Source organism: Tympanuchus pallidicinctus, unplaced genomic scaffold (assembly GCF_026119805.1).
Source record: "Tympanuchus pallidicinctus isolate F22 unplaced genomic scaffold, pur_lepc_1.0 scaffold27, whole genome shotgun sequence".
NCBI lineage: Eukaryota > Metazoa > Chordata > Aves > Galliformes > Phasianidae > Tympanuchus > Tympanuchus pallidicinctus.
This window is the reverse complement of record NW_026294744.1, coordinates 4170131-4242219: the sequence shown is the minus strand read 5'-3', so window position 1 is coordinate 4242219 and position 72089 is coordinate 4170131. Positions and strand designations below refer to the sequence as shown.

The following is a 72089-nucleotide window of genomic DNA, read 5'->3' as shown; positions in this document are numbered from 1 at the left end:
TTGTAAAAGTATATATGGAATAAGGATGTGCTGCAGTATAACTTTTTTGCCTAGCTCAGGCAGAATTTAGCAGTGTATATCTGAAGGCTCAAGAGCACTTGGAAGAGTTTTTCCTATTTCCCTGACGAAAGAAGGTAAAAAGGATGGTTGTTTACAGTATCTAGTTCCACATCAGCAGCTTCAAGACTCAAAGCTTATACACAAGTACACAAGTGGTAGGTTTGCTACTTCTATTCACCTGAATAGCTTAGGACTTTAATGTGTGATAGAGATGGCATTGTATTCTAGGAGATTGATGTTTTTGAGGGCAATGCTTCATTTCCTGGTTTAGCTGTAAGTTAATATTTTTAGACAAGATCTGTGAGTGTCCACATTCTTCAACTGTTATGACATTTCATTATTGCACTTAATCATGTGATGCTTCACGGACAAAAATGAAGTACCAGTTGATTTTTTTTTAAAATACCTCTTTTTATGACTTTGAGGAATTATACATATGTTCTTTGAAACACTGCAGATTCCTTCTGGATGAAGGGAGTTATTTCCTTAATGGTATGAGTAACACTGGGATAGACCCTTCCACACTTGCCAGTATAATACCTGCCAAATCCACTGAAGCCTCTCCATTTTCTCTGCATTTATACAAGCATAGCTTAGCAGCAGAATGTGCTCCAGAACTGTGATCCTTTCTCAGGAAACATCCCCACTTACAAAAGTTTGAAACCTCGAGCACAGTTGGATTCAGTTTATCAGTGTTCAATTTCTTCTTCTGCCTCCTGGCATTAGCGTAACTGGCCATAGCCCAGCCAGATCACACCAGGACCAGAGCCACAGAACGTCACTCTGCAGACTCACTGAAACTGTGATCTGCTCTTTGCAGCCACAGGAGAATCCTGGGGTTTTTCTTAAATTTGGCTTAAGGAAAAGAATTCTCAGCTTAAAAGTAAAGATTAATGCATTATTGATAGTATATGAGGCAATTATAGCAGAATATGATGGAAATAAGACCATGTGTTCTTATATCCTTTTCAAACCTTAGTTTAATAAGGAGTTTGAGCCTGAACATAGTTTAAAGCATGAGGTTAGAAAACAACTTGAAATACAAAGAATTCTCAGGAAAAATAAAGATAATGTTGTAGTCAGAAATGTGGTTTTCACAAAAGGAAAAAGGAAACTGAGATGAATGTGAATACACTTCTGCTGCATTGTTGTTTTGAACACATATTGTTTGGGTTATTTTTTACATTCGTATTTTGAATGGGTGAGGGGCAGAAATAATTTTCTAACCAGCTGAAATAGAGATGGTATACTTGTTTTCATTAGATTTCCTGTCCATCACATGTTTACTTGGAAAATAATTTGCTCTAGTGATGCCTTTTACCTTCAGTATTGCATCTTTTTGTCTAGTGGCTATTATAGCAACAAGAATGTTTATTTCTTAGATTACTCATATTCCACAAAGTACCCTTCCTTTGCAGTTTACACCCAAACACCATCAAGGCAGCAGTAAGTATTCTTGGAGGTTCAACTACTCCTATCTACTCTGTTTTTGTGTTTGCAAGGGTTTTTTAACTTACTGGTGCATTACCAGTCATCAATGTGGGAAGCATTGCCACCTCACAGGCATTTCTGATATTCACCATAAGTCAAGGAAATGAAAGTATTTTCCTCATTTATGACTTCTAGTAGATCATCCCTGTATGAAAAAAAAAGTTAGTTTAAGTCTGTCCAAATTTTTTGAAGACCTGGTTATAATTTGGCCATGCTGTGAGGAATGGCTGGATTTCATATATGGTTAAAGGGAGTTTGATGAGAAATGGGCATACTCTGTGAGTGACTGAAAGTCACTGCTGGGATCATGTAGGGGAGCAGAATCTGGAAAGGTCAAGAGCACCCACCTAAGCCACCTCAATTATATTGTAAGGCCAAGATAACCTAGGAGGCAGTATAAAAAATTATACATTTGGATATGTGTATGGCAAAACTGGGATCGGTATGGAAAAGGGATGTTATCTAAGAAGGAGCTTAACTGAAGAAAAGGATGGATGAGAAACACAAAAAGGTAAACAAGATATGTAAATGCTGTAACTGGGGCTGTCCATAGCTCACAGGCAGCATTCTGATCATTGCAGCTTGGAGTAGGACATTAACCATCACTGTTCTGATGTTACAACAGATCTGAAGCCTGCTTCCTTAGTCAGTGCAATGCCTTTTTTTCCTAGCAAAGAAACCCCCAGGAGAGACAAATGCTCGTTATCACTGTGTAGAAGCACTTCGCTGGCCCAGCAGCTTCAGCACCATCCTAACAGAGTTCAGATGATGCTTTCCCCATGTTGAAAGGGATAGATACAACATGTGACAGCTATCTTCAGCTGTTTTTCTCCTCACGCTAATGCTCACACAGCCACTGCTTGTGTCTTGGAGAAAGAAGAATATAGCAAGGGACATTGCTTCCCCTCCTGCTTCGAGACTCTCAGTGCCTATACAATAGATCTGCCACAGCTGCCTTTTCATGCTTTGCTTTACAGTTTTATATTCTTAGCTAACACACTCATAGTATACTATAAATATTTTGTTGTGCTTCTCCAATTGCATAATTAACACCTTTTCTATTATGCTTTTTGAGCTGTGATAGACTTGAGTCAGATCACATCTGTGCATGTCTTCCCTTACATACAAACACGTTCTGCGAGAACTCCAGTGTCTTGTGTGACAGCAGCTAGGGATCTTCTTTGAATGCATTTTGATGGGAGCAATAAAGTGATGACTGTCATCAGGTGGGGATATTTCCACAATAAGTCCTTGAGTCACCATCATTTAAAAAGTACTGCATAAGCCAAATGAAACAATATTTTTATAAAAAACCATTCCCTTTTGCCAAATATCACAAATAATAATTTCCAGCTTCAAATATGTGAAATTTACAGTCAAATTACAGTCTTATGATAAATGGCTTTAGACCAGACTTTTAAAATGTCTTGAATGCAGAGTGATAAAAAGCTTCAATTTAAATGGGTAACCTAAAAATGGAAACATATGTACAAATTTAGAGTAGGTTTGAAAGTAAAAATAAACATTTCATAATAGGATAAGAAATAGTATCAAGATTAAACAAATTTCTGTTTACAAAATGGTAAATTGAATCCTGTGGCAAGCTTTCATCTAGGTTCTTCAAACAGCAGATGCCACGTGGACCTATTCTGTTCAGTCTTCCACTATTAAAACAGTGTTTATTATTGCTTGGACTGGAGTGACATTATACATTAAAAATACTGCAGAGCTAATGAATTAAACAAATATAATATGTTAATTTCAGTGGACTCTAATATCTGATGTTCTCTTTGCTCTTAATTTGGTCCAGAGTTAATTTCTTTGTTTTAAATGAAGAAGTTACAGTAAGTGTTTACTTTGGTTAGCCTTTAAGGTGATTGGATAATCTGTCTACTGGACTCATTAATAGTCTTTAGTTTATCCAGCCTTGCACTGAACAGATATGCTGTGAAGAAACCTTCTTCAAGATTTCTACCATTCTATTACATCTCACATTGTGTTTATGTGTGGATGTGTGTATCATATCCAAAAGGCAGCATTGTTTTTGCAGGATCCCAGGCTCCATCTCTGCTCCATCTCTGGTAAGTAGAATAAGTCACAACTCTTTCTCTGGCCTTGTGGGCAAGAGGCATAGCATCACTCACTTCCATTTTCTCTGTATTTTCAAATTTAAATAAACCTGCTCAATAATTTAGAGTTGCACCTGACCACGTACATTAAACCGAGCTGTGAATTTTTGAAATCCTATGAATGTAGACTTACAAGAAAAGCCCTTGCTTTTTGACATAAGTGCATGTTCACACTGGGGGGTGATTCTGGTCATCTGTGAAGCACTGCTGTTATGTGCAAGACAATCGGAGTGTTTAGTAAAATAGTGATTTAAAAGCAGTATGTTCTGGCTGGTAGTATCTGCCACAGCATAAAGCTAGGCAAAGGTGTGGGTGAAGCAGAAATTGGCTATTACTACAAATCTTAGAGAGGGTTGTAGTACATGGAGTTACATCAGGATGGCAGCCAGTCATTAGTGGGATCTAGTATTGAATGTGGAGGTTGATGGCCCTGTATGTGGCAGGGGGATTGGAGATTCGTGATCCTTGAAGTCCCTTCCAACCCTGGCCATTCTGTGATTCTGTGAATTTCATACAGATTTTTTAATATGATCAACCTGATATTTTTAAAGTTATAAAATATGTCTCTAATTAGTGGTAAAATGTCCATTAGGTTGCATGGATTGAAGACTTCACTTTTCTTTTTCTCCAGATTTTCTTTCCTGCATATGAAAAGTCTTGGGAAATTTTCTGTGTTAATTTTTGGAAAGTTTGTATACTATACAAGGAGAGAGAAGTGCACCTGTACTTCTTACAACTGAGTTATCTCAGTCCAGGGCTCATTTCAATAGCTTTATGAGACTTAGCAGTTAACAAATAACACAGGAGTATCAAGCCTCAATATTTACTAATAACCTAGATGTTAAATAGTATGTATGTAGTACATACATATGTATGCATGTAGCAAGTTTGTGGACTGCACTAAATTGAGATGAGCAGTCAATACACTGAGGTGCAGAACTACTATCTATTTTGTCAGACTACCCCTCCACTGCCATCTATCACATGGTAACAAAATGTGATGGATTACTGGCGGGAAGGTACAACCTCTACTGCCATACCACCAATGTCTATCTCAGACATAATAAGGCCAGCATAATAATATAAGGCTCAAGATACCAGCAGCCATTGTTGTTCCTCTAGTGTGCTCAGCTGGCACATCTCTTTCCAGATTTTGGGGAGGTGAGTGAGCTTAGATGGAAGAGGAAATTGCTAGGGCTCACTTAGGGCTTGCTTAACTTTCCCCACATAAGAACATATATTAAATATACTTTAGGTTGTTATAGCTGGCTTTTATGAGGAGAAGTTGAAGTACTTCCTACTCTGCACAGATGTTATGCATTTTCCCTACCTGTTCTCACTCATGAAACTTCAAGATCCTGGTAGAAGATACCAGAGCTACAGCCACTCAAATATATATATGTATTCTATTAAACAAGGACAAAAAAAATTATTTTGGCCTTCTATGATGGAGAGACAGCATCAGTGGATGGGGGAAGGGTGATAGATGTCATCTTCCTGGACTTCTGCAAAGCCTCTGACATGGTCCCTCAATATATCCTTCTCTCTAAATTGGAGAGGCATGGATTTGAAGGATGGATTGTTTGATGGATTAAGAATTGGCTGGCTGGACACAGCTGAAGGGTTGTGATTAAAGGTTCGGTGTGAGGGTGGAGGCTGATCACAAGTGATGTCCCTCAGGGGTCGGTCTTTGGACTAGTGCTCTTCAACATCTTAATCTTTACGAGTGCACTTAGAGGGTGGTGACACACTGGAACAGGTTGCCCAAGGAGGCTGTGGATGCCCCATCCCTGGAGGCATTCAAGGCCAGGTGGATGTGGCTCTGGGCAGCCTGGTCTGGTGGTTGGTGGCCCTGCGCATAGCAGGAGGGTTGCAACTAAATGACCATTATGTCCTCTTCAACCCAGGCCATTCTATGATACTATGATTCTGTGAATCTATTGTTTTCCCTAACCTTCCTCTTAGAAAATGCTGGATTGTTTAAGTGAATTTTCTGGAGTGTCTTCTACCTCTTGAAAAATGTCAGTCAGCTTGGTTAGACATCGGGAATATCAGAAAATATCTAAAAACGAAGTTCCTTAAAAAGAAAGTGATGGGAAAACTTCATTATCAATGCTTATTAGAAGGTAGCCCACAGAACAGAGACATGATAGCAATTCCTGATTATTTGTGAAGAAACTTCTGCCAGATGTAAACAGTGGAATATTTTACCTGATGCCTATTATCATATGGTCAGTAGTGACGTACAGATAGCACGCAGTATGTACTGAAAATGCATGTGTTTCTGGTGTATGTGAGAGAGATTGGTGCATGCATCTGCACATAAAACTTAATTGTCTGTCATCCAACAATTTAAAAGGTGTTTTAAAAATCTCCCAGAACCCACTGCTTCTGGGAATGAATCCAGGACTGTGGGGTGAGCGCCCTGGGCACACTGTAACTAAGACAATATACACAGATTCCTCTGCAGATGATTCATTCTGAGTATAGATAAGGCTTTGGAAGTAATGACCTAAATATTCCATTTCGACGAAAATGGTGCATAAAACTGGGAACGTGCCAGGCATATACACTGCTCCAAGGTTTCAAATACAGTGGGGAAATAAAAAGGGACTGTATGAGCTAGAAGTAACAAAATGCATGATACTAATATATTTTTATTCCTCAAGAGAAGTATCTTGATTAATACAAAGGGAATCCTGCAACCCATTTACGATTTTTGTGATACACTATATCCATACTAATAACAAGGTAATACATGTACAACTGTTTGCAAAAATCAGCCATTTGCAGGTGTGGGATCTGGAGCTTTCCTCAGTTGTATAGCAAAGTTTCTCCGGTGCCAAATGATGAAGCGTTTGGCTGCTTTACCCACATGAACTTTGGGCAGGGTTTGCTCTCTGTTTCTGGAAGAGATAGCACAATGAGGTCTTGTTTTTACAAGAGAGGAGCTCTTAAATGTTGCACAATGCAAACAAGGGCAAAAGTATGTACACAAGTACTTTAACTCTCAATAGGCTTTTTTTAAAATGTGTTTTATGTATTTTAATGGTTCCTAGGAATCATAACTGCAAACTCAGGCAATAATAGCTCCGTTTAGAAATGAACTGTGTGCAAAATTTTATGATTTCTGTGACATTTTATGCATTGCTTGGCATAATGTCCTCGAGATGAGTCATCTGTCAGATGGTAGAGAAGAGTAACTTACCATGTGATATAATACTTCAGAGGATGCCTTCTTTATTAGAAAAGGGCTGCTCTGTAAATGATGCCTCCAATTTTATTATATTGGCCCATGACATCAGAGGCAGATGTCTGTGGTACAGCAACAGAGGTTGAACTTTCCTGCCAGTATTCCTTTATGTTTTGTTACTGTCTGACAGATGATAGCAGAGGGGTAGGCTGACAAAATGGCATCTGACATGGAAGAGTATACAAAGCAAAGGTGTGTCAATGAATTACTCCACACAGAAAAAAGTGGCACTCACTGACATTCACTGATGCTTTCTGAATATTTATGGAAACCAAACAGTGAATGTGAGCACAGTGAGGTGGTGGGTGGTGCTTTTCAGCAGTGGCAACAGCAACAGTGGGTCACCTCCACTGGTGCAGGTTTTGACAAGCACAACATGCAGTCTCTTGTTCATCACTGGTAAAAATGCATAGCTAATAGTGGTGATTACATTGAAGAATAGTGTCTTGTAGCTGAGAATTTGCTCTATGAAATAGTGTTGTTGTTATCCGCTTAATACATAGGAAATAAATAGGAAGCATTACTTTCAGAGTGACTTGTGTAGTTTTTAACACAACTGCCATAAGCAGGGGTGCTAATCACTAAATCAGGCACTGATTCTCTGTAGGGGGAACATCATCTCCAGAAAAATCAAATATGCCTTGTCTCAGTCTTACAACCTGGAGGATGCCCTGCCTGTAATGGCTGCCCAAGGGCAGCCAAAGATTTCACTTGATGGGAATTTCAGGCAGTGGCCTTGTTTCCCTCCATAGCTAAGTGATTGCAAAGGAGGTAGGGAAACATCTGGTTTAAATGTCTCAGAAGGAGAAGAGATAATGGGAGAGGAAGAAAAAGAGGAGAGCAATATGGTGGAGTTGTAGGCAGTGCCAAAGGAAAGAGCAGGAAGTGGCTCTGAACAGTATTTACTGAGCAAACAGACTAGAATTAGGCAACAGGAAGAAAGGGCAACTGAAATGTATAGGGCAAGGCCATTTAAATGGAAAAAAAAACCAACCATGAACTAGAGTGAGGGCAGAGGAGAAAAAGGGGTAATAGACAGATGGAGTTGTCTGTATATAAAAAAGGAGAGACTCTATGACTCCATGGTCAGTGGTAACATGGCCAGTGGACTCCTGGTTTGGCAACAAGAAGTCTGACAGGGGGCCAAGGTGCTCAAGGAAAAGGGATTTTTAGGGCACAGGAAGCCAGAGAAGGGACAAAGAATGGAACCTCGTGCTGAGAGAAAAGAACAGTTTAAGTCCTGAGAGATAAAGAAAGAGGAAATTAAACGTGACCTGGTAAAAAAGCGCAAAAAAGCGCAAAAAAAAAAAAAAAAAAACAACAAAAACACAATCAAAGAAACAAAAAACCTGTATTCAATATACTATCAATCAATGGCTATCCCTAAAAATTAGAGAATGGCTGACTGAGTAAAGAAATTGAAAATTAACTAGGGAGAGTGAGGAGTGTGGAAGAAACTAGAGACAAATATCAACGTGGCATACAGACAAGACAACAAGAGGTTAGCAGGAGCAGAACAGAGGCGATGCTGTGTGGATGAAATCAGCAATACAGAATATAAAACACTTCTTTATAAATCCTGAACAAGAACCCAGGATTCCTGAACCATACCATTCCTCTGCAGTGCCCTGGTTATCTGTGAAACCTACAAGAAGAAATCACCATCTGTCACAAGTGTCTCAAAATTTAGGTACTGACTCCTATCCCCATCAATGCGACTCGGCTTCTGGCTATTTAATAACACAGCTAAAATACTGACTTGAACTTATACACTCAACAGATTCTTTCTAAATCTAATCACTATGTTCCTGTATAAAATCTTGGAGCAGTTCATACACATGGACAGGAGGTATCCAATTAAAATTGATGGAGGAAGTTATTTGACCAAGTCGCAAGCACTAATACAGGGCAGTTCAATTTGTGTCATCAGAATGGTTTCTTGTTCTTTCCTTTCTTTAATTATATTTGAGAACTGGTGACATATTCTAGAACGTACAGGAGTACCTCTGGGCAACAAATTCTATGTTTAGTAATTTTATATTATTAAATTATTGGATTGAATTATTTGCCCAAATACTAATTCCTGTAACCTGTGCTATGTAAGAACACAGCCACAAAGGATGGCTGCAGACTGAATTCGATTTTTCTCTGATTGTTAGCAGCTGTGTTTGACTACAACATACTCCAATGCCTTTCCAGGAAATAGTTCTTGGATGCCTGTATTTAGAACTATTCACTATAAATGTTAATCAGATGAATATCTGTGGTGTATGAACACTTATGCAGATAGTGAATATTTTCTTTTTTATTTCTGCAGGTCTTTTGTTGTAGATAATTTTTAACAGCTTTTTGGTTTGCTGAGAAGTTGAAGAACAAAATACATAAGGCAATGGATTTTTGTACTGAGACTCAAGAAGAGCTTTAGTCACAATGCTGGTTCACTTCAAGATGGCAAATCAAGCCTTAAATTTGAGGGTATTACTAATAGAGTCTCGTACAGGATTTCGTCTTGCTCAAGCATTTTGTGGAGTGCAGTGCAAGTATTTGCTCTAACTAGCAGATGAGAAGATACTGAAAGAAAATGAACAATGAGTCTGAACAAGCTTGAAATCCTAGAAAATTCCTGTTACTCAAACCTTTTAACTCTCTTATCTTCACACACAATTACAAAGAAAAAAAAAGAAAAGAAAAAAAATAAAAAGAAGAAACAAAACAACAGAGTATAATCACCCAGGTGAACCTTCCTGGACTGTCTCACAAGGAAGATTTTCAGCCTGGAATGTATTGCACAGGTAAATTGGCTTTGATATTCTTTTATTATGTTTTTCTTTTCTACTTCCAAGATTCATCATAAGGGAAGTAGTAGGAGAAGACTGACATGTATTAGAAAGCCAGCCTTTAAAATCTAACCACAAATGAACTAATCATGACTGCATTAACAGAGGAAATCTAATTCTAATTATACTGTTTCTTATTAAAAATGGGTATGGGGAATTCTGGAGTGAGTCGTGTTGCAATGTGACTGAATATTGGAGTTCATAACTTCCAGAATAAATCTAATAAATTTAGTGAAAGAAAGGTGTGGGAATGCAAGAAAGACTATTCAGAGCAGCAGCTATGAAGCAAGATAAATAGCATGAGAAAGGAAGGCTGAGAATCAAGGACATCTCTAGAAGAAGAGAAAAGCAAAAGGAGCAGCCTATGGCTCTGATCAGATGAGCACCTGTGTGCACAGTTAAAGGGGTGTTTGTGTAATACTTTGTTGACATGTAAAGGCAGATGGGAAAGTGGTAAGGGAGGATGGGAAAGCCAAAAAAAGGAAACTTGTGAATGTATATAAGTTATGTGAGAACCTGTAATAAACAATTTGGATCGTTTGCATCTGAGTCTGTGCCTCATTGCCACAGAAAGGTTGAATATGTTTAGATTATGGAGCCTTTTGTGCCTCACTGGAGACTTCGAGCCAGAAAAAAAAGAAAAAAAAAGAAAAAAAAAAGAAAAAAAAACAGACTGAATGTTTCTTACAGAAATTTCTTTCTGTAGTACATTCAAGTGAAATTTTAAAACTCAAAAGTTGCCTACTACCTTTTTGATTTTTCTGTAGAAAGTAGGACCTTCACATTATATCTTTTCAAGCCGTTATCGATTACATATTTCTCAAATGGTTAAAGCTGAGGCCTGAAGACATTGCTGTTATAATCTTGCCTGAATGTCTTGCTTTAGTGTTATAGTATCTATGGGCTCCTGCATGAAAGCCCAGGTTCTCAAATAAAAGAATGAGAGAGAACCCAAACATCCCTGAACCCTCGGCATGGATCTGCAGTCCTCATTAGAATGGTAGGATACTAATTAAAATGGTAGGATACATTATAGCAAAGCACTTCATTACAACCTGGAGTTACTGGAGAAACATCAGTAAATTTTGTCTATGGAAGAACTGACTGGGAGTCAGACTGTGAGAGAGCTTTGTGCAAGGTAATGCAGAACTTACATGAAGTTATGCTCTGTAAAGTAAAAGTCAACTGTAGGGAGAACTCTATTGGTATCTGTCACTCATCACTTGGTAATTTTAAAAGTAAACCCTAATGTGCTGTTGCAGTTACATCCTGAGTTATTTTAAAGATCATGTCACAATGCAGGTCTTGTGCATATACAGTGCTGGAAGTGAAAACTCAAGGTTTACTTAGAAAATTCATCTCTATATTCAATCATAATTAAACTCAAAGTGAACTGACACTGGCTTTTGAAAACATACTTTGAATTTTTGATAGTATCTTCCTTCTTCAAAGCATTTTACAAACTATTTTGCTTTCAGAGATGACAAACTAGTAAGATCCAGCCAGCTCTGCATTAGAAAAGAGGGAGCGACTATCAGGGAGTAACAAGAAGCTCAACTGTGCATGTAGAAGGAATTTTATCTCAATCAACAAGGGCATGCAGGTTTTCTGCTATGGAGTAAGTTAAGATATGAATTTGTTGATCTGTTAAAGATGTTTTTCAATAAACTCAATAAATTATCATTGTGAGTTTTGCTGGTTTTCTTTTCAACCATGAGGATCTGGCATATGCATTGTAGGATTTATAAGGATATAAGGATATCAAAACTTATTAAACTGCTGAAAAATCAGACTCAGTGCCTCCTTTAGCCAAAACCAACCAGCTGCACTGCTTATCCTGATTACATCACTTTAAGTGGTATTCACAGAGGTAGCAATAAAGCCCAAAATAAGCCACGGAATGAATATATTGTTTGGTACACTTGGATAAGCATATGGATTTAGTGTAATATGGGAGATTAACCTGAGGTTTAATCAAGTGGTAAGCTTCTACGGTTATTTAATTTAAAACATGTTTCTCACTTGCAGCAACAGTACACACCTCTCCTTGTTGCTTCTTGAAAGAAACTCATTTCTATTTCAGAGTTTACATTTCAACACGTTTTACCATTCTCTTTGCTGTATGGCTTTTGCTACAGAGCTTTTTTCCCCCTATTTCTAGCAGCATTATTTGCTTGTCTCTGTCATACACAGCTTGAATTATAATAAGAAAATGTAATTTAAAATGTAACGAAAAAATACACTGCTGCTTATTGCTGTATATTTGGAAAATTATACTAAAGCTCCTTTTGATTGTGTTCTGTGTGACTATGCTTGGATCTAATTTGGTTGCAAAATATTAATATTCTTCACCCTTAGTGACTTTTACAACTCCTTGTGAGCAAGTCTAGAGCTTACATAATTTATTACTGTTGTGATTACTGTTGCTTTTGAATAAGTTATTGTTGTCTGAGGATGTAAAAGGGGCAAGACGTATTGGGAAAAAGTAATAACATTTATGAAAAAAAAAAAAAAAAAAAAGATTTGAGGGCTTTTCTTCATAGATATTTCCTCTCAGTTTAAAAGTAATGTGAAACAAGGAATATTAGGTATCATAAGTCGAGGGGATGGGTCTGACCTTGAGTCAACTCAGGAAAATATTTAGCAAGCCTTTGTGACTCCTATCTACAGCTGTAAAAATATTCAGAGATATTTATCAAATTATTTAGTAATACATTCCAACTGTACTGCAAGGCAGTGTCAAACAGTATTCCAAGCACAAAAATGCTGGTTTTTCTCCGAGGCTTCAGAGAACAACATCACTGGCTCTTTTAAAAGAGAACAGGTTTGACTTTCAGGTGTACTGAACCCAAAACCCAAAAACTGCCTTTTGGACTGAGTGACATCAGTGAATGGTGAAAGGCAAAAGAGATGGAAGTACTGCAGGGCTTCTCTTAACTCCCTCAGTCTTGAAATTTTAGGTGAGACTGTAGCCTCATTCTTGCTTCACCCTTTCTGTTCTCTATGATCCTGTCTTCCATCTTCCTTATGACTATGACTATGGATCTCCACATTGTTTTTTAAGACTTTCTGGGGACACTGCGAATACAATATAACTGTAATGTAAAAAATGACAAAGTGAGAAATGATGTCTAGGGAAGATTACATGTATAGTTCACAAGGACACAGTGCTCTTATGTAAAATAGAAGTTAATAAAGTCAGTGGGCTGAATACAACTGCACTTGTGAAAGTATCACAGGATAGAATCATAGAATCATAGAATCACCAAGGTTGGAAAAGACCTAAAAGATCACCCAGTCCAACCGTTCACCTATTCCCAATAGCTCCTACTAAACCATGTCCCTCAACACAACATCCAGTCTTTCCTTGAACACCCCCAGGGTCGGTGACTCCACCACCTCCCTGGGCATCCATTCCAGTGCCTGACCACCCTTTCTGAAAAGTAATACTTCCTAATGTCCAGCCTGAATCTCCCCTGCCGTAGCTTGAAACCATTCCCCCTGGTCCTATCACTAATGACACGAGAGAAGAGGCCGACCCCCAGCTCACTACAACCTCCCTTCAGGAAGTTATAGAGAGCAATGAGGTCTCCCCTGAGCCTCCTCTTCTCCAGGCTGAACATTCCCAGCTCCTTCAGCCTCTCCTCATAAGCCCTGTGTTCCAGACCCCTCACCAGCTTTGTTGCCCTCCTTTGAACACGTTCCAGGGCCTCAATGTCTTTCTTGCAGTGAGGGGCCCAAAACTGGACACAGTACTCGAGGTGCGGCCTCACTAGTGCTGAATATAGGGGAACAATCTCCTCTCTGCTCCTGCTTGCAACACTGTTTCTGATGCAAGCCAGGATGCCATTGGCCTTCTTGGCCACCTGGGCACACTGTTGGCTCATGTTCAGCCGAGCATCAATCAATACGCCCAGGTCCATTTCCTCTACACCGTCCTCCAGCCACACCGCCCCAAGCCTGTAGCGTCGCCTGGGGTTGTTGTGGCCGAAGTGCAGGACCCGGCATTTGGCCTTGTTGAAACTCATCCCTTTGGCTTCAGCCCAGCTCTCCAGCCTGTCCAGATCCCTCTGTAGGGCCTCGCTACCCCCAGGCAGATCCACACTTCCAGCCAATTTGGTGTCATCTGCGAATTTACTGAGGCTGCACTCGATGCCCTCATCGAGGTCATCAATAAAGATATTGAAGAGGACAGGCCCCAGCACCGACCCCTGGGGAACACCACTCACAACCGGTCGCCAGCTGGATTTGACTCCATTCACCACAACTCTCTGTGCCCGGCCCTCCAGCCAGCTCCTTACCCAGCCAAGAGTGTACCCATCCAAGCCTCTGGCTGCCAGCTTCTGCAGCTGCAGATACGGAGAGAAAACCTTTTTTTGTTCCAGCTGTAAAACTGGCTGTCTTTATCAAAATTCTTCCTAAAACTATGCCAGAATGTCAATACAACTGACATTTAATAGACAAAAGAGAATGCTTGTATACATGCATACAACACTTCTGAATCCTGACTGTACCCCAAAACATGGGACTACAGGAAAAAAAAAAAAACAAAATCGTCTGCAGCCCATGCTTAGGGAGCTTATGCCAATAAGCACTTCAGAAGTCCGTTACCCAGAACGTGGTATCGTGTTATCCAGAAGAAATTGAAATCAGGCAACGTCACATTTTCAAAAGTTTTACAGCTGGGACTGGCGGAGCAGTTCTTGCTGAAAGCACCCTTAGGTGCAGTGTGTCTTTGCTCATCTTGGGTTTTCCTTACATATCTGAGCCCTCTCAGGACATGGCCTAATTAAACACACAGCACTGCAAATAAACCTGGAAACTGCTGCTGGAAAATAAAATGGAATTGAGATAAATGTTATTAATTGAATATTATAATAAATCATGGTGAAGGAACTTGAGCTTTTAGGCTTTGCCTTTAAGTGAATAAAAAAAAAATAAAATGATTAGAAGAGGATGAGAGCTGTAGCTATTGGCTTTTAAACTAGACTAGATAAAGCAGGCTATCTGTGTCTGAATAGCACGCTGTTTTGCTGTCCCTGCACAGTATACATGCCACCTGCTGTTAGCACATCCCAATGCTATGCTCAGATCAGCTCAAATCGCTCGACCCTACCCATGGATGCATCCACTGATGGTAATTAAACGGTGTCTTTTCTTCCTTTTCTTTCCGTGTTGTTTTCTCATCAGTCTAATACTTTAGCATTTTTAATAGTTGCATCATCTGTGATTTCAATTGCCATTAATCTTCAAGGTTACCCCTCCCCTTTCTGCAACTGCAGACTAGTAGACTGCTAACCTGTATTTTTGCCTTTAAAGTGTTTCTGGGATTTGTACAGGCGTGCAAACATTGCTCAGCTCCATTTTAGGAGTGAAGAGAAGTACAGGAGGGTCTCACACTTTGCCAACATCCCCTGGCATAGGTGGGAGCGGCTCTGTGGAACTCAGGTGCCTCTCTGAGCTGACAGCTCTGACTGACTGACTGCCTTTCGTTTAAGGAGAAAACGTGTTGCAGTACCAACAGCGGGAGGGAGTGACGAGGGGAGCAGTTCATAGCAGAGGACGGAGGCTGCCAGGGGCAGCACCCGCCCCACTGCGCTTTCTCAGGGCGGCCACCGCCTGCGGCGGAACACGGCACACGGGGAGGCTGTTTCCCAGCCGGCGGGGAAGTGCAAGGAAGAAGCAATGCGAGACCGCCGCCCTGAAGTAACGCACTGGGCGGGGCGGCGCGAGGGGCGCTGTGGCGGCGTGAGGAGGGGCAGCTGGGCGCTGCCCGCAGCAGGTGGCTCGGGGCGGGGCGTGCAGTGCCGCTGTACCGCCATGGGCGTTACTACGAACTCTGCTGTGGGCAGCCGTGTGGCTGCTCCGTGTTGGTGCTGTACGGATAAAAGCAAAAACTAAAGCCTAAAATATTGGTGTTGGCAGCGTCGCGGCACGCGACTGTTTAGAAGTTTTGGCAAGTTATACATGTGATTATTGAAGCTTTTTTGGAGACATCTTCCCAAATGCTTTGCTGGATGGGGTAGTGGAAAAACGCAGTCCTTTTCTGAGAAAACAATTTGCATCTCCTTTGTGAATCTTTTTTGCATTGTGAACCCTTTGTAGAGGAGTTTGTTCTGTAGATTTTAACATGTTTTGCTGTAAGTTGGTTGTTGTCTGTGCTCTGAATGTGCCGGAGTTCTTCATAGCGCAGCGTGTTGTAGGATACTGACAGTGAAAGAAAACAGCTTGGAGATACTATTATAACAAAAAACCTCATTTGCAGATGGGGTCCGCGTTGGTTTTCCTCAGAAATGCTGATGTCCCTCTGTCATAGGGAGGTTTTAATTTTCCTTCTTAGTCAGATGATTTCCAGACATAGGCCTCTTGCTTCCAAGTGAGCTTTCAGCATGTGAACCTTGGAGTTGGCAAGCAGCCTTGTGAACTGTAGGCTCTGGCACGGTGCTTTCTTGAGGGATCGGGGTCTGCAGTCTGCATTTTCCACAACCACACACTGAGATGTGTTTCAAAGCCAAAGAAAAAAATACATCCTTATATTAAAAAAAAATAATAATAATAAAATGAAGGAAGAAACATAGCCACAAGAATTAATGTAATGAAACTTGGGGATTTCTAAGTGATGACGCTGTAGCCAAAGTTTCTTGCCAATATGCAGTTTGTTATAGGCTTTAGATTTAAATTGGCTTTAGAAGATTGTTGGAGAGTTAAAGGATGTTCTCTGTACTTAGAGATTGTTGTAGAAGGGTGACATTTGAGATCTTATGCCTGATGAAGGATCTTCTTGTGAGAAGGAGTGTTATAGCAGCTCGCTAATCCTGTGTGGGAACAGCAGAGACAAAGATCTGTACTACATGGATTTCAGGATGGGGAGAGATGCTGAATTGCCTGAGTACATTCTGTTAAACTGTGAAACAAATGAGATCAGAATCGTGAATATTTAGGTTCTGTTTTTCTGTATCTGATATATCATATTTACCACGTAGAGCCTCAGGGAAATATTTCTGTGCTTTCATGGATTTCAGAGTATGAGACACAACTGCCATTTTGATGACAACAGTTAAAAATAATAATAATAAAGTAACTTCTGAGTGTCTTAGTTCTAGATTTATAGTTGCTAGCTGAACTTCATTATAACAATATGTTTTGAATAAGTAGCTGAAACTTGTTCTGCCTTCTAAATGTATCGGTTTCAGTGAGTTAGAAGGTAGAATCAGAAATTTCATTTCATGTGTGATTTCAAGTGAACTGGCTCGCTCAGATCCTTCAGCATGATTCTGTTTCTCCTGGGTCAGCTACTGTGAATAATGTGTAGAAGATGACACACTAGAGATGACAACTTCCAGGGTTTTGCAGTGAGGATCGTAGCTGCCTGCTTTAATATTTGTAACCTTGCTTTAGCATCGTCTCTGTGTTAAACTGTATTGTAGAAATAGGAATTGTTAATCGCCTTGATGTTTTTAATTAGACTCCTTCTAGTAACTGCTGAGCTTCTTGTTTGGAAAGAAATATGTTTTCTTTTAATTTCTTGAGCCTCTTTTATAGCATTTTGAATATGTAATTTGGTTTTTGGTAATAAAAATGTAGTATTTGTTTTAGGCTGCACCGAGTTGCTCTACAGAACACACAATACAAAAATCCTGTACATGTAGCTGCTTTTCTAGAAGTGCCTGATATCTGGATTTCTTTTGGATTCCTATGTGAAACCAGTTTTTGTTTGTTTTTCAAAAAGGGAAAGCTTTTTTTTTTAAGAAATGTTAAGACTTACATTTTATTTTTTGTATCAGTTTGGTTTTGTTAAAATATTTTTCTTTCTCAGGAACATAAATCTTTTTCACCTCTTTAATCTCTTTAATAGCAAAGTAGGAGACATTACGGTCAGACTATATAGTGCTCTAGTATAAGATTTGTAAGATGTATATGATTTTGAAAGTATAATCCTTTTTATCTTTGTTCTTTCTTTGGTTTATATTACCTTAAAAAATACCATTTTCTGTTCTGCATGCCAGAATGCTTAAATGTGCTGAGACTGACAGAAGGATGAATGAATTCCTGTCAATTGTTTGTTTCTATTTTGGAAATTTATACTACTGGCTGTTTCCAAATAAAGATGATGCACAAATTTTGTAGAAGTTTGTCACAAAATTGTTGGATAACTGCTTGGGATTTTTTTTTTTTTTTTTTTTTTAATACAAAGATCTTGACTGAATACAGAAATAATTTTTTATTTAAAGTACTTCGGTAAAGTACTACACAAAAAAACTTCAGTGAGTAGAAATGTTGAATCTGGATTTCTGAAATGAAGTCTTGAATATTCAACGATTTTATTTTTAGGTAATGTAATAAATTTCTGACCATGGAAGACTTAGTGCTGGGGTAAAACAAGCAAGCAAACAAAAAGAAACAATAAGACGACAAAGCAAGGAAAACCTTGCACTTATTTACTTGAAATGAATAAACATTTTTGTGGGTATGATAAACTTTCTTTTGTTTTAGTTTAGAACTAAAATATATTTTAGTTCTGTCTCCATTAACTTCAAAATATCAGTTGGCTGAGCTAACAAGGAACCATAGGAATCAGCACTCATACGTGAGCTTTCTTTCTACGAGTGTGCTACATAACTGATACAGAGATTGTTGATTTTAAAATAGTTGCTGGGAAAAAAAAAAAAAGTGTAACAGTGACACAACTGTCTTTAAATTTGGCCTTTTCCAAGGAAGGTGCGTTAAGAATTATTTTATTTTTTGTTTTATGTTTCAGAGATGAATTTATCAGAAAGGTCAACAATGTGAACAAACATCCAGTTAACTAGTGTTGCAAAGGTTAATTACAAAACAAATGAAAATCCAGAAACAAAATGGAAATGCAGTACTGAAAATAGGGCATGAAAACATCATGTCTGAAAGTGTGAAATGATCTTTAGAAACTGGTTTCTTCACTAACTGTGTGCTTCATACTCAGTTAATTTGTCAATAAGGAATAAATAACATTCTAGTTGAGAGAAAGCAATTTGTGCTGAATGTAGTTGGAAGACAAGGGAATTACCAGCAATGTTTTCTTTGTTAGTATGAGCTAAAAGCCTTGGAAAAGGGGAAACATAACCCCATTTTCAAGAAGGGAAAAAAACAAAACCAGAGGGAACTACAGGCCAGTCAGTCTCACTTCTGTGCATGGTAAGATCATGGAGCAGATCTTCCATTAAGACCCTATTAAGGCATGTGGAAAATAAAGATGAGGTGATTGGTGGTAACCAATGTGGCTTCACCAAGGGCAAATCATGCTTGACAAACTTGGTGGCCTTTTATGGTAGAGTTACAGCATCAGTGGATAAAGGAAGAGCAAACTGACATCACCTACTTGGACTTGTACAAAACATTTTGATGCTATCCCACGATGTCCTGGTTTGAACAGAATTGGAGAAAAATGGATTTGATGGATGGACCACTCAAGGGATAAGGAATTGGCTGGATGGTTGCACTCAGAATTGCAGTCAACAGCTCGATGTCCAAGTGAACACTACTGATGAGTGGCATTCTTCAGGGATCAGTGCTTGTGATTAGTGTTGTTTAACATTTTTGTCAGCAACATGAACAGTGGGATCAAGTGCATCCTCAATAAGCTTGCAGATGACGTTAAGCTGAGTGGTACAGCTGACACTCCAGAGGGAAAGGATGCTATCCAGAGAAACTTGGAGAAACTTGAGAGGTGGGCCTTTGCTAACCTCAAGAAGTTCAACAAGGCCAGGTGCAAGGTCCTGCACCTTGGCTGGAGCAATCTCAAACACAGATACAGGCTGGGTGGAGAATGGCTTGAGAGCAAATCTGAGGGGTAGGATTTGGGGATGCTGGTTGATGAGAAACTTAACATGAGCTGGCAATGTGTGCTTGCAGCCCAGAAAGCCAACTGCATCCTGGGTTGCCTCAAGAGAAGTGTGGCCAACAGGTGATGATTCTACCTCTTTACCCTGCATCCTGTTCTGGGGCATGCAACACAAGAATGACATAAAGCTCTTGGAGGGGCTCCAGAGGAGGGCCACAAAGATGACCAGAGGGCTTGAGCAGCTCTCTTACAAGGACAGACTGTGAGAGAGCTAGGACTCTTCAGCCTAGAAGAGAGGGCTCTGGAGGGAGGCTTCCAGAACCTGAAAGGGACCTACAGGAAAGCTGGGGAAGGAATGTTTAGAATGGCACGTAGGAACAGGATGAGGGGAAAGTTTTAAACTGGAAGAAGGTAGGTTTATACTAGATATTAGGAAGAAATTCTTTACTGTTGAGACACTGGAACAGGTTGCCCAGTGATGTTGTGGATGTTCCCTCCCTGGAAACATTCAAGACCAGGCTGGATGGGGCTTTGAGTCTAGTGGAAGGTGTCCCTGCCTATAGCAGAGGGCTGGAACTAGATGATCTTAAAGGTCCCTTCCAACCCAAACCATTCTATGATTCTGTGATACAACTGATGTTTCTACTCCACTAGTGCCATAGCCTGCTGAATGTTCTTTCCAGACCAATGAATCATTAGTTCAACATAGTGCCTCCAGCCTCTTCTGGAGGCCACAATTCCAAGGGATTTTGGCTCCTATGTTATGTCATTAGCTTGGCAATCCCTAAGTCTTTCTCCTCTGATTGCTCAGCTGCAGCTGCCTGGGCTGCTTGAGGAGGCTTACTCTTTTTTGATGGGATTGAAATCCACTAGGTTCCACATTTCTGTTCTCTAATGGAATGCGTTCTACGATTTTAACTCCTTCTGCTTTAATTGTCTGATTAATTGTGATAGGACCTGATTGGGCTGCCAATCTTTTTAAACTGAACTCCTGCCCTAATCAAGTAATTGAACATTTGCTTACTTAAGACCTTAATGGATCCATATTGGATTACTTTAGAGGTCGGTCTCCAAGGTTGTGGTCATAGATGGACCTCTGACCTCTCCAACACCATTTAGACATTGTGCCTGGCCCAGTGGTGCTGTGCCCCAAAGACCTGCCACTAATTGGGTGGCCTGTTGTATTATGGGCTCTATCTATTATAACCCCCTCAGGGGGTTTAGTATGGATACCAAAGAAACATACTGGTGTGTTGGGGCTTATTGCAGGATGAGATCTCTCATTGCTGCTGAAAATTTCATCACATCCAGACTTTCAAAGGCATCCTCACAGACCTCTTTCATTCCTAATTCTCTAATATAGTTTTGTAAGTCTCCCATAGCTGATGATGAAACTGTGTTTAAAGGTATATAATTTTTATTTGGCTACATAATTTGGAATGCAGCTGTCAGTCAATGAATTAATAAACAGTGCGAAACACTGTCACTGAGAACAAGGAAAAGGCTGAGATTCTGACTGCCTTCTTTACTTCTGTCTTTAATATTCAGGTTAGTTATTCTCAGTGTATTTGCGTGGGCCCATATAAGCTTTCAACCAAGTGTTCTTTTAAATGGTTAAAAAGCAAAACTTCTCTATTTGTGTTGATAACACAGTGTGATAACTCGTGGATCCAAGGTCCCTGAAAAACACTACTAGTCTGCTTTCCTTCTGTTCATCGTTCACATCAATAAAAGCACTGCCGTGCCTAATACATTAATACAAAGGAATTAAGCTTACTCATGGATTATATTCAGAGTAAATAACTTTATTTAATGGAATGTGGCTACAATGTAACTATTTGATAAACCTTTGTCTACAGCAGGATGGACACATTTATGTCATTGTAGCATTCTTCCTAGGAACACTCTTATCTGTTTGCATAGGTCATTCCTTCCTTACCTAGTAAACTCAACTGCTGAGTGCAACAAGCACTGTTATTAGCAACACAGCACAAGATCTAAGTATATAACAGCCATGGTAGACTACAGGAAACTGGTATATGAATGCAAGAAATAATCAGGAGCAAGTACAAGACAAATAAAGCTCATCAGTAAACACCAAGGTGCAACAGAAGCCACATTAAGTGATTCTAGATCTCAAACTTGTTCTGTAACCAACTTTATTATCCTTAGATGAAGCACATCCACCTTGAATGCACTGGGACACCTACATATTAACTCTTCTCAAATGCAAACTAACACAAGATGCTCTTTTTCTAAGGCTTGTCTGGAAGCTGCCTCACACCTGTTTTATTCTTTCCCATTCTGTGTGGGGGAAAATGCCTTGGGAATTTCTTCCAGGGTACATCAAACCTCTGGAGAGAGGAGGTGAGCTTTTGTAAAATTGACTATTTTCATAATCCCACAGTGGACAACTGATGTATTACAGTCATTAAGAAATCACAGAAAGCAACAGCCATATTCCAGTATCTTGTTTTTTTATGTTTTTTGTTTGTTTGTTTGTTTTTGTTTTTTCAAAAAAGCAAAATAATCTCACCTGAATGTAAACAGAGGCAGCTGTATCATAGAAAAGAGACTCGAAAGGTCTTGAGATAGTCCAGTGTTAGCATGCACTGGAGATACAACTAAACATATCTCTTCTCATTAAAAAAAAAAAAAAAAAAGTCTTATGCTCTGTAACAGTGTGCTTATAATTCATCTTAAGGCAGCAGAACATACAAACAAAAACTTGAAGAAAATGCCTTTTTTTTTTTTTTTTTTTTTTTAAGGTAAATATGTTTCTATTAACCATTAATGACCACATTCTAACTAAAGGTTTTTAACAGTCAGCTGTAAACACAGTTCTACCTGCCTCCTGACCCTAAATCCATCCATGCTTTTATTCTGAAGAACTGCGTTTGTTATTCTCTGTTTCTTCTTCATCCTCTGGAAACTGGGTAAGATCCAAAGTCAGTACTCGACTGAACACATAGTCATCATGCTGAAAAGGGGAAGGATCATACAATTTAAAAAGTCTGATTTAAGCATTTTGTAAGCAACAGTCTTAGAGTAATGAGCTTGAGTTACCAAAGTGATCTTTTCATCAAGACAATACATGTAGTTATTTCTAAACACAAAATGCTTCAAATCAACAATATAGTTTCATACATGAGTCACTGTATTGTAAATCAGTACTGCAACAGAATCAGCTTGCATTATTTAACAAAAATATAAGTAATAATTGTTACCTCTGGACACACTCCAATCAATGCGTCTGCTTTGGAATAAAACTCTTCCTTCAGAGAAATAACTACCATTTGAAATTGTTTATGTGCCTGTTCCCTAATGAAAATTGATACCTTTGGAATGAAGACAAATAAGTTAGTTCTGATAGAATTAAACTGTGCTGTAATTACTATAATTAAGCAATGATGAGGAAAGAACTGAACTACATTACATTCAGCAATTCATTTGTTAAAATAAGTATCTTAAGACATAAATTGTATTGCCTTATGGAAACACCTCAGATTTGCTGCTTTTTGAAAATGTATATGAAAACTATCATTCACTCTGATGTGTAAATCTACAGAAGAATGTTACATAAAATATTTTTCATTGGCACTAATGCAATTGGAAGGGAGGTGGAAATTCCTGAATATGGAAAAAAATGCAAAAGGACAGTTACTGCTTATATACTAAGTAGGGAAAAATAAAGTCAGAGAGCAACAGGAAGCTTTTTTCATCAAACAAGAATTCTAAAATAATGGGAGTTATAGCCCCTAATTGGTATTAATGGAGATGAAAATATTTAGTAAGACAGGAACATAAAATATTCCAGTAATATAAAGAATTGAATTTCAACACCTAGATACACTCCCTTCTGCTTCTTACAATTAAGGGAATTTAAAGTCCTTAAAAATTCCAACTCAACAAACCCAATCAGCAATTCCCAGATGGCTTTTGTCTTAGATTGCACCACACACATTCATGGGGCAAATTTTCTACAGAATTGCTCTGTTTTCTCATATTCACAGACTGAAGACTGCTTAAAAGACATTGTTAGATTTAGGAATTAAAACCTAGCCTTAGTCAAACATCTCATGTATGATCATTATTTCTGTTCTAAACACAATGTTATTTTCAAAGAGGTTAAGGCACTGCAAGAAATCTCTCTAGCCCTGTAACATCTAATGAAAAGTAGCCATCCTCCTGCAAAATATACCATTATGTGTAGATTAAAAAGGCAAAGTAAGAGAGACCAACTTACTTTATCAATGTTTGTGTTATCCAGGGCAGCATCTATCTCATCTAAAATAAAGAACGGTGCAGGCCGAAAACTGTAAAAGAAAATACAGTGTTTTGCATTTAAATGCAAAAATACTGATAAGTGTTCTAATGACTGTGAGTCACACTACCAAAAAATTATTGTGATAATGAGTAATGACGGGTAAAGAATGAAAGATTTTTGTAAATATGAAGATACAGTACTAGCAGATTTTTAACACGTTTAAGTATGCATTCTTCCTATCACTTATAAAGCCAAATACTTGTATAACACCAAAATATTTTACCTGTGTACAGCAAATATAAGAGCCAGAGCGGCCACAGTTTTTTCTCCTCCTGACAAACTGTCCATTGGCATAAAGCGCTTTCCGGGTGCCACGCAATTAAAGCCTATGCCTTCCAGGTAAGGCTCCTCAGGATTCTCAGGACTAAGGAATGCCTGGAAATGCATACATCTCAATGTTGATAGTGACACTTATAATATTGTTGTGATGTGCATTTTTTAGACTTAAATACTGACTGAGCTATACTCGAAGCTGATAAATCAACTTCACTTGTTGGATGAAGCTTCTCATCGCTTCTGAATATTAACACTATTAAACCTCCCAGTGAATACTCCTCTTGATGAATGATGAAGAAGGCTAATTAACAAAACCATTTTGGAAATGGTCCACATATTCCTTTTTTTTTTTTTTTTGAAACAAACTTTCAAAAAACCACAATGCTACATTTGCACTGATTTAAAGCAACTTCCTTGATAAACAGTCACGCAAATAAGAAGTACAGTCTTTGCAGCACCTTTGTTTTTTTGGAAGTAATGCATATTTTCCTCTTTTTCTCCACTGAGAAAATGCCTTTTGTTGTTATTCAGGCTGTATACATGTCAAGTATCTTGCAAAGCAACTTCTATGCCACTGCAAATACCTCAAATGTTTTTTTTCCCACATATACGGACATTTAGCAAATCACTGCTAGCAAAAATAATCTTGTAGCTCCTTGTATGTTTCTCATACATTCCTTGGTCATCATTGTGAAAGGAATGGCATTTCTTTCTCTACAGAAAAGTAATGGAAGAGAACTGGTGGAGAAGCCAGCAGCAAACCTGTGTATGTGTACAATTTCTTAGGCAGTAGTTTCTTTTGAAGTACAACAATCACAGTGTGCAGATTAAGTTTTCTAATTCTGCATAGCAAAGCCTCCTGGAGGCATTTTAAGCCAAGTACTAGAGAACATGACACACCTGTGCACTACTGTTTCTGCAAAGTTTCTTGTAGACCTGATCAATAACTATGGATGCATGCTCAAAGCACTTGCTAAAAAGTTCATATCTCCTTTTTTTCACCTCTTCAAATTCTTGCTTGGATATTCTGGCCTCCTTTCTGCTGGTCTCAAAAGCTATGAAAAAAATTCTAAAATTATTTCATAATAAGACTCTAAGAAAATATACAGAAAAAAATAAGTGGACTGTGTCCCACAGCAAGCATCAAGGAAAATACTACAGAAACAATTCTAACACACAAACAGACAGCACACCAACATTATGAGTTTCCTCCCAGATTTTAATTGGTGGCCTCCAAAATGGGAAAGTTACATATATTCAGTATATTCTATGCCACACTGCTCTGAAGCAACAAAGTTTTTCTTTCTAATTGTTTCTCTAGGCAGCATGGCCTTAAGCAGCCCAAGCATTTACTGGTTACAGATTCAGAACTCCTTCAATTTGGTAGTAATTCAGTGCAATTCTCTTTGAGGACATTGGTAATTTTACAGTGATGCTTATGTCTGAGATTCTGGACAACCTTCTAATTAAGAAAAATTAAAATGCTTTTACAATTAAGGTCAGTCCTTTTAAGAAAATATTTCACAGTGTCATTTGGTCAAGAAATTACTTGTAACCACTTCTGCAAAGTAATTTTTGCTAATCATTTCAACTGTGTTTCAATGAAATACTGCAAAGTATATATTAATAAATTGTTTAAATACAGTTAAAAGACAACGGAGGATAAACATTTAAGCACAAGAAATACCTTAATACCTGAAAGTAGCAAAAACAGCAAGACCAACCCCATAAAAAGGAATTTTAATTAGGGCAAGAACTTTCAAGGCCATTAAAGAAACAATAAGGAAGACTCAGTGATACCTTCCATTGATTCTTGGAATTTGGTCCGAGCTATTTGTAATTTCTCTACTGCTCTCAGGTTTGGAACAGCTGTCTTCATTAAGATGCTCTCCTTAGATTTTATTTCCTGCTGAATCTGGTTCAGATGAGCCTCTATCTCTTTATCAGACTCTAGATCCTAAAGAAATAAACAACAACAACAGAGAAAAAACAAAACAAAACAAACTTCAGGTCATAAGATTTGCTTTTAGGTAATAAAACAAGTATAAAACAAGCAGTCATGGTTTCTGGATAAGCACTCCACTCATCTGATAGTTCTATGTGGAAACAAAACTAAAAAAAAACCCAACATCTAATGCTCCCTATCCAGAGTCTTAGTTCACAGAATCAATCTACTAGGTCCTAAGTATTGTTTTACAAATCCTTTGACAATAAAAACATCTCTTCAGCCTAGATATCCATCAGAAGTTACAATACAGGACAAACCTCAGCTGTCTTCATTCCTTGATTTGCAAAGAAAATATTTCTTTGTGGTTTACTGAAGACTTTTTGACAAAAGTTCAAATTCCTCCTTGCTCTGGACCTAACATCCATAATTCATTTTAGCTGTGATGGTTAAAAAGAATTTACTCACACACAAATGTGCTAAGAAAACATGATTGTAATGGAATCACAGAGTTCTAAGATTCAGTTTCTGAAAATACAATGGGAAAGAAAATGACACAGTTCCCTCCCACCACTTCCAGTAGACAATCCCTAGTTTCTAGTGTTATGTGTTATAACCTTCTGTGGCAGAACTTGAAGGCAGAAGGTAAAGGAGGAAAAAAAAGTAAGAATTATATTTACAGTTTTTCTATGCTTTTCTTATGGTTTAGGTAGACTTTTAGTTAAACGTAACAGAAAAGATATCTGACCTATCTAAAAACTTCATATATTTGTGTCACGTACAATTGCAAAACCAAAATACTTCAGCTTACCGGTGTTTTTAAAATGTTCCATTTGTAGGCTAGGGTGAGGAATAAACAAATAATTTCAAGAAATGAAATATTTTAAATAAAAAATATCTCAATTTGTGTTTATTTAAAATGAGATTACCTTCAGTTCTTTAGGTAGGCTACTGTAGTCTATTTTAATTGCCTCTTCCTTTTCATAGATACCTGTAGTCTGAGTGTCTTCTGTTTCAGTTCCTAGCTATGGGCAAAATGGACATTCTGTTTCAGAAATACAAAATTTCTAAATCATTTAAACAATACATTGAAAAGACAGAAAAAGACACAGTGGTAACAGGGCATGAGGTAAACTTCTTCCATTGCTTGACCCCCGTCCAAAATTGAGCTAACAGTAAGATCCTATAATTCTAAGAATATAAGTGCACCTTTTATATGAAGACAAAAACATCTGCCAATTTCAGTTTGAAGCTCCTATGCGAGCAGCTGTAATTTCTCTGTTTATAGAATAATGTGCATACTGGAAGTACACCATTCTCTCCTGATGGGAAATAATTTACTTTTCTGTGGTAATTCATTCTTCATTCAAGGAAAGGCTCTGAAGTGTGTCAGTCAAGGTACATCTTTTATTTAGCCGGCTTGAGAAAAATGAACTTCAGTTCTGTTTGACATAAGCAGAGTATCTTCTGGACACTGTAAGCCTGAAGTTCAAATGGCTACTCGTCTTTAAATGAAACACATGCCATGCTGCATTCACCATCAGTCCTTTTCCTACCAGGCTTCTCAAAACCAAATATTTCTGTCTTTTCAGTACTGTTATCTAGGAATCAAAGTTGTTATTCCGATTGCCAACTTCCTTAATTTTTTCTTCCTTATTCATAAACAGATACCTGAGCTGCCTACAAACTCATACCTATTTAGACCTATCCTCCAACAAAAGCACTTTTCTAAGGAGTGGATTGAACAAGATTTCTTCCAACTTTATAGGCACAAATACTTCAAAATAAATAACTTCTTTTCTTTCACAAAAGGGGACAAAGAATAATTTCTCCACACAAAAGATACTGTTGCTGAAAGAGGAAAGATTGAGAAAAGTAGTAATGTTCAATTCCCTGATAGCAGGAATATTTCTATTTAGCCTGTTTTTATTTCTGTAAACATCTACATATACTGAAATCAAAATATTATCTCAACCCAGACACATGCTATATTTGTTTATGATTGACGTGATCCCCTGTGCCCTCTTATACATACGTATCTAGAATACTGCTTCACGCCATTTTGTACCACAATGATTTTACATATTGAGCAGGAATACATCATAAGCACATGCAAAAACAACTGCAAACAATATCTCTGTCTTAAAAAATAAACAAAATCATCCTTTTGAATGGATGAGGCTTGATCACACAAAACCAATTAATTTATCATTATTATTTAAGACAACTAGCCCTGTAAAGAAAAGAATATAATTAAATTGAAGGCTAAATAATGGCACCTACACAGCATCTATCTTTACTTATATAAAGTACCTCTATTTCACTGATGTCATCCAACGACCCAGACAGGAGATGTATTTTCAAGTCCTGCACCTTGCATTCTAGAAGCATATTATGTCTTCTTAATCTTTTATCTTCCAGAGAAGCTTCTATAGCTGCAGCTTCCTTTTGTAATTTTGCAGCTTCCCTACGTACACAAAAGGCACAAAACCACTGAAGAGCAGCAGCATCACTATCAATAATACCTATAGTCATAAAGCATGAAAAACCACTATCTCTGTAATCTTCATTAAAGTATAATGCAAAGAGCACTAATTTTTTCCACTCCCTTCATGCCCTGAAATCACTGAGTTTGACATGGGAACCATGCACTATTCTAGCAGGTAAACTAAAGCTCTGTTGTAACATACCAACTCTACACTCCATTATAATGCAAGTGCTAGTAGCAAGGATATAATCCCAACATATTCCAAGTTCACACTATAGCATCCTTTCCAACTATAACAATCGATAACCATGTTCTGTTCTGCTCTCCTTAATATATATACAGATTTGATGCCTCTCAAGCTGTAATCAAGTTTTTTTTTTTTTTTATCATTACTCCATTTGCAACAAATTCTTTTGATAGCATTAAGTTATTTAATGAGGCAGAGACAAAACAGTCTAGTGCTGCTAATCTTAAACACGCATTACTGGGCATGTAAATTAAGGGCTCATTTTGAATTCTGAAAGTTTGTGCCAACATATAATTTTTTTTCAAACATCACAAGAACTCCTGAATAAGATAAGCGGTAAATTGAACTGTAAACTGTTTCTAAAGCAGCTGATTTAAAAGAAGGGTAAGGAGAAAACATTGACCCTAAATCAATGTTAGTGTAAGGTGCCCAACACTTGAAGGAATCAGAAAAAGAAAACACTCATTAAATAAACCCAGATAAAAATATGAAACAACCAGAAAACAACGTGTGCAGTAAAACCCTTCCAGAAATGTTCAACATCTTTTAACATGCTCCCCCGAGATCAAATTGTAAGCTAATACGTACTTATCAGAAATCAGTACATATTCATTAGAAATCACAAGAACTAATACTAAATAAATAAACTATATAGAACAGCATATCTTATTACGGAATGGTCTCATGAAATATTCAAATTACCTTCTGGAACCAAGTATCAAAACAGAAGCTTTTTTTAACTAATGCATACTGTAAAAGCAAGTTACCACGTCTCTAATAATTTTTCACAAGACAACAGAACTTAAGAAATGCAAATATCTCATTGCCAGAACTCTTCTAAAGATTATTACATGACTCATTTTTCCCAAGAGTGCAATAATTACCTATTAAGAGTTAAAAACGTTTTTCTCAACTCCTCTGCTTCACTTTGGGTTTTTATAATCTCAGATTTCTGAACACTTAATCTATCTTTAAGATGCTGCTCCTCCTCCTCAATTTCTTTCACCTTTTTTAGATGCTTTTCCTCATCCTGCATAGAAATATTAATATTTAATATTTTTAAAAAGAAACATTAATTTAAACCTTTTAACAAAGGACCTTTAACATACAAATAGTTACATAGAGTTGAAGTTTAAACCTGTTACAATACTTTCAAATGTGCTGCAGCATAAAGTCTGAAGAGCACTGTGAGAAAGGCCTGTATTATATGTGAGAAGATCCAGTTGTTTTTTTATACATAGGCATGGCCAGCTCCAGATTTGTGACTGCAGCAGACTGTAACACCATTAAACAAGGCAGGGATCCTAGAACTCCTACAATCTGTAGCCTACACTCTTTTCCTCTGTTATCCCAGCAGCCTCCAAAAAGTGTTCTCATCTGCTGTACTTGTACAAAATATTTAACATCATCTCACATAACCTGAAATCATGTAGAAAGTATTGTTCAATAAAGATAAATCCTAAGGTAATCTGCAGAGAACAACGATCTCTTCAAAGAACAAATACAAGTGGAAGGACTTTACACGAGTTTTTACCCCTTTACCCCTGTGTAAATCATACCATTGATGAATTGCTAAAACTGACGTGTAAAAATATAGTCAACCTAACACGACATGCAGGAAGGCAGGGTCCTTCAGACATCAGCATTATGGAAAATTAATTAAGATTTACTGCTGTTACAGCATCAGACCAAAATACCTTCAGAACTTAATACACGCAATCCTTCTCCAGGACAAAAATATCAGAACTCGCTCTAAGTTGTATTTCTAAAGAATTACACACAGGCATCAAGTCAAGTTTTTGTGCAGGCCTGAGTCAGACAGTTATTTTTCTCAGAATCAAATATACACATCTTCATACTTACTAAGTATGCTTGTTTCTTTATATGCTACTAGAATACAGATGTCAAATGATGCATGTGGCTTCTTTGCCCATGTTGGAGCAGCTTTACTTTTCAAACAAAGCACTGCAGCGCATCTTTTCTCCATCACTTTCTAGTGCCCCATAAGCACAGTTTATTTAACAAAAAACATAAATACTATGAAAATTTATTATGAATGTGTATTTTTATTCTACAGTCAACAGGATCTTGATCAGCTGAATTAAAAAACAAATAAGAAACACTATGAAGAAAAGAGTCCCTGCGTAATATTTCAATTAAAAATCTGTATTTAGCATTAATACTTGGTTATTTTACGCCTACTAGCATTTATGAAGCACCTTAAAAATGAAAGCACACATTATTTACTGCTTCACATAAAATCTTCTAACAAGTCCCAGTTACACAGCTTTATCTGTAGTCACATGCTGCCTTTTTATATAAACTAAACACAACTCTGCACATAGTGATTCCAATTTTACTTTTAGTAAGTTTATTTTTAATAATTATTAAGTATCCTTACACAAGTTATTCTGAGTTTGAAAGAATGACACGCACATTTTTTTCCATACTTACACTACCAATACAGAATTAAGCACTAGAATTACTCTACAGAATTAACTATGTGTGACTGAATGCAATCCTTCCTTTCAGCCCCAGATATTTTCTATGCGTATATATATATTAGTCACCTTCTGTAATCCAGTAATCTCAGATTCATCTTTATTAATAGCATCCCTTAACTTGCTCACGGTTTCTATTAGTTTCTGTAGATGCTCACGATTATATTCCAGCTGCACACTTAGTCGTGTCTTCTGATTTTCAAACTCCAACCTGGTGAAGGAACAGTATTTCAAGCCAACACTTAGAAGTAGATTAGTAACCATGACTTGATGCTATTAGTAGATAGATTTTAAATTTTTTCTCTGTCTCTCTGTCTCTCTCTGTCTCTCTCTCTCTCTCTCTTTCCTACTAGACCACATGAACTTACTTATATTTCCATCATTGATTCCACTATACCAAATCCTATGGATATACTGGAACTTACAAAAATACAGTAGTAATTCTCCAACACGTATGTTATCAAAGATACAAAGTGGTCAAATATTTGTTGTACTGTGACATGCACTTGTCTGAGTGGAATACCAGCCGAAGGTTGTCTGAGAAAATTAAGATGCCATTTTCCTTAGTAGTACATTTCTGTATCAAGTCACTGCATCTTACATTCAGTCATCCTTTAAGATTTATGACCACGAGTAAGCCTTCATATCACCCTGAACTGCCACTTCTCATGTGAATTTAAGAAAACTATTATTTACTTTATTTTTCTGCAACAGTACAACCAAAATAACACATTTTATCTTCAAGTTTGTTGCAAAATGTCACTGGCTGTACTGTCTAATAAATCCAAAACACAGCTGTGCAACTGCTAACTAATTATTGCAATGGTAATATAACATTTTCCATTTTTTTTTGTTTTTATGCTATGACAGTTACTCATCTACATGCCCAACTCACATGCTACACTGTTTTCATATTTTAATTACAAATACCACCTTCTCTTATCAATCTCTTCTTGTTTTTTCACATGTTCTTGTTCATACACACGTATATTTTCAATGCCAATTTCTTCACAGAATTCTTGGAAAACAGCATCTTCTGCCTTTGAATAAATGGAAAAGGAGCAAAGAAATGCTTATGCTGTTTTGCAAATCACAGAATTAAAATGCTTAAATGATCATCTTGTGTTATAGGCTTTCAAAGGAAACAAGCTCAGAAAGGAGAAAGAATCTGTACTTGACATTTTCAAATAAGAGCTTCAGCACAAATGCCGAATATAAAGTGCATGATCTGCAAAATGTTACTTTCATCCAAACTCTTCCTGCCAGCACCTGGTCATTATAAATGCAATTCAAATTACTACAGTATAAGCAGCCTCCCTAGTTTTGTCCGTGGTTTCCACTCACCTTAAGAAGAGAAATAGTAGAGAAGACACTAATGAGCTACATTAAGCTTCTTGATGTAGCCCCATTCATTTTAATCCTTTCAATAAATAGCCATAAATATTAATTGCTACATCTCATTTACAACAGAGCCACAGCAAAAAAAGTAAAAAAAAAAGAATGCAACAGAGTCTGATTTCCTAACTATACAGTGTACAGTTAGCAGTAAAAACAATGGACTGAACAAAACAAAAACAACTTCACAAAGCAAAAACCAAGTTTGTATACACTGTTTCGGTTGGTCTGTAGGCCAAGCTACAGACACCCTTAATGTGACACCAAATGCTATATCCAATCAAGTTACACTATTCTTAGGAAACTCATGGCCAGCCTTTCTTGTTTTGCTGTTGTTTTTTGTTTCCCCCCGGTACAGGGAAAATTACCTGGATATAAGATTCTTATGGCCAAAACACTAATGACTTTCTCAGTGCCTGCAGATGACTCACATCTGCACTCCCCCACATCTGTACCACAAGAAGACAGACAAGGCATAGTATTTTTGGTTTCTCTTCACATACAAAATTTCACTCATAGATTAATTCAAGAAAGTTCCTTGTTTCCGACCCTCTTATCAGTCTGAATTACTGTACACCTCAAATAACTCCAGACAGTGATTATAAATGGCCTACAGATCTACAATTACCTAAGTATTTAGGCAGAGGGCTTTGAATTTTCCTGTTAGAACTGCAGCACCACTCTTTGGCAGTCTCTACCAGATTCCCTATTGTTTGGCAAAAGTAATGAGAAAGGTGGATTCCAAAAAGAAGTAGGGAATGACGTATTTTTTTTCTGAGAAGGGACAGATTTGCCAGAATTCTAGTAGAACACAGTATGAAACTGCTTTTGTTGTCAGATTAGGCTTTAATATTATTCACCTCACTGAATTCCTTCATTCTTTCATAGTAACAGAACTTTTGAATGTCAGCTGTCTGTATGAACTGTTCTGGGGACTGCCTGAAGAGAATGATAGGGAACTGGGTTATGAGGTGGCAGAACAGTCTACAGAAAAGACAGTCTGGAAATCTAACCTGCTAGATCGTGTAACATCTTAGAAAACTTTTCCTGTTTCTGATAAAAAGTGCAAAAGAGCAGGCTTTCATGTAGAAGTTACCAGGCAGAGAAGCAAAGAATTGCTTAGATTGGAAGGGATCAAAGCTCACTAAGCTTATAATTCCGTGCTACAGGCAGCACTGCCACTAGACAAACTGCCCAGAGCCTCACCCATGCTGACCTTAAATGCCTCCAGGGATGGAGCATCCATAACTTCTCTGGGCAGCCTGTTCCTGTCCTGACTAGGACAGAAGGACCTACCTCATTAATCTGCTTCTGTAATTCTTCCAGTTTTAGTTTTCTTTGTACTACTCCTTCCTTTATCATATCATGCTGAGACTCAGTATTTACCAGTTCACTTTCCAGCTTTGATTTTTCCTACATAGAAGAGAAAAAAATAGTAACTTTTCTTAACGAGATGGTCAGCTTTCTAGAAACTAACACATTTCTGAACCAGGTTAACTGTTTTTCCGATTAAAAATACTAAATGTTATTTACCCACACATTGCTGATTGACCTGCAGTAGCAACAGTCTTAGTAAATAGTAAAACAAGTGACATAAACAATTTATAAGCACAATTTGAGTTACAGAAGTTTGAAGATTACTAAATGATAGACCAAGCTTAGCAGAAATTCAAATTAACTTTAGATCTAATTTTAAGAAAAATAATTTCAATTGTTTTTTAACTAAAAAAAATGTTTTAGTAATTCTTTAGTCATAACTGCTGTATGTAAAAAAAAAACCAAAGTAAAAAGCCTCTATAAGGAATTCGTATTTACTTCACTGGTAATTACAGCTCAGGTAAAATAAAAATAGAATGATTAAGCATGAAAATTATAAAGTCTTAGTACTACACCATATAGAGATTAGGAAGATGTTTCTTTTTAATAAGATCTAGTTCACTCTGTGAGTATTTAAGTCGTGTCTGAGTTCCACGGCACTGAGCTTGCAACTGTTTCAAATCAGCTTCTTTGTGTTTCATCTTCATTAAATCCTAGAAAAATATTAGAGTGGGAACAGAGAAAAAACATTTAAAGCAAAGCCTTTCTTATTTGGAAACTCCTTGTTTTTCAAATTTCATGCGCTATTTAAGCCAACCTCAATGAGAAAGGCCATGTGGAAGGAAAATGCTGATAGCACTGGTCATATTCAATAGTCATTCTGCACAGATTTATTTCTCAAGAAAAAGCGTACATATACAAATTTCTACTCTCTCCTCAAGCAGTCCGAGATTACTAGATGTATGGCAAATTTTACATTGCCAGGTTTTGGACTGTGCAAACATTTTCATGTGGGTAGAATGTATTGACTTTTTTGCTAAAAGTCTTTGGGAACATAACTCCTTTCCCCTGGAGAACTACGTATTATGTTTGATTGGTTCTCCACCTCTGTAATGTGCTAACCAACCCATGAGCCAAAGACAGGGACCTATATTACCTTACCAAAAACTAAGAGTATAAACAACTACTCTCTCTTTGCTGCTTCCAGAAGTTTTGAGACTCATCTTTATCTCTCTCCCACAGCTAAGTTAAAGTAAATGCAACTTACAGCCTTTTGCAGTTAAGTACTTTTTTAAGAGGCCTACCTTCAACTCGGTAATCAATGTATCTCTTCTTTCTTTCATTTTATTTATTTCTTTATCATCCCAGCATCTAGCTTTAACTCTTAAATCACTAGATCCTCCAGAAATCACTCCAGATTTCAGAAATAACGTCCCATCAAGTGCCACTGTCTGCAAGTAAAAATTAAATTAAAATTTTTCTTTATACAAACCAGCCAAATTATACTGTGAAACAGGGAACCAAAATATGGTGGTTAAGCAGGTGACCAATGCATGTTAGTTGGGAGTCCATACTTCTACCCTGTTCCAAAATATGCTAACATGAAATACACAAAAAAAGCCTGCTGTTTCTTGGCACAAGTCACAGTTTGGTATTATTACAACAGATCAAAAAGGGAAATGAAATGCTATCATTTCCTTGTGTTTAGGAAATTAATGAGAGATTCGTGTACATTGGCAATGAAGATTATAGCCAGGTCAGAAAAGCAAAACAAGCAAGGTGATAATGGAGAGGAGGAAATCTAGGCAGCTGGAAAAACAAACAGCTCATCTGTAAAAAGGAAACGTAAATTTTAGTAAAGAAAATGGAGTTTGGGGGGAGTTAACCTAATTTCAAGAGAACATGACTTCACATTCATCTTCAACTTAGAGCTGTTTCAATCACATTTTTAAAAGGCTTAGTAAGCGTGTAAAAGTGCTCTACTGACAATGAAAGAAGTAGAGAGATGGCTGAAAAGAAAAAATGGTACAAAAGGAGAAAGAAGCTGCCTCTTCAATTTATAGTCTACAATTGCAACTGTCTAAAAAATAGAGATTATTAAAATAAATTTTGAAAGCACTTCTTCACGGCAAAGCTAGAAAGATGACGTTTTTATTTTTAAATTGGATGGTTTTAAGAATGATTATTCTTTTTTCCTCATCCTTCCTTTCAAAAGTAGAGGACAATGTCAAGAAGTATGTCTGGATGCTAATATTATCTTTTCTAATTTATTTCCTTTTCTCAGGAAATCATTTATATGTACCATGCAGAGGAAAATGTAAGCATGTGAAATATTGGTGCCTTATGTAGAAGGAGTTTGAACAGCAAGGTATAATTTTTGTGTTTTTCTGCAGTAGTTTGTGGGATGCTCATAGAAATATTATTTAAATGGCATCAAATGCATAACACGTGCAAACAAATTCACCCTCTTACCTTCAATCTCACTGGTCCATCAAATGCTATTTGTCTTGCTTCTTTAACTGTTTCACAGACCAAGCCGTTCCCACTCACAAACTGAATCACTTTTTTCAATGGAGCAAATGGAGTCTGCACAACATCCACAATCATTTTAGCTCCTTTTATCTCTCTTAACCTCTCATTGATGGGCTTGACCTTTAAAGCAAATATGTGCTGCTTAAAATTCAAGTTGTAACAGCAAACCATATCCAAATTTCAATGGTCTGGAAACAAGATGTACAAATCAAAACAATGGGTATCAACTGCTACAAGACCAGAAACATCTGTTTTTCATGTTCTGTGTGCAATACCAGTCCTGGGATTTATGTCTCTTACTGTACATGAAGTGCACATACACTAGGACACGCATGAGAAATAAACAAGATGAGTTTAAGAGATCTGCTTGCAGTTGCAGGGCAACAATCTCGGGATCATGTAGACATACTGAGATGGCTCACATGATTGGAGTGCTGCAATGGAAACATCGTCTTTCGACGAAAGCCAGTTTGTGAACATGAGCTGGAGATGCCCTGTATGCGAGGATGTCAGCTGCACTGACAGAGCTCTGCTTGGTGAAATAAGAGATAGTTGGTAAGGAAAACAAACAAACAAAAAAAAAAGGATGAGTTACACTATAGTGGGAGTCTGCAAAAGGACACTTCACCATGAAGACAAAGTGGATTAAGCTTGTAATCTGCTCAAGGAATTACAGAAGAGGGCATGACTAATTCAGGAGGTTCCTGAAGATCACTGACAACTTCTTCACACAAAGTGAGGGAGGAGCCTAAGAGGAGAGGAGCTCTGCTGGACCTCATACTCACCAACAAGGAGAGGTTCATTGGTGACCTGCAGATAGAAGGCAACCTTGGCTGCAATGATCAATAATAAGATAAGGTAGCTCAGAAACCTGAGCGAACAGAGTAGGGCAAAAAGCAAGAGCTGGACTTCAGCAAAGCTATTTTGGTCCCTTCAAGGATCTGTGTGGGAAAGTCCCAAGGGACAAGGCTCTGAATTGAAGAGTGGCCCAAGAATGCTAGTTTATATTCAAAGATCTCTCCTCCAGGAGTGGCCCATATCAACAAGCAGTAAGTCAAGAAAAAATGCCATGGAAAAACAAATCATTACTGGTAAAAAGAAAAAAAAAAATTAAATATTAATAATAATAATGAGAAAAAGGAAGCATACATGCGATGGAAGCTGGAAGGATAATCTGGCAGGAAAAGAGGCACTGGACGAGCATGCAAATATGTTGTTAAGGAAAGCAAAGTACAAATGGAATTGAATCTGGCAAGGGATGTCAGAAGGGCTTCTGCCAGTACACAGATGACAAAAGTAAGAGGAGAGAAAGTGCAGCTGAACGCTGCATGAGACTTGGTACACAGGATATATCTAGACAGACCTTCAGGAATGCCACTAGAAGAGAAAGCAGGAGCAAGAAAAGATGTACTGCTATTGGAAGAAGATCAGGTTGAGCAATGCTAAAGCCATCTGGACATGCAGAAGGAATCTGGAAGCCCTGAGGGGGTGCATCCACAAATGCTGAGGGAGCTGGCTGATGTCACTGCAAGACCACTCTCAACAACCTTTCAACAGTCACCATTACTGGGAGAAATGCCCACGAACTCAAGGAGAGCAAATGTCACTCCAATCTTCCAGAAGGTGCAAGGAGAAGAACCCACAAAACTAGAGTCAGATCATCTGCACCTTAAACCCAGGGAAGGTGATCAATCTTGGAAACCATTTCCAAGTATATAAATCACAATGAAGTCATCAGGAATAGTCAGCGCAGACTTGCCAGGTTCACCACGTCTCACCAACCTGATAAACCTCCACAAATAAGTGACTTGCCTGGTGGATGAGAGGACAGCAGTGGATATTGTCTGTCTAGACTTTAGTAAGGCTTCTGACACTTTCTCCCATAAGATCCTCATAGATAAGCAGTTGATGTATGGGTAGGTTGAGTAGACAGTATGGTGGGTTGAAAACTGGTTGAACTGCCAGGCCAGAGAGAGGTGATCAGCAGCACAAACTTCAGTTTCTGGCCAGTAACTAGGTATGTATCCCAGGAGTCAATACTGGGTCCCGTCCTGCTGAACATCTTCATTGACAATCAGGATGATGGGGGACAAGGGCACCTTCAGCAAGTTTGCAGATGGCACAGAACTTGGAGGAATGGCTGCCAGGCCAGATGGTCGTGCATCCCTTCAGATGGACCTAGATAGGCTGGAGAGCTGGTCAGTGAGAACTTCTCAGAATTCAACAAACGTTAAGTACAAAGTTCTGTCCCTGGGGAGGAATTACACCACACTTCAGTACGCTCTGTGGGCTGACAACCAGAAAAGCAGCCTGGCAGAAAAGAACCAGTGTCCTGGTAGACACAAAGTTGAACATAAGTCAGTAACGTGCCCTAGGAGAGAGGAAGGTTAAAAGCATCTTCGGCTGAATTGGAAGCAATGTTGCCAGCAGGCTGAGGCAGGTGATCCTTCCCCCCTCTTCAGCATTGCTGAGGAGAAAACTGTCCAGGCCTAGGCTCTCCAGTAAAAGAGACACATGGGGGGGGGGAGACTTGTGTGTACATGTATCTGAAGGGAAGGTATAAAGACTGCAGAATCGTGCTTTATTTTTTGTGGTGCCCAGCAACAAAACAAGAGGCAGTAGGCACAAACTGGAACACAGGAGGTTTCATCTGAACATGAGAAAACGTTTCTTTACTGTGTGTGTGACTGAGCAATGAACCAGACTGCCCAAAGAAACCGTGGCATCACCATGCTTGAAGATTTTCAGAAATTACTTGGGCAACCTGATGTAGTTGGCCCTGCTTGAGCAGGGTGGTTGTACAAGATGACATCCAAACTTAACTGGTTTGTGATACTATTTCCACAGGCATAAAACATCTAAGTATATAGGAGAAGACAGCATGACATTTTTTGAGCTATTATGTTTGCTTTCCCTTACCACGTAAGCCCATTTAATGAGCCAGCATTAAGATTTACAACTTGCTGATGACAGCAAAAATATACTTGCCTCAAGGTAATCCAAAGCAAGGAAAGTTTCAGGTTCAGCTCGTTCTTGTTTTAGGAACTGAATGCAATCTCTTGCTGTTTTTTCAGTGGCAACAACAATAGCAGTCACATATTTGCTGAATACTTTGGTAACGGCAAGCTGATATTTCTTATGAATAGGATGGCACAGATCAAGCAATCTTCCAAACTGAAAATAAAATATACAGAGAGAAATAAAAACTTAATTACAGATATCAAGAAGAATTTCTGCATGCAAGATCTTGAAGTAGTAGAAGTAAAATGTGTTACATGCCTATAATCTGTGCTTTCTTACAATGGGCCTATGACAGAAAAATGTAAATTGCAGCAATCACCAGATCAAGCACTAAAGTATGCTTTCAAAATCTGAACAGATTTAATTTTTATCTAAGGTGACTGTTAATGTCTTACTAGGAATTATTAGCAAATACTTTTAGAAGTATGATATAATAACAATAGTAAAACTTGTTAAGCATCTTTGCAGAAATGAAACTACGTAGCATATAAGACCTTTGACTGATGATGTGGTCCTAATTACAAGGGCTGCTCCAAAAGTAATGCCCCCTGTTTTATTACAATACCCCACTACATCAGGGTGGATGCTGGCAGTAAAGGTTGAGCCTTCCTATCAACATTCCATTACGTTATGTTGTCATGTGACAGATGGCAGCAAAGGGTCAGTCTGACAAAACAGTGTTTGACATGGAAGTGCGTATAGAGCAAAGGCATGTTGCTGAATGCCTGCGTGTAGAAAAAGTTGCAACACTGACATTTGCTGAACGTTTATGGAGACCAAACAGTGGATGTGAGCACAGTGAGGCAGTGTGTGGCTTGTTTCAGCAGTGGTGAAAGGCAAGTCGCATCCTGGATGTCTCTGCACAGGTGTCACACCATGAAATGAAGAGTGTCTCTATCAGCTCATTCAAGTGAACCCGATAACGGTGGTGACTTCATTGAAAACTAATTACTGTACCTGAGAATTTTTTCTATCAAATAATATTACTGTGCTCTTCATATCTGTTCTATGGAAATAAATAGGAGGCGTTATTTTAGAGCAAGCTATGTAATTAGAGCAGTTCACTGGAAAATGAGAACAAGAAAGGCACTATTGCTTACTACTGCAGTTTTAACTGAAAAAAGAAGTATCTGCATCTATTAATAGCACGAAACCAGTTCAACCTGCTTTTCTTGTACTGAGTAATTCAAATAAGACTATTTTGCCTCATATTAAGACATGACCTCCACAAGCAAAATTAATTGCATGTGCATACTAATTCTGCAGTGTGACGGTAAATCTAAATCTCGGTAATCACTGACTGTTTGCTGCAGATGAAAGCAAATTAAACATGTAAGTATGATCAGATATCACTGTCATGCAATAAACAAATACCTACCACAAAAAAATCACTTACAAGCCAGAAGTATTCTTTCAAGTTTTACAAATATATTCACTTTCACTGCCATTCAACAATAGCTTCCATCCATAATCTGATCCTAGAGTATCTTAATTTATTTGCTCTATGTACTCCCTAGATGTCATTTGTTTTAATTTTGAAACTTTAGACACAGGTGACCTTTCTCTGAAAGACTGAAGCTATGCACTAATACATATCCTGAGCATTATAACTGCAGGTGGAATGCCATGCTGTTAGGGAAATAAACATGGGCAGTCCAACCAAATCTTCAAAAAAATAGTAATATTTCCAATCCAGTGATGCAGGAATGATAAAAACTGTAATAAGCTGTGACACTCATTTTGTTAATCAGACCAATGAAAAGGCACTCACGCAGCAGGACTCACACTGCTGCATGGCTACTGCAGTACTACAAACGCTCACCAACTATTAAAAGTACCTTTGAACAGAAGTACAGAAACTTTAATATTCTAGATCTAAGCATTTAGAAGCAGTAAGCCATTACTACTTTTTACCAATGAATTCAACTGACACTAAAATTTCCACCCAGTTCTGACTTACTGGATTATAAGAAGATGAAATCTCAGGATTCTTTTACCCTGAGACTTTAATTTGGACTGTATCCAGTAATCTGGAATTAATTCATCAGAGCATAAGGAGCAGCTCAAAAGCAATGCTGCTACCTTACATGCTGGTGTTTCAACTTATCCACCTTTCATTTGTTTGAAACTATTCTATTTGCAGTTCCTGAAGGGAAATGATTGAGAGCACCCTCAACATCTGATCTTCTCTAGGCCAGCAAGAAACAGTCCAATTCTTCTCATGCAGGGTTTCAACACAAAAAGCTAGCAAAAACATACATGCAATCATACCTTTGATTATTTTTTTTATACCTTATCAATATGAACTGAAAAACCTGTGAAGCAGAATCAAAAACCAAATTTATTTCTCTCTTCAAAAAACAAACACCACAGTTTGAGAAGGTTCCAAAGACAGAGAAGCAAAACACACCATTCTATGTTTTTATGCTAGCGTAAGAACCACAGGTGTCACCTTACAAGCACTGTTTTCAAAACAGTATCCCAGGCTGTATGTCTAAAATGAGAACGGATGAGGACATGCACACAAAGACATACCTGGAGATGCAATTGATCAGATGTATTAAAGAGGTGGAAACAACTCGCAAGTAGTAATATCAGAAGGACTATCTTTAAAAGTGTCTATAAATGGTTTAAATAAGTCATAAAACAATCTTGGTAAATATTTTGAGGTCTTAAGAAAATGCAGTATCGGCATCCACAAAACAGACAGTACCTTAAGAGTAATTTCAGTAAAATATGGTATATGCTAAGCAAATCATGTGGGAACATAAAAATCTCATGTTCCTGAGTATTCTTTTTGGGATAAGTGGTCTTATAGCTAACTTTCCCATTAATTTCTTCAAAATAAACATGTTAAAAATATGTTCTGAAGTTCTAGAAGAAAACAAATCCAAAAACTAAATAAATCACACTCCACAAGAAGTACACAAAATCAAAATTATTTTTGGATGCAAGCAGTAGTCTGTATGCTCCTAGTTTCTAGCAGCCTTTCAGTGTCTGAAGAGGGGCACACTCTTTAGCAGGGTCTGTTGTGATAAGAAAAGGGGAAACCTAAAGAGGGAAGATTTCAAACCTAAAGAGGGAAGATTTAGATTGGATATAAAGAAATATTTTTTTATGATAAGAGTAGCAAAGCACTGACACAGGTCATCCAGAGAAGTGGTGGAGGCTCCATCCCTGGAAACATTCATGGTCAGGCTGGACTGGGATCTAAGCAACCTGATGTGGCTATAGATGTCCCTGCAGGGAAGCAGGACTAGATGACCTTATAAAGTTCATTCCAACACAAATGATTCTATCATTGTATTTTGCCAAGTGCACTTAAGCTCAAAATATCATACAGGACAGCTGCTTATTCATGCTAAAGCAGAGCTCTCAGTTTGTAATACTGAAATAAGGCATTAAATGAAATCATTCAATTACCACAGAGTCTGGATACAGTCTTTTAAGGCTTTCAACAATCTCTGCTCTCATTTGCTGACGCTTTCCTTCATGGTAATCAATTCTGGCATTCTGTAGTTCACCAACTATTTTGTTCAATTCTTCATTCACTTCAGCTATTCGCGTTGTTGAATTCTCCATTTCCTTAGCTAGCATTTCCTCCTTCTTTTTTTCTTCTGTAAGTGACTCACTTTGAACAGAAGCAAAAACAGTAAAGCAATTTACTTTTACAATTATACAAGCTTTCGGCTTATAAAATTGAAATCATTCTGTGGTCACAGATTACAAAAAAAAAATTACTGGTGAAATGCACCACCCATACCCTTACTGTGCTAACATCCACTGTTTAGTCTCCATAAACACTGCACAAACATCAGTGAATGTCAATGGGTGCAATTTTTTCAGCATGAAGGAATTCCAGCTCCACACCTTAGTTTCATACACGTGTCCATGTCAGATGCTGTTTTGTCAGCATGCCCCTCTGCTGCCATCTGTTGCACAGCAACAAAATGTAACAGTATATTGACAGGAAGGTTCAACCACTGTTGCCATTCTACCAACATCTGCCTCTAATATTGTGGGCCAACATAGCAGGCACTGCTTTTAGAGCAGCCCTCACGAAACAAGTCGCTTACTGAGTTGCACTCCACAATATACACAGCTTTTAAGGTTCCAAAATTAATTTCAAGTGAGAATATATGGCTGCGTGTATATAAAAATACACTATTTTACCTGCTACTAATAAAAGGTCTGATACTGTGAAACTAAAAAAGCCTGAAAATTCTCACTCGTAAGTATAATGACACTGCACCCTTTCAAAGACTCTACTATTAACTACTTGATTAAAATAATTTTTTGCATCATAGTCACAATGGATTGGTTGCTCTCTGTCCGTGGCAGAACTTTTTTCAGTACGCAGACAGCATTGCTAAGCCAAAGCACACGTTGCAGATGCATAGAAGAAGACAGGTTGAAAGCAATCTCTGAAAATATCTACCCTGATTTCTTGCAGAACACAGGGCTAATACAAAAGCTGAATCAAGCTGCTCAATGTACAGCTTGCATACTCTATTTCACAAAGAATGAAAACGACACAGGAAACAAAGGGACAACTGACAAAAGCTTCTAATCCACAAGGTTGATATTAACTTGTTTCTAAAGCAGCACTACAGAACTGCTTTATACCCTGAGAATTTAATTAGCCCCATTAGCCATTAATAGCCCCAACCCCTACCCACAGTGACATGATCTACGCATCCATAAGAGAACTGTTTCAAACAACAGATAAGTCATTGTAATTCCTAATATGCAGAATTCATCATAATTCAAGCTGAAGTAACTGAAATATTAACATCACAATCACAAACAAACCAACCCTGAAAATACATAACATAAAAGAACGAATTTTCATTTTTAAACATACGTGCATTTCTTAGTATATTCTTCCAACTTCTCTACTTTTTTCTTATACTCTTCTATCTGTTCCACAGTCTGTACAATGGTTTCCTAGGCAATCACAAACAGATTGTGTTATAAAAACAAATAAAAATACTATTTTTTTTTCCCAACAAGACACAAAGCTCTTAATTTAGTTTAAGTACTAAAACATTACCTATTCTTCCCTTTACATACCACATGCTGAAGAAACAGTATCTTTCTCATCAGTAGATAAGGTGCACCATGAAGAACAAAATAATTTCACCTTACAAAGGACACTACCATACCTTTTGTGTTCAGCAACAGTTAAGAGAAAGCCTCATATCAAATGAAACAATTTTAAACACAAAGTTAGTGAATTACAGCTTTTAAAGCAAAAAAGATTCTTTTCTTTTCAAAAGGTTAATAAAAGCTTTATTCTAAAAACATTAAGTTGTCATGGAAATTCCTACCTAAAATCATTGTATTAGCATAACCAAACCAGCAACAAAATAAGTCTTTTCAGTTACCTAAACTGAATGAAAATCCATAAACTGCAGCAAGAAGAAGAAAATCCTAAAGTTACTTAGTATTTTATTAAGTCATGCCTTCTGAAATCCTTGAGACCTACCGTTTCCTTTCAAAACATCTTACATATCTCTATCATCTACAGTTTTAAATATATTGGTCTCTTTTAATCACTTGTCTTTTACAGACAGATCTTCTAGCAATGCGCACTAATGATCTGACATCTGCGTTTCACAGAATCACTGAACTGTGAGCACTGGAAGGGACCTCTAGGGAGCATTAAATCCAACCCCCCTGCAAAGCACGCCCCCTACAGCAGGCTGCACAGGTAGGTGTCCAGGCTGGTCTTGCTATCTCCAGAAATTTGAAGGAGGTAAGTGGATTTGTGGGCAAAATACTGAAGCGCTAAGATCCATCTTGTTTTAGCTGAAATTTCACATACATAACAACAGCTGTTACTGAACTACAGAGTAACAGTTTGAAAGGGACCTCTGGAGCTTGCTAGTTCACCAGCTGATGCAAAGGAAAGTCATTCATACAAGCTTGTTTTAAGGCCTTGTCCTGATAAATTTTCAATAGTTCAGGGACAGAGACTCCAGTCTTCCTGCACACTCATTTCAACGTTTGACTATTTCCAGTTTACTCAGTTTCCCACATTCCAAACTGCACCTGATGTATCCCATTCTATCACTGTGCACCTCCAGAAAGTAACTATTTTGCTCATATCCTCCCACTAGGTAGTTACAGGTAGCACTAAGGTCTCCTCTTTGCTTTTCTTTCTACAAGATGAAGAAATACAGCTCAAATAGCCTCTCCTGCTATGCCAAGTGTTCCAACCCCAATGAGCATGGTGGCCCACTAGTGTACTTGGATGCCACAGTCTTTCTTACACTGGCAGTACAAGCTTGCTACGGTCACATGTGTATCTGAGTGTGGGGAGTAGTTATCAGCAGTCAACAGCACAGATGAATACTGGCAACTCTTAATGGTCAGACAAGCATTTTATGAAATCTCAGCATCCCTTATTTCTTTCTGAACACTGAAATATGATTTGTGGAGTTTCAGAAGCATAACGAGTGGAACTTCTTTTTTACTTCTAGTCATTGAATAGCTTCTTCTGATAGCTAGTCCTTCAACAAGAAAAAGTAGTATCATAAACAGCGAACAAATGTACAAGTATTACCTTAAATCTGATAGCAAGGATGACTTCACACTCTCAAAGTTATCAAGTAAAATACTCACTTTTCTCTATAAGCAAATTTATACTTAGATCACTTAAGTGTTAGTACTCCTAGAACTGGTAACATCTCATCTGACTAATTTGAGCTTTCCAAACAAGAGTCTCCTCCAAACCTTGACTCCACAACTAAATGGTGAAAAAAAAAAAAAAGCAAAAAAAAAAGCATGTTGCCATGTTGGCATAGTTGGGAAAAATAAATATAAAAACATCGTAGTGCAAGCATTCTATTGAAAGAAAGATCATCAGTTGAGCTTCTAGAAGCATGACACAAAGCAGAACAAGCTTGGAAATAATTTTTCTAAGAGAGCGTATCAAGCATAGTAAGATCAGATGTGTAATCATGTACATTAGAAGCAGAATGATAGTAGATATCTATATTCACAGGCATTTTCTCTGAACTGCAATACCACAGTGATCATGATGATTCTCCCTCTCTCTCATTCTGGTCCTTCAAGTCCCTTCCAAACTATTTCAGCTGCTGTAAACAAAATAAACGTCAAGAGCGGATGACAGTCATACAGATAAAAAATGCTAGGGAACCTCTGAAAGAAGAATTAAGTTTATAGAACTAGGAACTTCTTAGAGTTATGTACATGTCCTGTACATAGTAACTGTGAAATGCTAGAGCCAGACTGTTCAAAGCAACCCTTAGCATTGACCCGTGCAATCATTCTCTGAAAAAAAATTAAGTCATTTTTCTAAACCTGCTGCAATATGAGAAATGTGTGAATACTTGCCATTTATCTCTTTCGCCAAGGATTTCTGTCACAGCATTTAACACATTTATGCAGACATTCATACCAGAGGCAGGGGTGCAGAAAAAGCACATTTTTTTCCTTAAAGTGCAATTCTAGCTTGATACAAGTACCTTAATTTCCTTTTTCTTCCTCTGATAAAGTTTCATCCTTTCTTCATCTGCTTTTTGCTCCCAACGAAGTTTACCTAGCTGCTGTGTTAGCATAGCTACTTCCCTCCTTGCAATTTCCTTTAGTTCTTTATAGCGCTCCAGCTGAACAAATAACAAAAAAAAAAATAAAAATCACTGCACTGAAAATGAAACAACTCATGTTTTTATAGTCTCGAATAGTAATTTCCTACCTTATCAAAATTAGTATTATAAAAGACACTGAATTCTGCAGGCCTTTCCATCCATTACGTTTTATTAAGGGAAGATTCAATTCAAAGCTTACACTTAAGTAAGACCACAGGCAATAACTATTCTGGTATTTAACAGCTTCTGTTTTACCACGTTGACAGTACGTTACAGTGAATATTAAGTTTAAAACAATGTCTTCGCTCAGTCTAAAACTAGAGCAAGCTTTGAATTTATCATTACAACATAGAAATGCTGCGATAGAATGGTATCAAATCTATATTTAAAGACTAACACATGAAACGGTACTTGAAGCAATCCCACAAAGTTATGACTAATTTAAGAAATATGTTCAAGGTGCAAAATAACATTCACATGCTAAATAAGCAACTCTTCAGGCTCTCTGCGAATGGATGAGGAGAAGGCAGTATTTGGGTACAGAAGAGCTTCAGGACAAATGGTTTCGAAGGTGGATTTTCAAAATGTGAATTTACAGTAAAATAATACTGCAATTTTCTTCTAATATTTCAAATAATACAAGTTACCTCAGCAGTAGCTTCTGACCCACAGTAAATGGCATGTACAATATGAAGCCTTGCGTGCATTTGTCATCTATTTCTTTTTCCTAACTGAACACGTATTTCTACAGTACAGCAACATGCCATTTCTCAGAATGAATCATCTCAGCCCCAAGACCCTACGTGGTATTTTCTATTCTACCTTCCCACACTGCACTATCTGAACTCCTACAAGAAAGGAAACAATACAAAGCAGAACAAGAAGAGTTCTCAACCTTGCTCTAGATACTTATTTATGTAGCTATAACCCTAATCCACAGAGGAGAGTCCCTCCGTACAACCCTTCTGAAGTTTCCACCAAATTTTTCTCTATTTCTTTTTCACTGGAAATTCATTGCTTCCTCCAGTACCTTCTCATATTACTTAGAAAATGGATTTTAAACACTGAACTGCATATCCTTTCTAATCTTAGAATAGCACATTTATGATTCTTTCTGCAACTTAAATACATTTTCTTAGAACTGTTTCCCACTCAAAACTTCCAAATTTGTCATTTTCTTTCCCTTCTCCCAGAAAGGAGATGCTCCACTACCCTAAAAAGCTTAAGCATCAATTCTATTTAACTGATTAAACAGTCCCCCCCCAAAAAAAAAGAAGTTTTGGTTTTGTTTCAACTCAATGAGAAGAACAGTAGAAAATAACAGGTTACTGATGAAAAAAAAAAAGAAGTTTCTTTGTCATCAGTGCAGATTTCAGACTTCACTAGTAAACAGTATTTTGTTCCCTGGTTGCCCAATTCACCTGATGTTCTCTCAGCTCAACACGTTCTACTCTCAGCAATATCTCCTCTTCAGTCTCCTTCTCAAATTGTCTCCATGCCTTCTCAGTATCATGCAATTCTATCTCCAGTTCTTTTATGGTCTGTTTTTCCTTATCACAGTATTTCTCCTTGTCCCTTAGAGATCTTTTAGACATTTCTACTTTCTTGATTTGGTAGGAAGTATTTTCCTTCGCTTTTATATAGAGGGCTTTCTGCTGAATCAGGGATGCCTGAAGAGTCCTGAAAGAACAAAAAATAAAACAACACCTCCAAACAAACATGCAAATCAGCCACCAATTGTCAGCTGCAAGGTTACATACCCACAGGTGTTGTTTTTAAACATCCACTGAAAATAAAAGCTGAAGAAATGCAGCACAAAATCCTGAAATCTCACAACAAACAAGTAATTAAACTACTGAAAATGCTGGTAATGTTGGGGGGGAATAATAATAATAATAACAATAAAAAAATCAATGTTTAGTTACTACTCAAGTAAAATGCTACAACCCAACTTCCATAGCATTAGGAGTTATCACCCTACTCACTTCAATAGGAAACACCCACCTGCCAAGCAATTCCCAGTGCAGACTATGCTTTAACTCAAAAATCAGAGAACTTGATTGAAAAACCTACTTCATTTCCCTTTCTATGTGTTGTTGGTCTCTGTTTAGTACACCAAGCACCTTTTTCTTTGCTCTAAAGGCATCTTCTGCTGTAGAAAGGGAGTCTTTCTTGACCCTAGCTTCCATATTCTTTTCATCCAAACTCTCTTTCAGAGATTCAATGCTTCTTTCATTGTGATAGAGCTGGAAAAGCTGAAGCTGTATCCTGTTTGCATTCAGTTCTCTGACAAGCATCTGGTAATGCTCTGCCTGCCAACATTAAAATTTCATTTTTAGATTAAGAAATGATTTTTAGATCACTAGCAGTCTAATCTGAAGTCCAATGTAGGCTGATGTACCAGTAATGTACACTATTAAAACTCAGATATCTAAGTCAAGCCTTACTATAATAATACTGGCTACTCTACTCCTCAATTTATTTAGTTTTTATAATAAAATATTTAAAATAACTTAGAAATGCGTATTTTACAGTATACTGAAAAAATACTAGATGAAAAAATGGTATTTTATTCCTAAAAACTAAGTTCACAGAAGACACAAAAACACACACACAAAAGTAGTAACTTTGAGTTACCTCTTCTTTCTCTACCTTTGCTTGCTTGCGTTCTGCTGCAATATTTTTTTTCTTGTTATAATTGAAGTGTGCATCCTCTTCTGCTTGCTGCATTTTTTTCTTTTTTTTTTCATATTCCTCAGCATATTGCCATGAGTTACTGATTTGTTCAAAAAGTTGAGTTCTTTCTTTTGGCTTCTTCATTGCAATTGACTCTACTGTTCCCTAACACAAAATTGCAAAAAAAAAAAAAAAATGAACCACTGCAGATCCCATTGTAGAATGATAAATTTCATCTTTAAGACATATAATACAGATTTATCTCCTGATATTTTAATGATTAGCATTATTGAAAACACATATATAGATTCAAAGGCTAGGAAAAGACTATAATCTAGCCAACTAAGCAAGTTACAATTAATAATTTTATAATATCAAACACTACTTAAGAAATACACATTCAAATTAAATCTACTTAAACAAAGGAGAGTGCAGTATCAGAAAAACAAAATTCTATCTCACTGGCCTCTTTAAAAGAACTGAAAGACATTTACAATGAAAAAAATTTCAAAAACAGCCACTTCAGGAGAGTAATTGCTCAAGTCAGTGTATTTGAAGACTCTGCAACTCCCAAGGCTAACGGGTCACAAGCTTTGTCCACACATTAGCTTTCAAATCTTCACTGACCTGAAGCAATTATCATTTTCAGAAAACTGTATTCAGTACATTTTCTGACTTCAATCTGCTGTTATGGTGGGCAAACACCCTCACAGTAGGAATTATGATCACAAAAAGTATGCATACCCAGGTTTTTTCTAGAAGAAAAATAGTAGTACTTCCTTGGGATTTCACAATCACAATTCAATGAAACATAAGAAAGGCAATCATGTGAAATATACTCATGAGCACATAAGCTTATGTGTCATAAGCACATGAATTCATTACTTGTATCATTAAATACTTTTGAAGTAATAACAGGATTTTCAATCCCTAAAAGATAGTCTTACAAATTTTCATCTCTCTAGATCAGCGTTATAAAAAGAAAAATGTTTGCACCATATAATATTTTTAGAAACTAACACTGCAAACTTTTAAAAGATCTACATCTTCTATTTTGAAGAAATAAGCATTCTTCCAAATTAGCCCCTTTCCTCCTAATGTAATCCTCTACACACAAGGTCTATCATTCTCATTTCAAAGACATAAAATTCTTTTATAAGGCCAAGATAAAGTTCATTGGCTTGAAAGCACCTTGAAACTAGATTGAATATTGAATAGGTAACTGTTACAGATATCAAATAATCTCAGAAACTTATTTTCTTATGAAGTACCCTAAGTGCTCACCTGAAAAATAAGACAATTCCTAGCTTTGACAAGTATGCCTATTTTTTCAAGCTCAGATATGTAAGCGGACCGGGTAATAGACTTATCATTGAAAATATATTCTGAACAACCATCTGAAAGAGAAAAGAAAAAACAATCACGTTAAAAAGGCTGCAACAGAAAATACATCAGTAAAATTATTCCACATTTTTTTCCTGAGCAACTTCCTCAAAGAAAATGGACTTCAACTATTCTCTTACACCTTGGTTAATTTTTAACATTACCCTTAGTATACGTTTTCTGCAATTTTTACACTTGAAATCAAGATGCTGCTCATGGACTGTAAGTTTGAATTTCAAATACTTCTTAACTATTCTTGGTCTTCATTTTTTAGGTATCAGACCACAGAATGTACATCCAAAAGGACCTGCCACCTACCACGGATAACTCTTGAAAATGTTTTTTCTTCCCCATCTTCTTCACAGTATACTATCTTTACACTTGCTGTAGAAGAAACTGGTTTGCCAACATGTGCTCCATGAATTAGTTCTCGAACACTTTTAACTCGCAAATTAGATATCTTTTCACACAGCACAAAACTAACAGCATCCATTATGTTAGATTTTCCTAGAAACAAACAAACAAGTCAATGCTCTGACACAGAAGAAACTGAAGGAGGGATAAGATTAACAATTAATTAAAAATACAAATGCAGACACAAAAGTCTTCAAGAATTCTAATTCTGTATTTTGTTGAGGAAAACATATTGCATACAATGAAGAAATGCATTTCTGAAATGCAACAGAGGCAGCAGATAAAAGCTAATCTTTAATAAAAATCATCAAAAACTCTCCTGTTATTTATTTAGCTTGGTAGAACAAACTTTACTGTCATTACTTACTAAACTATTTAGTAACAGTAAACTACTTACTAACTATTACTGAACTAACACTATCGTAATGCTTACTTCATAGAGCCCTTTTTTTTTTTATCATGCATGTCCAACCTTTTGGCCTGCCTGGGCTGCGCTGAGTCAAGAGGAATTGTCTTGACTGTCTTGGGCCACTTATTAAATACATAGTAAATGTATTGATTGTATTGGTGGTATTGTATACTTGAAAATATTCATCCACGAATGCGCAGACTGCCAAAAAGTGATGATGTGAATAAGGCACATTGTGAAGCGAGGGATGTTTCTCTCTGGTAAGATAGGTCTTATAAAAGGCTACTAAAGAGACATGATCAAATTTCTCAGTTGATTACGTGATTACTACTCTACATGTTACATCTGAAAATTTGCAGATAATGTATTTACAAAGAATTGACACTTTTTTCCAGCAATTTTGGAACTTACTCTCAAATCCCTTCATCAAAATGGAACGCAGGGCAGCCTGTTTTTCACTGTTGACAGGACTGCATTTAGCCAATGGATCGAAACACAATTTTTTTTCCCACAACTTGAGTTAGCACAGCACTGGACCTTCCACATGCCTGGGTTTTATCCCAGTGCCAATCATACAGCAATGTTTGGCTGTTGCTGTGCAATGGGAACAACTGCTGTGGAAGAACAGCATTATTTATGGATCTCATTTCAACTGAAAAAATGCAGGAACAGCAGGATCTAAAAATCAAGATCATAAACTAAATCACTAATGGACTGGGGAACTAAGATCAAATGCTAAGCCTGTCCTTGCGGCTCCTCATTAGAGCATCACCTTGTTCTCTGCCAAGTAAAGAATAAAATCCCATTTGCTTGAATAGGGCTTTCAGCAGAAGTGAGCCACATTTTTAAAACTTCCAGCAGTCACCACCTAACTATGCTGAGACACACTGACAAGCAAAGACTTGGGGACTAAACTACTGTGTCCGAAGTAGTTGCCATCCCCCAAAAGCCGCCCTCTCCCCTCAGAAGGCATTTAAGGCAAGGACTAGAACAGAATCAAGAAGCCATTTTGCATTATTACAGCATTAGAGTAAAACCATCTTCATTTGACCACACCAAGTTGACCTACACAGCTGCATGTGCTGTTTGCAAACTGCTTGTACTACAAGACCATGAAAATAATGAAGAAATCAACTGATAATCAATATCCTCCATTAGAGAAGCAATGGCAGCTCAGGACCTTCCAGAAGTTTGTGCAGAAAACATGAAGAACAGAAACAAAATGAAAGCAGCAGTTGGAAAAAAAAAGAGTAAAAGAAGTGATGAGAGAGAAGGACAAAGTACACCCAGTGTCACAGCCCAAACCAACCAAGCTGAGAAGTACTACAAAAGGGAAGAGAGTGAAACACCATCCCCTATAACATCACTATTTTAACACACGCATTTCATTAATACTTCTAATATTTTTTCACATTATTTTCATGGATCATACTAGAAACACTGTATGTGTTCCCTCTGATTCTTCTCTAACACTGAAACTATGTCTGAGGCTGTTTGGTGGCAATACTGCCATTTTTCTAAGCGTGTGAAAGGGAAAGCATTCAAAATATGATGCAACTTGACACAAACAGCTTTCCTTGGACTCCTCTTCTTAATGTTTATTTATTTTTCCTCATCAAATCTAGACCAAATCTTTCCTATTACATTCCCTGCCTCTAATTAAGCCCGCTAGCTTGAAGTCTGTCTTCATCACATGGCAGATTTTTAAATTGTTTTCCACAATGCAAATAATACAAGTTAAAAGACATTATTAGTATTGCTGCACTTTGTTACTCCACCTTCTGGGGTGGAGGGAGCTGAAAGATGATCACTGACATGATAAAACACTTCCACGACAAAAAAAGCCCACAGGTCCCTGTGAAGAGGCCCACAGAAGTCTACATCCCCTATGCAAAAATCAAGCAATTCTGCCCCCAAGGGACAAGCTGCTGCCATTCCAGCCCATTCAGTGCCAGCTGTGGTAGCCCTATTACTGGGCCCACACTTGGACGCACTTGCTGTTATGGCTTTTTTCCCTCATCAGGCTTTAAGCAACCTGGCAAAGAGCCCAGAACTAAGACTGGGAAAAAGCCTGGGAAAGCAGGGCAAGGGCAACAGACGCCTCCATCTTGGCAACTGTGGAGGACACGTATGGCCACCAAACGCCCCTGACACTTTCCCAGCCTCCTACCTGATCCATTGGGCCCAATTATGCAGTTGAACCTCATGAAGGGGCCGATCAGCTGCTCCCCACGCCAGGACTTGAAGTCCTTCACTATCAGCAGCTTCAGGTAGCCCATCCCTGAAGCCGTGGGTACAAAGGCCATTCCACTTTGAACTTCAGCCTCACACAAAATTCACACTATCGAGTATTATTTTTTAACGGTCTGTCTTCAGGAAAGGGATACAGGCGAAAAGAAAGCTCTCAGCGTACGCAGCTGGAGCAGCAGACGGCCCAAACGAGCGCTAAGCCGCACACCCGCCAGGCCCGACTTCGCCCTTCAGCAGCCGACGCACAACGGCGCCGCCTGCCTCGTGCTCGCGGCCGCGCGGCCTCGCCTGATTGGCCAGCGAGCGCTGAGGGGGGGAGGGGGCGGGAGCTCGTCCCCATGGCGACCCGGTGTGTTGTGCCTTAGCGGCCATTGTCGCCGCTCGCGCTGCTTGCCGGCGCTATGAGCGGGCTGAGCGCGCGGCGGGACTTGCAGGAGGCGGCTGCTCTGGAGCGGCGGCGGCAGCGCGAGCTGCAGCGGCAGGGCCGCATCTTTAACGCGCGAGTGCGGACCATCGGGGTGAGGGCGAAGACGAAGTCTGTTCGCGGGTCGGGGCTCGGCTGCCCGGGGCTGTGGGGTCGGCAGTCCGCCTGGGTCTGTGTGAGTCTGGCTCCGGGGAGGGGAGGGGCAGCGAACTCCCTGAGGCACTCTGTGGAGGGCTGACAACGCTTTCCGAAGGTTGGTGGTGGGAGTGAGGTGCGGTTCTCTCTAGCTGCGCTCCAGTGGGCTTTGTCTTCAGTCTGACTATCAGGAAATCAAGTGGTAGTTAAATAGCTATGAAGAGTCCGTACAAGGAGTTACGGTAGTTAATTTTCCCTTAATGCATCCAGTCTCATGTTAAGAGTCTGGATGTGTGCATGGGGGGGAAAGTGTTCCAAAATAAGCTTAAATTTTGCAGCTAAGTTGCTTTTGAGGGCAATAACTAGCAATTTTGATTGCAATAACTAGGCTAGAATCAAAGTTAGAAGCGGTGGAAACAAGCCCAGTCTGTTAACTTCATAGTGCAGGTAGGGTTGCAGCAGATGACGGTCTGATCTAAGCAATCTCAGGTAGTGAAGCATCTCATATGGCAGCAGAAGGATATGTTTACCTGGTCTGTGGCAGCACCTTGGAATTGCTCTCGTGACCTTTGTGCAGCAGTCAGTGACATGGTAAAGTAACAGGCACGGTAGCCAATGGTACAGTTAAATGATAGGAGCTAATAATGTGTTTTAACAAAGTTCCGTGGGCACGGTATGACAGTTCAACTTTCTTTGCTAGGAAGCACAGTTTCTCTTATGATGGCTTTCCTTGAGCCTTGAATATTGAATGTAAAATGCCCTTTCTCGCTTAGGGAAGACCATTGGATCTCTGTACTTTACTGAGCAATGCTGATTTATACCGTCTGGAGATCTTACCCAAATACTGTTGTAGAACCACCTTTGGACAGGTTTTGATAGATCCATTTACACAAGACAAACATCTAAAGTGAAAGTGAATCCATTGGAAGAATTCTGTAAATATTTTGATGAACATCATTTCATAATACTATATTTGTTGGCTGAGCAAGAAGTGCTTACAGAAGAGACTATTCTTGTGGTTTGAAATTAAGCCAAGTCCAAAGCAGGAGTCAACAAAGCTATGGAGGTATAGAGAATATATCTATTTCCGGTGAGGTTTTAGATTCTTTGTTTTCTCATTCTGTCACTAATTTAGTGGAGTGATTGTCTGTGACTATTCAAAAATGAAGGCAATATTTGGCAGCTACAAAACTATTTGAACCACGGATTGAGAAGTTATTAAAATGGGATAAAATGTTGTCTGGAAAGCAGAATGGGAAGTAAGATTCTTTTTTTCCATGATTATTACTAGTTACTTTGATTTCTGTATGTTTAGTTTTCTCAGAAATGGGAAAGCATGGTGCATCTCATTACAGATTTAAGAATTAATCCTCGATAATTCAGTACTTTTCTGAAAGAGTTCAGATGAGCAGTTCTAATGAAAAATGATGAAAGACGTTCCATTTACTTAGGAATTCTTATGCATAACTACAAATTAGAAGTCAACTGCTTCAAACTGCTTATAGCAAGGAATTTTTAATTTAAATCCCACTTGCATATCTCAGCCTTAAACTTGCTAATGTTTCAACTAGAGGAAGCATGGTTCTAGAATGAGCAAGTTAAATCTATAGTTTACCTTATAGTTTGCCTTTTTGAATGAATGAGAATTGCATGTATGACAGAGGTAAATGCGCCATGGCTGTTGTGCTTCTCATCCTCTGGTGTGCATGTTTATAAGTGTGAGGGGCATCAGGGAGATAGTTATCCATCATCTGAGCTTAAAAAAAACCAAAACAGTAGGAATTGGAAAAAAAGGTCAGGAGGAGTATGGAAGGTAGAAAAATAATTAAAGTTAAAAGTGAGGCAAATGGTTGACTTCCATCATTTTGATTGCTACAGAAATAAGGCAAAGTATTTATAGGTCACTGTCCCTGGAGGTGCTTGAGGGACATGAAGGTGTGGCAGTGAGGGGCATGTGTGGTAGGTGGACAGTTGGAATAGATCATCTTAGAGGTCTTTTCCAACCTTAGTGACTCTGTGATTCTAATAGGCAAAGACTATTAAAACACTTTTATCAGGCTCTTGAAGAATTGTCAGTGTTTTTTATAAGTCTTACAAAGACATCCAGTGACAGCCAGTAACAGTTGGTGTGTTGTTGTTTTTACTTTTTTGTTTGTTTGTTTTAATAGGTTGATAAAGATGCATTGGATGCCCAGGTTAAGGATAGGAAAATTCAAGAAGCAACTGAAAAAGCACGAAATGAAGAACTTGGTATATTCATTATATTCTTAGATAGACTCATGTTTGTATGAAGTTGAATGTAAACAGATTTGTCATGTATTTCATTCCCTCTTTTTCTTTTTATACGCGTCCAGCCTACTAGTTTTGCTTTTATTGCCCTATTTTTAATGTTTTAATAAAAAATATTTTAAAAATAACTGTTTTGTTACTTGTCTATATTAACTATATTATATATTTTTGTATATGGCCAAAGATTATTTATTTTCACTCAGTGCAGCTCAGCAAACTAAAAGGTTGGACACCCATATATTTTGAACAGCTATAATTATTTTCAAATGAAGTCTATCTCCTTGATTATCAACTCTGTATATCTATATATTTATAAGTGCATGTGCAATTAGGCTTTTGTCTAAATTCATACTTACAAAATGAATCCTTTGTGTATTCCTATTTATGTTTATACATTTGCATTGGTAGAATGTGTGTTTTCCTTATTATCTGAGATAGGGTCTCAGGGATTTGTACTGTCATGAGTAAACTGGTGTGTATTTCTGAATAGGTTTTAATCTTCAGTGTTTTCTTTTAATAAATCTTGATAAATAGCATTGTTAGAGACCTGAATATATAAGATGATTTGGAAAAATAATAATTCTTTTTCAAGCAGAAGTGGCAAACTTATTTTACTGCTGTCTTGCAAAATAAGTTTATGTTTTTTCTGTCTGTTCTTATACAGGATCAGTAGATACAATATTTTACAGATTTCTGTTGCTAAAATCATAGAATGGCCTAGGTTGGAAGTGACTTTTATCATCCAGTTCAACCCCCTTGCCATAAGCAGGGACATCATTTACAAGATCACGCTGCTCAAACTCCTTCCCAGGCTTACCCTGAACACTTGAAATGATGGGACATCCATAACTTCTCTGGCCAACCTGTCCCACTGTCTCACCACTCTCATAAAAAAAAAAATTCTTCCTTATATTCAATCTAAATTTACCTTCTTTAAGTTTAAAATCATTGCCCATTGTTCTGTCACTACAGACCTTAGTAAAAAGTCTATTTCTTGTTAGCCTCTTTTATATATTGAAAAGTTGCAGTAAGGTCTTCCAGCAGCCTTTTCTTCTCCAGGCTAAACAAGCACAATTCCCTCAAGCCTTTGCTCATAGGAGAGATGCTCCAGCCCTCTTTTAGTGGGCCATCATCTGGACTCATTTCAACAGGTGCTTGTGCTGGGGGCCCCAGAGTGAGTTACACAAGACCCCAGCCTTTACTGTGAGCAGAGGAGGTGGGTATAATTGCCTCACTCAAAGTGCTAGCTGCACTTCTTATGAGGCCAGGAGATTTTAGGCTGTGAGGGCACATTACCAGCACAAATTCAGTTTTCATCCAGCAATATCCCCAAGTCCTTCTCAGCAGGGTTGCTCTCAATCAGTTCATCTCCTAGTCTGTACTGATGTATGGACTGTCCCAGCTCAAATGTAGAACTCGTACTTAGCCTTGTTGAACTTGATGCTCATGAGCCTGCTTCTCAAGCCTGTGAAGGTTTCTCTGAATGGCATCCCTTCCCACCAGTGCATCAGCACTGCTGCTCAGCTTGGAGTATCATCTGCAGACTTGCATGTGTCGCAAACAACAGGGCTGTAATTGAGAGGTATTGCTCTCAATTGAGTCAGAACACATAGCCACAAAAATATTTTAGACCTATCTGGACTTGTCTCAAAACTCTTGATGACCCTCTTTGGTTGGAACGCTTTTTTATGGTATCATTTCTAAAGGTCCCACAGACTGGGCACTCTACATGTTTCAGAAAGAGTTCAATTGCAAATGACAGCTTCCGTGCTTCCTTCCATTCCTTCCTTCCTCCGCTGTTGGTTTTGATTATCCTGGTGGAATACCTGGCAGACTCAGACCCCTAGGAAACTGCCAGAAGTCTGGCATCAAAGGAAATTATATTTCATTGTGAATTATATTTGAATGGCTATCATGTATGCATTTTTTTTTTAACTTTTGACTGGATTATTTAGCATTTTTATTAAATACATAAGAGCTATTAAGCTCTTCAAAAGCTGTTAGCAACAGCCAATTCTTTTAGTGCTGTGCTTAGAAAAATTACTGAAACTGAAATAACTACAAGGTTGCTCAAAAAGTAATGCCTCCTATTTTATTATGTTGGTCCATGACATCAGAAGCAAATGTTGGTGGAATGGCAGTAGAGGTTGAACCTTCCTGGTAATTCTTACACATATTGTTGTCGTGCAACAGGTGGCAGCAGAGGGACTGTCTGAGAAAATGGTATCTGGCGAGGATGTGCAAAGGTGTGTCACTGAATAACTTCATGCAGAAAAAGTGGCACCCAGTGACATTCATTGATGCTTACTGAGTGTTGGTGAAGACCAAACAGTGGACATTAGCACATGGATGGTCTGTTTCAGCAGTGGTAACGATGGGTCACCTCTGCTGGTACAGATTTTTATGAGCACAGCATGTAGGTTCTTGTTCATTACTGACAAAAATGGTGGTGACTCTGTTGGAAATAGTGTTTTATAGCTGAGAATGTGCTGTGTTAAATAGTGTTATTGTGCTTTTTTTATCTGTTGTAGTTTCCATGGAAACAAACAAACATTACTTATGGAGCAACCCACATGTCTTAAATTGAGAATTCTTTATTGTGTATTCTTAATAAGGAATTTATTGTATTTTAGCCATAATGCTAAATTGGAAGTAAATATGAAGAATTAGTAAACAATACACTTCATCTGTAAAGCAAGTTTTCATCAAATGAAATTTTTTAGTTCCAGAGGTACTTATTATTGTATTCTTTTCACATGCTTATATATAATTTCACATTAGTAAGAAAATTAACTCCTAGAAACATTAAAGTACTCTACAAATAAATATTACTAACATTAGAGTGTTTTGCAGAATGACCCTTTGTAGATGAAATAGTCATTCCTAACCCTGGAATACATGTATTCCTATTTATTCGTTTTGAAAATGTTTTCCATCTCGATTTGTATACTCTTCTAAGAATTATATGTTTGTTGTGCTCATTTTACTCTAGCTAATGAAATGAAGAAAAATGACAAGTTGATGTGTATGTTAGAAGAACGACAAAAACGCAACATCAGAGACGTGAACAAGGCTGTCAGTGACTTTCAGAAGAATTTTCAGCAGCCAGAAACGAGACGTGAATTTGATCTATCTGATCCCCAGGCTCTAAAGAAGGATAGACCTGCTCGGCTTTCAGACAATGATCCTCGATGCACTGTATCTGGCTTGCAGAAGTTTATGGGTGAAGACTTAAACTATGCTCAGAGGACGAAATTTCAAAAGGAGCAGTTAAGAGAGTGGTCTCTTCAGCAACAGAGAGATTACAAGAATGCGTTAGCTGATAAAAAATTTTTAGGTAACAAGAGAAGATAAGGGAGGTTTTGTCTGTTTTCTCTGTAAGTCAGGTGTTTAGGACACAATTGTGCTATAGCCTGTTATGTAAGGTTCTGACATAGCAGTATTTTGGTGTATTCAGCTTTTAGAGAAAGAGCAGTTTTTGCTCTACAACTTGTAATGTATTTGATATATAAATGAAGAATTTAATAACTTAATGATTGAATAATTACCTAGGCTTCATTTCTGTTTTAAACCTTGTATGAAGTATCAGAGTATTCTGAAAAATCATCTGTACTTTGCATGACATATATACATATATTATATATATATACACACACATATATATATACACTTCAGCAGGCCAAATCATCCAGTCTTTACTTTTATAGAGCAAACAAAATCTCGTTTTTCTTTTTCTTATCTTGCTGTTAAACATGCTTAGTGTTTATTATTATTATTATTGTTATTATTATTATTATTATTATTAAACTTTGTTTACCTGCTAAGACAAGATTGATTACAAAATAAACTGATTTCATGAATCATCTGAAATTCCAAGATGGAAAGCTTTGGTGACAGGATTGGGAAATAATTTCCTAAATCAGCTTGCTACATCTTTAGCCTCCCCTTCCTCCATATTCATATGACACACAATGTCCATGAAAGTTGACTGCATTTCATTTTAATCTAATTCAGATGATCTTCATGACAAGAATAGGATTGAACTGGACCAAAAGATAATGGAACAACAACGAATAGAAGAAGAAACCAGACGTGCTGTTTGTGCAGCTATCAAAGACTTTAACAAAAGCCAGGTAAATTCATCATGTTGGTTTTTGTTTCTGTTAATGAGTGGGGAGGAGAGAAAATGGAGGGGAAATTAGATGACCAGTGAGCAAAAGTATAACAAGTAGTGATGTTTCCACAGATGTTTGATAGCAGCTACCTTTCAGTGTTGATTCAGAAGATTTTTTCACTTCTTTGTCATCTGCAAGGATCTGGCTATCCTCTACCTGGTTACCTTCTGTGAGAATGCTTCCTTCTTGTTCTCAGCTTGTTGTAGCATGCAGCCACTAATGCCATCTCTCTGGGACTTCTAGTCTGTAAAATGCAGTACAGCAAAAGCCTTCAGCACTTCCTTCTCGTTGTTTTTTGTTTTTTTTTTTTCTTGGTTTTCTTTTTTTTTTTTTCAGTCATCTGATAATTTTAGCTGCTTCTGCCAGCTTTTCTTTTCCTTTTTGTGGAGAAATTACCAGTAGCTTTTTGTCTTTATCACTTATTTTAATGCCCCAAGACCATTGTTTTTAGCACATGCTGTGTATCTGTCTCTAGGTTGTTTTCCAAGCAAGCTTTGGAACTCACTGAAACATAACATGAACTTTTCTCTATCATTGGTAACCAGACCAATTTCTTCACTGTGATGATGGTCAAGTTCTGGAACAGGATTCCTAGAGAGGTGGTTGATGCCCCAAGGCAAGTGTTCAAGGGGCATTCAGACAACGCCTGAAATAACATACTGTAACTTTTGGTTAGCTGTGAAGAGGCAGTTAAACTTAATGGTCTTCCATTCCATTCACTTCCATTCCACCTGTCTTTGTACTGCAATCTATCATGCTCCAATTCTTCATCTTACTGTACAGATTTTCTTACTAAGTTAATCCTGTATATCTTCTATGCGCAGCTTAAAGGGCTGGATGGACACCATTTGTTTTGTTAAACAATATTTGATCTGAATTACCTTTTTTTAGTCACAACAAAATAAGACACAACAAAATAAGGCATGTGCCTTAGTTACATTACCTACATAAGGCAGGTATTTTGATTAAAGTGTGATAGTATGTATGCACATGTTTGAATAAGTGTTGCCTGAGTCCTTCAAACTACATTGAGCATATGTGTATACATATATATATGTGTGTGTATGTAAGTTTATATATATACAGCTAGACAAGATAATTGAAAAGGATTTTATTGATTGAAGTCTAATAGTCTAAAATAGTCTAAAGGCTATTTTACATCAGTACCTGCAAAAGTACCCCAAATGGTACATCTACATGCACTTTAGTTAATAATAATAACCAAAATAATTGTTGTTGTACAAATTTGTTCCATGTATAAGTTCCTGTATTTGTGATGGAGCTTGGGAAATGGGGTGGAGTAGAGGGGAAGTTTGTGTCTGGTGTAATTTTTTTGTTTGTTTGTTTTTAATATTTGGCCTTGTACATTCTAGTTTATTTGTGCTCATATTAAATACATGTAACGTTTGTTTGTTTTCTCACAAAAGGGCATAATAATAGAGAAAGAAGCAACAATCTCAGTGTAGTTCATTTTTACTATATTGTACAGGTAGCAGTTGTGTCTAAGAGAAAAAGGCTGTGCCTTTTAGAGGGATTTTCTATACATCTTTTTTCCTAAGAGAAAACTGGGGCACTCAGCCAGAGAATGAATTTTTGAAAAGGAATTTTTGTATCTGACTTCAAATTTATCAGTCCAGAGTGCCCAGCAAATTCAAGACTTTGAGTAGATAGTTTGAAGCCTTTTTTCACCTGAAATAAAATATTTGTGTAAACATAGAAGCATGGTAACTCTGTTTTTAAGCATTCTTTGAAGAGTGCTGTGCAAATATCTTTTGTCACTCATGTCCTATTCTTGGGATATACATCTTTCCCAAGCTCATAAGACTATGGATGGATCACTCTGTTCATTTGTGAGCTTCATGGCTTGTGGTAAGGACTTCAGAATACATGGTGCGTTCTTTTAGTCCTGTGTTGGGAGCAGTTTAGTTCCATGTACACTCAGAGCTTGGCAATACTCTAAGCGTGTGAAGTCTTGACCTTGCAGTGCTTCCATGTACATTTATTTTGTTTTTTTGACTTGAGTCAGTGGAATGGAAGTATATAATAGGAACGATGGAGCACAAATTAAAATAAATGAAGTAGCATATATTTGTGCATCTGTTTGCCTTGTTTTTTGTTTTCGTGCTACACCAATAAATTTTGTTTTGTTGGCCAACTGTCTTGACAGAAAATACATCAGATTTTACCCAGTCTCTATTTCACAATGTCATTAATCATTTTACAGTGCTGCATAGCTATGCACAGGGTTGAGAGTTTTCTCCAGTAAGATTCCCAGGCAACTCAGAAAACTTTAGGCTCTCTCTGTGAGAAGGTTAAAATAACAAGGTGTAAGTGCCTATTTTGGATTTGTTGCTAAATCACAGCGAAACTGCCTTCATAAAGCGATGTCAGTAAAAATTACACTGTTTAAACTTCAATAATTCTTCATCATTGTTCAGGAATTATTTATGTGAAATCCATCCAAAATGACTTTCTGTTAAGTGTGCTTTATTTTGGAGCATTTCCAGAGTTAAAAATAATTGCTGTATTTGTAGTATTAATAAGCTAAAAGTATATACCAGGATATTCTGGTTTGGTGTCCCAGAAGTATGGAAACATTGAAAATCTTTGTGGTTTTTGCTTTGTCTTTTTGTTGGCATTTGTAATCTCTAATGAATCATCTAATGACAACAACATGGTATTTTCTGCATAATCTTATTTAATTGGAAGCTTGACTAATTTATCATGAAAAAATAGAATTCATCTTTTCTTAGATTGCACATCTAATACTTTTGTTATTTTTTTTTCCAGTCTTTAATGGGTCATTGTCTATGTTTGCCCATGGCAAATAAAAAACCCTTTGACATTCTCCAGGCCTGATGCTTGGGAGAGCTCCTGTCATACAAAAACAAAGTCCATAAATGCAAGTGTAGAGATAAACCCAGGTTAGCAGTCTTCTCTGGTGGGATGGATCATCATGCTTGCTGAGTGGAGAATTCTTCTCTGTAACTCTTGCAAAGGACCTGCATTTGGGTCTAGATAGGCCTGTCATTCTCAGTTGTTGATCTCTTCTAGTTACTCTGCCTTAGAGTTTTCAACTTTTCACTTTCAAAGCCAGTAATTTTCAGCAGACAATGAGAGAATCTTGGAAAAACTGGAAAAATTGGTATCCATTGGCCTGTTGCAGTCATGATATATGTGCAAAACTGTATATGCAAGAGGCAGGTCTGACAGCCCATGCTCTTTGCCCTAGCGGGGATAAGATATGATAAAATTAAAACAATGCTATTATGCTTATATAATTAATGCATGCCATTGGATTTTCAGTCTTTTTGACCAGTAGGGCCGTGATCATAATATTCACATGTGATGCTGTTGACAACTGTATGGAATTTGAGAATAAATCTATATTTGGTGCTAATTTTTTTGCATCCCTTAAGTTAATATTTTCTATCAGAAAAGCTATTAGTTCTCTACTTTTGTTGACTTTAGGCTGCTGAACTAGCTGAAAGAAAGAGGCTGGATAAATGTCAAAAAATGAAAGATGATATGGATGAAATTTCCAGCCAGCTTCAAGGAAACTTACTTTCTGAAAACCCTGAGCAAGCTATCAGTTCCTTTGGTACACATCGTGTGATCACAGATCGGTGGAAAGGAATGAATCAGGATCAGCTGATGGCAATCCGCTCCTTTCAACAACAACAAGTTCTGGAGAAGCTGGTATTTACACTTATGTGCATATTCTGTATTCTTGGTTGTAATAGTACTATAAACAATGTAGTCTGAAGAACCTATTTTTAAGTTGGCACTGCATATCCAGTTTTGAGACTTTTTCTGTTGTTCAGAGCTTCACCAAACATTAATCATTCAAACTTAACACAGTGTCTCTGAAGCACCTGGGAGGCTTGCCAGAGAGGAGCAAGAGCAAGCTGGAGCCTTCCTTGGGGTTGGGCTGAAAGGTAGGTTGCTGTGAAGATCAAGGCCAGGGGGCCTTGAGAATCCTGGGGCATGGTCCATGGTCACCCAGCTGGGGATCAAGGCCCTACACAGCCCAAAGGCCAAGCTTCATGGTGCTCAGTTTAGGACTTGAAACAGCATGAACTGCCAGCAAGAGATGAGCAGGAATAGGAGTGGTCTTCTCCATACGGGAAGAGGAGCCAGGAACTGACAGTCACAGCAGGACAGACAATCTGAAACAGTGTCCTCATGGACACATGAAACCTGAGCAAGACAAAGAGAGCCTATCCAGTGATACTACTCATGTATATTTCACAGTCTTTGAAATTCCTGAATTTCCTTTTTACTTTCTTGCACATTTATGACTCATGCTCTGAGATGGGATTGCAATAGAAAGACTAAATATTGCCAGTAATTGATGCTCTACAGGTGGATGGATGGAGGCAGTCTAAATGAAGAAATGTATACCTCCTTTGCAGTCAGAAGTGTGTTGGCATAGTATTACTATATAGGAAGCTACTTAATTCATTTAGTGCGGGAGCTGAATGTGAAAGCGAGAAGGTTTTTGCTGGCTTGTTCTTGATTCAGTTCACGTTGATATCAGATAAGAAATGCAGTAGAAGTGGTAGTATCACAGAGATGATAGAGAAAGAAATTATTTGGGTCTGGGAACTTAATATATATATAGTAATATATATATAGTAATATATATATATATACATATATATATATAGTAATCTTGCCAATGTATGTGTTTTGGAAAGAGCTAGGATGTAGAAAAGAAATAATAGTCTAATGACAGTATTTCTGCCAGACAGCAGGCCTACATTTCTTACCTTCTTCTTTTGCAAAAGTAGGAGTCTCTTCTAGGGAGTGCTCCTTAGAAGAGAGTAGCTTCCTGATCTAAACTATTTTAGTACTGTCTACTGCGTGTGCTCCTACCTTGTTCAGAAGTGTGTACTTTTTCTCCCTATTTCGAGTGCTACCCCTAGTGTTCAGCAAAGGATAGCAAGTTTGTTGTTTGGATGAATTTACCAATAAGACCAATAAGGATTTTTGTCTTTGACTAAAGAAAAAATGAAGCTTTTTTTTTCCCCTCTTGCAGAAATTAAAAGAGGAGGAGCGCCAAAGAGATGCTGAATGGGACAGGCAAAGCATGCAGGCGGCAAGAGCACAGTTAATTTTAGAGCGGCATCAAGCACGACAGAATCGGGAGTGCCGCCAAGCTCTAGACAGCATAAATGCACAACTATCCCAGGAGCAGAAATCAAAGTACGTGATAAGAGAGATTTCTTCTTTTCAGAAAAACTCTTTGCCATTGGTACAATTGCTTGGCTTTCAAAGAACTTCTCTGCTTGTCTTAAGTTTGTTTCTTTTCTAACGAATTTATTGTAAAATTATACTTTTTAAAAAAATTAGCATTTTAGATTAAGAATGCTTTTCATTACCATTGGAAACACCTTCAAAGACTAGATTGTGATGTTTATTGATCCACATATATGGAATAGTAGCTGAAATTCTTAGCAGTGTTCCACTGACAACAGACTGCTAAGTTTATATAGATAACAAAAGAGCAAATAAATACAGTTAGACAGCAAATCATATTAGTGGGTATGAAACAGTATGTGTTTCTTTCATTTACCTTCCTTTTCTGAAATAAATAACAGGATAGGTGTCCACCCACTTCATTAAAAGTTTCCAGTTTCTGATAGCTCTAAGTGAAGTTGATCACACAAACGGAGCTTTGACATTATGTCAAAACTAGCTGATTTTGTAGCTAACCACTGACAGATCATGGTGTATAGGTGTTGTTTCTGAAGTGCTGAGAAAGAGGGAAGATGACAGGGAAAAAAGTCAAGCCGACTGATTCAATGTTCTAATCCTCCAATCTGACTTTTTTTTCCTTCTCATCATATATCCACCTATATATCTTGCAAAAGAATTCCTAATACTTGGTGCTTTCTTATTATGCAAGCAAAAATTCTGAATTGTGATAATTTAGTTTTTCATTGTGAGGATCTGGAAGGTTACTTTAGGTTGAAAAATAAAATTTGCAGTATCGAGACATGATATTCATGTTGCAAGTACAGTTACATTTAATTCCATTCGCAATAATTCTGAATTTTATGAGCATTATGAATTTATGCATTACATCTTTCTTAGGTTTCTCAAGTAAGTTCTGTGTACTGAGAAAAGAGTCACTAACTGTGTTTTTTTGTTTGTTGCTAGGAACATTTATCTTAAGGAAGAAGAATATTCAAATTGTCCAACAAGTCAGTATTTTGCACAATTTAATACAACCAGTCGATGACATTCCAGATGCATCAACGCAGAAAATTAAAGCAGTTTTTAATTGAGCTGTCCCATTTTTTAATGCTGATTCCTACTGTTACTTTTCTGTTTAAATTGTGCTGTCCAAACAGTACACTTGAAATAGAGGACTGTCTGTTAGGTTCTATCTGTGCTGAGAGAAACATTTTAATCATTTTTGAATTGTTTCTAAAATTGCTAGCTGATTTAAAAGTTAGACTGTTTGACAGTTGTGTCTCAGGCTTAACTGTAATACTGGTGTTATAAAAGTCATTAGAAATTAATTTCTAGAATGTGGTCAAAATTTAAAATAGAACGCTACTTGTTGCAGCTTGGTCAGAGAGAATGATACCTAAGTAGATCACGTGAAGCACAAGTAGTAATCTCTTACTTAGCAGGCTTATGGGAAGAAAGAAAAGCAACGTAGACAGAAAGTTGTGAGTTTTTTGTTTCTTTGGCTGATTTGACTGTTTTTAAATGGGAAAAAAAAAAGTAGACAAAGATGATTATCCTATTTATCCTGAATTGTAGAAAGAATAATAGATTACGTAGGTTGCTCTGAAAGTGACAACTCCTATTTATTTCCATGAGAAGTAAAGCAGATGCAAACAGCACAATAACACTCCTTTGAGAGAGCACATTCTCAGCTGCAAAACACTATTTTTCAACGTAGCCACCACCATTAGCTATGCATTTTCATTAGTGATGAACAAGAGCACCAACAGAGGTGACCCACTGTTTCACAGCTGCTATGATGGCATCATTGCTAGGAAAATGTTGTCCATGCAGTCCATCTTTCACTGGCCCAAACAGATGGAAGTCAGAAGGCAACAAATCTATAGGCTATTTGGTAGGTGTGGAAGGATAGTCCAGAGAAATTTAGCAGTGTGCTCCACAGTCTTCAAACTGGTGTGGGGCCTGGTGTTACCGCGTTGCAAGAGAAAGATTGTTTTCTCCGGCCTGATTCTGGAAGTAAAAGCCTTTAGCTTGGGCAGTGTCATGATGTAGCAGTCAAAGGTGATGATTTGTCCACTTTCTAGGAAATCCAGGAGAATCATTCCTTTCCTATCCCAGCAGACCATGCACATCACTTTACCCATTGAGAACTGCATCTTAGACTTTTCCTTATGTGTGGAATTAACATGTATACCACCCTCTGGTTTGCCGTTTTGGCTCTGGCTTGTAGTGGTGATGCTACATCTTGTCACCAGTAATGATATTTGCACAGTTTGCGTGGATGAGCTGACTGAGATACTCTTCATTTCAAGGTGTGACAGTTGAGCATGGCCATTTAGAATGTGGCCTGTCTTTCATGCTGCTGTTGCCACTGCCAAAATGCACCACCCACACCTGCACTGCGCTCACAATTTCTGCATGGAGGAATTCAGTGACAGACCTTTGTTTCATATGCGCTTTCGTGTTGGAGGTTAATTTGTCAGATAGCCCCTCTGCTGCCATCTGTTGCACAGCAACAAAATGTAATGGAATGTTGGTGGGAAGGTTCTTTACTGCCAAACCATCACCGTTTGCTTTGGATGTAATGGGCCAGTAAATAAAACAAGGAGTGTAACTTTTGGAGCAGCCCTTGTATACATTTACCGAGGCAATTATAGCAGTCAAGCATGATACAGAAATTGAATGTGTGTTATAGTAAGTGGGCAAAAGAATGGGAGAAAATATTCCTACATGCACCATCACTCATTAAAAATAATAGAAAAAAACTTCAAGAGAGCGTACTTGTAAAGAAGAAGGTAGGGGTAGCTTAAAGATGTGGTGAAAGCAGGGAGAAACAGGCAGGCACCATACAAAACCAAGGAGAAAACTCTCAGTGTATTGCAGGGTAATAGTTAACTGTTTTCCATCCCTGTGATTAAGAATTGATTTAGCAAGTGAAGAGCCAGTCAGGAGTCCCCATTTTAAAAATGGGGAACTTAAACACGTGGGAAAAAAATATGTAGAAGCTAGGTAAGTAGCTACATAAGATGGATATGGAGATAATGAAAAATGAAATCTATTAGGGAAAGAGATTACATGCAAAGGACTGGAAAGAGTTTTAGAAGATTTAAAAGGTCTAAAACAGAAGAGATGTGCATCTAAATATTTGGTCATATTCAATTCTAAGATCTCTGTAAGATGGCACACTAAGTAAAAATAGGCTGTGAGAGTAAGTGCGGTTTGCCCTAGGTTCTATGATGTGAACTTGCAGTAAAAGCATCCTAATGATGTTGACATGGAGTCCACTGGTCTCTGTATTGAGGTAAGTGGTAACTGAATTCTGGTGAAACAGGTTGAAGATGATTTCCACCAGCCTAACTAGGGAAAATGTTAACTTAGAGATAAACTTAAATGAACTATTACTATCTTGATGAAAATAATGAAAGATACACAGGTTTTAAGGTAGATATTAGATGGATTTTGAGGTGCCTGAAGGAAACACTCCTTGAAAGGGACTCAGGCCAGTTTTCTGTGCTGAAGTCGTGATCCCATAGGATCAGGCTGGCATTATTATTGTACCATGTTGAACCAGGTAGTAACAACACTTTGATAAAGTCTGTAACATTTAGTACTTCTAGATAGGAAAGTAAAAGAAACTCATCTAATTACAACGTGACAATGGGAACTGAATAACCCACAGCAAGAATAAAGTCCCTGTGTTAATGAATTGAAACTGCCTCTACTCAATTACAATATAGGTAGAAACCAGCTGGGAAAGGAGTGTGGCTGGGAAACATGAACTGAAAAATGTGCCGTTCAGAAAAGTTGGTAGATAAATCTGAAAGGGAGGCATACTGCATCATTAGGGATAAGATGAACTAAAAAGTTAAGAAGGATCGCTTTTCAAGAGATGCTAATGTGTTAACATTGGGAAATTCTTTGAATTGTCAGGCTGGGATTCAGACATGGCTTATCTTTATATTATTGTGACGTACTATGTTGTTTTAAGCTGTCAAGCTCACCTAGTTGCCTTAAAAAAAAAAGGCCACCAAGAGAGATGGGAGGACAGAAAAATAGGCTTTATTTAGCTGAAGGTATTCTTGATTTATATTGAATATCTCAGGCTCTGACTCTTTTCTTTTTCTTTCCTCTTTTTTTTTTTTTTTTTTTAACTTGTATTTTAGTTACCTGACAGAAAACCGAATAAAGTGTTGAAAATGTTCATGGTGTTGTCTTCATTTGTTCATTTTGTGTGAGTAGGTATCTACAGCTTTTGCAGTAGCAGTAGAGTTTAAATAAAATGTGCTGGACTTGGTGAGGTGATATTTAAGTTTCCTTACGGAAGGAATATACAATCAAATCCTTTTTGTATTTATATGTTTAATTTCTTGAAAACATTGGTATGAAGAGAGAAAAAGGATAGACTTCTCAGTCACAGAAGTTCAAGTAAGAGGACTCTGACCATCTTTAACATTTTCTAGATCATTTTTTAACTTTTTAAAAACACTATGAATACTGTTGGAGGTATACTGTTCAGTCATGGCTTGAACTGGTGATTGAGCACCTTGTGAAGGGGTGAGGCTGGCCTAGGGGGCACAGGCAAAATTTTTGTACTCCTCTCCACATGATCGGAAGGGGTAGACCCAAGGTGGAGCCTTGGGCTCATGCAAGGGCCTGCTACTGTAGGGGGAGCCTGTCTTGGACCTAGGCTCTGTCTTGACATGGATTGCTGTGTAGTCGGAGATCACTGGTTGGGCAAGTTCTAACTCCTCTTTCTTTATATGACTACTGGCCTCCCTGTGAATACTTTGCCTTCTATTGCCATGAACCTTTCAGAAGCAATTCTGCTTCTTTGTGAGCGGAACAACTATGTGAGATGTTCCTAATGCTGTACTGTATTGTCCTTATGATTAATCTACTTAATTAGATACTAGTACTTCAAAATTGATGTCATTTACATAGTCTTCATGGAGTATCAGTGAAGTAATTAGGGTATAGAATATTTGTTAGGATATGATGTTGAGGGGAAAACAGTGATCAATTCCTATCACTTTCTGTGTGTATTAACCTAGCCCTGGGGAGTACAGCCAACCAGGAGTGTGGCAAACAGGACATGGCATGTCAGATGGGCACGATGCAGGCAGTTTCTCCCTGGAGGGAGGCAAGCAGGGAGGATGTACTATTCCTCCCCACTCAGGAGACTGGCTCACCTATGAGCTGCCTCCCAGACAACAAATCTGGCTGTGATTTCCACAAGGCAGAAAATTCTTGACAAAAAGAACATAGTGACTCAGATGGAGTGCCTGCCAAAAAAATATGTGGCTCAGGGAGTGCCTGAGCCTGTTGCTGCCAGTGGAGGGCAGCAGGGATATAATTTGTGTGAAGTGTGGGCAAGTGGATGATCTGCTCAGTAACATGGTAGAGAGGTTAAAGATCATCAGGGAGTGCAAGGAGATAGACTGGTGGAGAGACTCACTGCCATACCTGCAAGACAGGCACTG

The 72089-nt window shown here is 37.8% G+C and overlaps 2 protein-coding genes and 1 long non-coding RNA gene across 8 annotated transcripts; 2 read left to right on the top strand and 1 right to left on the bottom strand.

Annotated features, from left to right (window-relative positions):
- Window positions 1-14130: 14130 nt before the first annotated feature.
- Window positions 14131-51695, top strand: LOC128084557 (uncharacterized). Of its 3 annotated transcripts, none has more exons than XR_008208586.1 (5): window positions 14131-14907; window positions 15269-15476; window positions 36368-36451; window positions 45209-45349; window positions 51586-51695. It is a non-coding gene; the product is annotated as an uncharacterized LOC128084557 (long non-coding RNA). The 3 variants fall into 3 exon arrangements; XR_008208588.1 differs by having other exon boundaries at window positions 15140-15476; XR_008208587.1 differs by lacking the exon at window positions 14131-14907 and having other exon boundaries at window positions 14924-15476.
- On the bottom strand, window positions 21372-54631 carry SMC1B (structural maintenance of chromosomes 1B). 3 transcript variants are annotated; one of them, XM_052690747.1, is made up of 25 exons: window positions 54305-54631; window positions 51630-51818; window positions 51213-51325; window positions 49890-50093; window positions 49326-49564; window positions 48674-48932; window positions 47130-47270; window positions 44501-44583; window positions 43060-43267; window positions 39604-39789; window positions 36556-36735; window positions 35388-35534; window positions 34659-34796; window positions 34063-34179; window positions 32305-32411; window positions 31441-31582; window positions 29755-29900; window positions 28449-28602; window positions 27065-27160; window positions 25991-26147; window positions 25091-25245; window positions 24138-24289; window positions 23834-23903; window positions 22815-22925; window positions 21372-22567 (listed from the first exon to the last, which is right to left on the bottom strand). In XM_052690747.1, exons 1-25 carry the CDS (start codon window positions 54438-54440, stop codon window positions 22466-22468), a joined length of 3732 nt encoding a protein of 1243 aa, XP_052546707.1. In that variant the 5' UTR covers window positions 54441-54631; the 3' UTR covers window positions 21372-22465. The 3 variants fall into 3 exon arrangements, with proteins under 3 accessions (XP_052546707.1, XP_052546708.1, XP_052546709.1); XM_052690748.1 differs by having other exon boundaries at window positions 25193-25245; XM_052690749.1 differs by lacking the exons at window positions 48674-48932; window positions 49326-49564.
- Window positions 54632-54730: 99 nt separating this feature from the next.
- Window positions 54731-70776, top strand: RIBC2 (RIB43A domain with coiled-coils 2). Of its 2 annotated transcripts, none has more exons than XM_052690752.1 (7): window positions 54731-54902; window positions 57112-57193; window positions 60225-60569; window positions 61247-61365; window positions 64879-65106; window positions 66449-66615; window positions 67573-70776. In XM_052690752.1, the coding sequence occupies exons 1-7, from the start codon at window positions 54786-54788 to the stop codon at window positions 67652-67654; spliced, it is 1140 nt and encodes a 379-aa protein (XP_052546712.1). In that variant the 5' UTR covers window positions 54731-54785; the 3' UTR covers window positions 67655-70776. The 2 variants fall into 2 exon arrangements, with proteins under 2 accessions (XP_052546712.1, XP_052546713.1); XM_052690753.1 differs by lacking the exon at window positions 54731-54902 and adding an exon at window positions 54971-56009.
- Window positions 70777-72089: the final 1313 nt, after the last annotated feature.

Bases quoted from the DNA above. Each gene is read 5' to 3' on its own strand.
- SMC1B (XM_052690747.1), bottom strand. From the start codon at position 54,440: ATGGCCTTTGTACCCACGGCTTCAGGGATGGGCTACCTGAAGCTGCTG. The intron at 28,603-29,754 runs GTAATTATTGCA...TTGTGTACGTAG, and splicing joins ACGTTTTTAACTCTTAATAG to GGAAGCTGCAAAATTACAAA. The intron at 23,904-24,137 runs GTAAAATATTTT...TTTCTTTTACAG, and splicing joins CTTATATTTGCTGTACACAG to TTTTCGGCCTGCACCGTTCT.
- RIBC2 (XM_052690752.1), top strand. From the start codon at position 54,786: ATGAGCGGGCTGAGCGCGCGGCGGGACTTGCAGGAGGCGGCTGCTCTG. The intron at 54,903-57,111 runs GTGAGGGCGAAG...TTGTTTTAATAG, and splicing joins CGCGAGTGCGGACCATCGGG to GTTGATAAAGATGCATTGGA. The intron at 65,107-66,448 runs GTATTTACACTT...CCCCTCTTGCAG, and splicing joins AACAAGTTCTGGAGAAGCTG to AAATTAAAAGAGGAGGAGCG.